Below are 72,089 nucleotides of genomic sequence, written 5' to 3'. Positions count from 1 at the left end.
GGGTTGCAGAGGTGGGTCACTAGTTTGAGTTGGGAGTTGAGAGGATTGGTGTATGTGGAGAGATTGAGAAAACTGGTTCTATAGTCATTGTAATTTAGAAGAATGGCAGGTTGGAGAGGAAAAAAATAAAATTATGAAGGGGGTAAGAAAGATAGAAGCAGAGAGGCTATTTCCACTGGGGGTGGGTCAAACTAGAGCATAACCTCAAAATAATGGGGAGCAGATTTAGGACTGAGTTCAGGAGAAGCTTCTTCAGCTAAAGGGTTGTGAATCTGTGGAATTCCCTGCCGAGTGCAGCATTTGACGTTATCAACTTGAATGCCTTTAAGGCAAAATGTAGATTTGTGAACAGGAAAGGTATAAAGGGTTATGGTGAGAGAGCAGGAAAGTGGAGCTGAGGCCATGAAAAGATCAGCCCTGATCTTATTGAATGGCAGAGCAGTCTTCAGGGGCCAGATGAAAGTTCTTACCTTGTACCATCAAAATTGGACTTTGTCCAATTCAGAACCTGAACGTTTAGATCTGGTATATTATTTTCTGTAACTATTTTAAACTAGTATAAATATCAGAGAATTCCAAACAGTGTGGAAGCAGGTCATTCAGCCCATCATATTAATACTGACCCTTAGAGCGTCCTAACCTACCACTGTAACATTGCATTTCCCAGGGCAACCCAACCTACACATCTCTGAACATTATGGGCAATTCAGCCTGTATAATCCACCCAACCTGCACATCCCTCAACACTGTGGGCAATTCAGCCTGGATAATCCAACCTACCCTACACATGTTTGGACTGTGGGAGGACCCAGACGAGATCCATGCAGAAAACCCCAATAAGGTGATCATCCCTTTCTTCGTTCCCAGTTCCACCTAAATAACTTCACTGGGCATAGTCCCAGGAATATCCTCCCTAAGCAAAAACATAAGCTATCTCAAATCAAAAATTCCCCTCCAACTCCTCTCTTGTCCCGCTTTCTATTCTTCCTATTGCATCTATACCATGGAACATTAAGCTGCCAGTCCTATCCATTCCTGAGTGATGCCTCTGTAATTGTTATGTTCAAAACCATACCCTGAGCTCATCTGCCTTCCCTGTCAGGCCTCTTGCATTGAAGTAAATGCAGTGCAACTGCTCAGTCCGACTTCATTCAGCCCATCATATTAATACTGACCCTTGCCTGCCTTGACTATTTGACTTCTGAACGGTACCAGACTCAGACATACCTCTTTTCTCACTATCTTCTTGGGTTTACACCCACTCCCTCACAGGTTTAATGCCTCCCAAGTATCACTAAAAAATCTCCGTGCTTGGATATTAGACACCTTCCAATTCAGGTAAAATCCATCCTTCTAATGCAGATCAACTCTACTCCAGAGGGGATCACAATGATCCAAAAATGTGAATCTTTTCCCCCTGCACAGGCTCCTTAGCCATTCATCCAGCACCTCCTCCTCCCCTGTAATATGGACATTTTTCAAGATGTCACCATTTATTTCCCCACATTCTATATTGCCCGTGTACTTCTTCACAGTAAACACTGATGCAAAATACTTGTCTCCATATCTCGCCCATTGCCTGCAGCTCCACACAATGGCTGCCTTACTGATCATTGAGGGTCACCTCTCAGTCTTTGACTCTCCAGGGAAATTACCCTTAGCCTGTTCACCCTCACCCTGTAGCCCACATCCCTCAACCATAGCAAAGTCTTTGTAAATCTTGTCTGAACTCTTTCAAGATTCACAACATTCTTTCCAGAACAGGGAATTTCGAACTTAAAACAGAATTCCTGAAATGGCTTAATCAATGTCCTTTCCAGCCACAATATGACGTCCAGGCTTCTGTACTCAATGCATTGAGCAATAAATATAAACATACCAAACACCACCTTCACTAGTCTGCCTACCTTCGACTCGACTTTCAAGGAACAATGAACCTGCACTCCATGGACTCTATGTTCAGCAACATTCACAAGGACTTTACTATTAAGTGTATAATTCCTGCCCTGATTTGCCTTTCCAAAATCCAACAGCTTACATTTGTCTAAATTGAACCCAGTCTGCCATTCCTCGCCCCAATGGCCCATCTGGTCAAGATCCTGTTGCATTCTGAATCAACCTTCTTCATTGTCCATGACACCTCCAACTTTGGTGTCTTCTGTACACCTACTGACCATATCTCATATATTCACATCTAAATCATTTACTTAAGAACCCAATATCCATTCCTGCAGCACACTGCTGCTCACAGCCCTCCAGACCACAAAGCAACCCTCTTTCACCACCCTCTGCCTCCTACCTTCAAGGCAGCTTTGTATCCAAATGGCAAGTTCTCCCAACATTTCATGTTAGCTAACCTTGCTAACGAGTCTGCTTTGTGGAACATCCTTCAGTGTCAATATAGACAACGTCCACAGTCTACCTTTAAAAAACTCAATCAAGTTAGAGAGAGAGAATTTCCCAGACACAAAGCCATGTTGACTATCCCTAATCATTCCTCGTCTTTCCAAATACATGTAAATCCTGTCCCTCACAATCCCTTCCAACAACTTGCCTGCAACTGACTTCAGGCTCAGTGTTCTCTTGTTCCCTGGCCTTTCCTTACCACCTTTTTAAATAATAGCACATGCCTTCCAGCACCTCACCTGTCACCAATGACAATATAAATATCTCAGGGAGGGGAACTGTCATCATTTTCTTAGCTTTCCACAAATGTCTGGGATACACTTTAACAGGTCCCATGGATTTATCCACCTTGCTACAATTTAGGACATCCAGTACTACCTCCTCTGTAATATGGTCACGAGCCGGGCAGCAGTGGACAGTTCATTTACAGAAAGGTTGGTGAACGTAATCATAAAATACTAAACAGAGCAAAAATACAGTCAGAGACTGAGGAAGCTACATAATGAACAAGTGGACATTAAGGAGCCCAGAGATGAATCAGAGCAGTATTCACTTTTATAATCCCACAGTTAGAAATGTCTAGCACCGAAACACTCTTCAACCCAACCCGTCTATGCCAACCAGATATTCTAACCTAATCTATTCCCATTTGTCAGTACTTGGCCGGCATCCCTCTGAACCCTTCCTATTCAAATGTCTTTGAAATGTTACAATTTTTGTTGCCCTTTAGGCTCCTGTTGAATTTTCCCCTCACACACTAAACCTATATCCTCTAGTTCTGGGCTCCAACACCCTAGGGTTCCACCTTGTCTACTTACGCTATCCTTGCCCCTCACAATTATATAAAACCTCTTCAACATCACACCTCAGCCTATGACACTCCAGAGAAAATGGCCCCAGCCTATTATGCCTCTCCCTGCAACTCAAATCCTCCAACCCTGGCAACATCCTTGAAAATCTATTCTCAAACCTTTCAAGTTTCAGTGCCTCCTTCTGATAAGAGGGAGACCAGAATTGCACAAAATATTCCAATAGTGGCCTAACCAATGTCCTGTCCAGCTCCTTTACTCAATGCTCTGAGCAGTAAAGGGAAGCATACCAAATGCCTTCTTCACTGTCCTATCTACCTGCGACTCTACTTTCAAGGAACTGTGAACCTGCATTCCAAGGTCTTTTTGTTCAGCAAGACTCTCCATGACCTTACAATTCAGTGTGTGAGTCCTACTCGGATTTGCTTTTCTAAAATGCAGCACCTCACATTTATCTAAATTAAACCCTATCTGCCACTCCCCAGCCCATTGGCCCATCTGATCAATATCCCATTGTATTCTGAGACAACCTTTATCACTGACCACAATACCAACAATTTTGGTATCATCTGCAAACTTACTAACTGTACCGCCTCTATTGACATCCAAATCATTTAAATGAATTACGAAATAAATCCGGAGAAAAAATGCATCCATTTCCCTGGGTTTGAATGTGCTCTGTGTAAATCCTGCCCCATGACTCTCGATCAGGGAGAGCTGCACATACTCCCCTCTGAACCTTGCCCCCTACAAAGATGGCGGCTGCACGTGAAGTGAATCGTTGCCCCGAATAAAGATGGCGGCACTTACTCGAGTGAATCGCGAGATGAGGCAGTTTCCCATTTACTGCAATAAACGAGACTAAGTTTCAAATTTGTATTTTCCGATGTGCACAAAATGTTTGCAAAACCTCTCAGCCCAGACCAACACCAATTCCCTCCGGCTTCCTGCTGTTTATTTCTTTCCTTACCGACAGCTCTCCGCCCGCACATCCGCGCTGACCGCGAGGATGATCACGTGGTATAGCCAAGTCCCGCCCCTCGCTCACTGATTGGCCGGATGGCCAATTGCCCCGCCAGGTCCTCCAACTCTGCCCCTGACATCCATCATCCGGGGACTAGTGTTGCCTGGAGCATGCGCACTGCTTCGTGGCTTTCGTTGCTCTGCATAAGTTACAAGTGTGAGGGACAAAGTTAAGAACACGCAACCACCTGATGAAGCAGCAGCAACGCTAGTGCTTCCAAATAAACCTGTTGGACTATAACCTGGTGTTCTGTGAATTTTAATTTTGTCCATCCTAATCCAACACCAGCACCTCCAAGTCACGTGTGAGGGAGGAATGCATAACATAAGAACTAGGAACAGGAGAAGGCCATCCTGCCCTTTGAGCTTGCTCTGCCATTCAATAAGATCATGGCTGATCATTTCGTGGATGCAGAACCATTTACCCATGTTCTCACCGTATTCCTTAATTAATTATTTCTTTTTTTAAAAAAAGCTACCTTACCTTTATAAAGGTTTACTGAACTAGCATCAACTAGTTCCCTGGGCAATGAATTCCATTGAGGTTAAGAAGTTCCTTCTCAATTCAGTCCTAAAATTGTTGCCTCTAATCTTGAGTTGATGCCCTCTTGTCCTAGATTCACCTGCCAGTGGAAACATCCTCTCTACTTCTATTTTATCCATTTCATTCATTATTTTATATGTTTCTATTCTTCTGAATTCCAATGAATATAATCCCAATCTACTCAGTCTCTGTTAAGCCAAAACTCTCAACTCTGGAATCAACCTATTTAACCTCCTCTACGCTCCCTCTAGTGCCAGTACATATTTTCTCAAATTGAAGTAATAATCTCTTTTAAAATGTTATTCCAACCAAACAGTATGACATTACATTTACGAACATTATATTCCACATGACTGACCATTGCCCACTCAATGTTCCTCTGCAATGTTTCACAGTCCTCGTTGTTGTGATTCTGTTCGCTGAGCTAGGAATTGTGTTGCAGACGTTTCGTCCCCTGTCTAGGTGACATCCTCAGTGCTTGGGAACCTCCTGTGAAGCACTTCTGTGATCTTTCCTCTGGCATTTGTAGTGGATTGAATCTGCCACTTCCGGTTGTCAGTTCCAGCTGTCCATTGCAGTGGTAGATATATTGGGTCAAGATCGATGTGCTTATTGATTGAATCCGTGGATGAGTGCCATGCCCCTAGGAATTCCCCTGGCTGTTCTCTGTTTGGCTTGTCCTATAATAGTAGTGTTGTTCCAGTCGAACTCACGTTGCTTGTCATCTGCGTGTGTGGCTTCTAAGCATAGCTGGTCATGTCATTTCATGGCTAGGTGGTGTTCATGGATCTGGATCATTAGCTTTCTTCCTGTTTGTCCTATGTAGTGTTTTGTGCAGTCCTCGCATGGGATTTTGTACACTACAATGGTTTTGCTCATGCTAGGTGTACAGGTCCTTCGTTCTGGTGAGTTGTTGTCTGAGAGTTGCTGTTTGTTTGTGTGCTGTTATGTGTCCTAGTGGTCGCAGTAGTCTGGCTGTCAGTTTGGAAATGTTCCTGATTTATGATAGTGTGGCTAGTCCTTTCTGTTGTGGCATGTACTCGTTCCATTGTCTTTCCCTTAGGCATCTGTTGATGAAATTGCACGGGTATCTGTTTTTGGCGAATACATTGTAGAGGTGTTTTTCTTCCTCTTTTTGCAGTTCTGGTGTACTGCAGTGTGTTGTGGCCCTTTTGAACAGTATCCTGATGCAACATCTTTTGTGTGCGTTGGGGTGGTTGCTTTCGTAGTTCAGGACCTGGTCTGTGTGAGTGGCTTTCCCGTATACACAACTCACCAGAACGAAGGACCCGATACCCAACATCAGCAAAACCAATGTAGTGTACAAAATTCCATGCAAGGACTGCACAAAACACTACATAGGACAAACAGAAAGATAGCTAACGATCCACAACCATGAACACCAACTAGCTCCGAAACGACACGACCAGCAATCCTTAGTAACCACACACGCAGATGACAAGCAACATGTATTCGACTGGGACAATACTACTATTATAGGACAAGCCAAACAGAGAACAGCCAGAGAATTCCTAGACGCATGGCACTCATCCACCGATTCAATCAATAATCACATCAATTTGAACCCAATATACCAACCACTGCAACGGACAGCTGGAACTGACAACCGGATGCGGCAGATTCAAACCACTATAAATGTCGGAGGAAAAATCACAGAAATGTTTCACAGGAGGCTCCCAAGCACTGAGGATGTCACCTAGACAGGGGACGAAACGTCTGCAACACAAATTCCCAGTTCAGCGAACAGAACCACAACAACGAGCACCCGAGCTACAAGTCTTCTCACAAACCTTTCACTGTCCTCCGCACACATTGTCCTGCTACTTAACTTAGTGTCATATGCCAAGTTTGACACCCTACCTGTGGTCCCCAACTCCAAATCATCTGTATCAATTCTAAATAATCGTAGTCCCAACACTGATCCCTGAGGCACACCACTAGTCACTGATTGCCAGCCAGAATAATACGCATTTATCCCCACACTTTCCTTCCTGTTAGTCAACCCACCAATCTCCTATCCATGCTAATACTCTACCCCTAATGCCATGCACCATTATATTATGCAACAGCCTCTTGCACAACACCTTTTTGAAGATCTCTTGGAAATCCAGATACAAGATATCCACTGGTTTCCGTTGTCCACCTTGCTCGAAATGTTTTCGTAGAATTCCAAAAGATTTGTCAAGCATGACCTGCACTTCATGAACCCGGTGTCTGTCCAATGGGACAATTTCTATCAAGTCCCTGCTATTTCTTCCTTGATAATAGACCCCAAGCATCTTTCCCACTACAGAGAAAAAGCTAACTGGGATATAATTCCCCATTTTTTGTCACCTCCTTTTTGGAATAGTGGTGTCACTTTTGCTGCTTTCCAATCTGCTGGGACTGCCACAGAGTCCAGTGAATTTTGAAAAATTACTGTCAGTGCATTTGCTATTACTCCTGGCATCTCTTTTAGTATCCTGGAATATATTCTGTCAGGACCAGGAGAATTTTCTATTATTAGCTCAATTACCTCCAACAGTCCAAAACTAGCTGTTCTGAAATAATGATAGTTTCCAAATCCTCACCTACCTTTGTTTCTTTGTTAATTACTGGCAAGATATTAGTATCCTCCACTGTATTTTCCCATAACTAAATGCTTCTTCTCATTTTCCAAAGGCCCAACGTTCACTTTAGCAACTTTTTGCTCATTATGTCTGTTTATGTAAACCTTTGCTCTCTGTCCTTATAGTCTGTGCTAGTTTATTTTTCTCATGCTCTATCTTACATTTCTTTGTAGCTCTTCTGTGGCTTTCTGGTGACCTATAAAGTTTACCCAGTTCTAGTTTCATGCTGGTTTTGGCCACTTTGTATGCCTTTCAATTTGATCACTTTCCTTAGATACCCATCACAGAGAACGCCTTTTCTTACAGTCCTTCCCTTTCACTGGAATATACCTTTGCTGAGGATTTTGTAAAGTGTCTTTGAAAATCTTTTACTGCTCATCAACCGTCCCACCATAAAATTTTTGTTTCGAGTCTATGTTATCCAGGTTCTCCCTCATTCTATTGTAGTTCCCCATGTCCAAGCTCAGGACCCAGCTATTAGATTTTATCTTCACACTCTCCATGTGTATTAAATTCAACCATACAGTGATCACTTCTTCCGAGAGGATCCCTAACTCTGAGATCACTAATTATTCCTGTCTCATTGTACAGGGCCAGATCTTGGATAGCTTGCTCCCTTGTAGATTCATTTCATACTGTTCAAGTAAAATATCAAGATACACTTAATGAACTCCTCAAAACTATCCTGATTAAGCTGGTTTGACCAATCTATATGTAGATTAAAATCACCCATGATAATAACCATACCAGTTTTACAGGCATTAGTTATTTCTTTGTTTATTGCCCATCCCAATGTGATGTTCTTACTTGGTGACTTATACACTGCACCTATCAGTGTCTTCCTTGTTAGAATTTTGAATGCATCATTCCTGTTTATACTAATGTACGGCAAAAACAACAACTACTTGCACCGTAAGGAATCTGTCACAATGGCAAATCTCCTAAGATGCTTCATGGATGATCAAAACATTGATTAAGGAGAATGATTTTCAAAAAAATCTTAAAAGGAGGATAGAAAAGCTTAGGGAGGCTATTTGACAGACTTCTGCTCTTTTCAGCTCCAATTGTGGAGTGATGCAGGTGGGGTGGGTTGGAAAGTGAACATGCAAAGGGGAAACGGAGGAGTGCAGGCAGTGTATAAGGTCTCAAGGACAGAGGAGGTTACTGACTGAGTCTGTCTGTCACAGACAGTATGGCTGCCTCGTGGAGTTTGAAGCACTACAATGGGTCCATGCAAGTCATGTTAGTCAATGATATTATAATGATGGCTGAGAGTACTTTTGATGAGGACTCTATGACTGAGGTAGTGTGGGCTGAGTTTAGAAAGAGGAGAGGAGAGGTCACACTGCTTGGAGTTTTTTTATAGGCCTCCACAGAGTTCCAGGGAAGTGGAATAGAGGATTAGCAAAATTATTCTGTGTAAGAGCAAACGTACCAGGGTGGTCATTATGGGGGACTTTAGCTTCCCCAACATTGACTGGGAATGCTATAACTCTAGTACATTGGATGATCAATTTTGGTCCAGTGTGTACAGGAGGGTTTCCTGACACAGTATGTCGAAGGCCAATAAGAGGGGAGGCGACATTGGATCTGGTGATTGGTAATGAACCAGATCAGGTGTTTGATTTAGTTTCAGGTGAGCACTTTGGAGAGAATGACCATAATTCAGATATATTTAGTTTAGCAATGGAAAGGGACAGGTAACTGCCACAGGGCAAGAGTTATCAATGGGGCAAGGACAATTATAATGCGATTACACAGGAATTAGGATGCATAGAATGGGTATCAAAATGCAGGGGATGCAGACAATGAAAATGTGGAGCTGGTTTAAGGAAGAGATATTGCATGTCCTTGATAGGTATGTCTCTGTCAGGCAGGGAGGAAATGATAAGGTAAGGGAACCGTGGTTTATTTCAGAAATTGCATAACTTGTTATGAAGAAGAAGGAGGCTTATGTGTTGATGAGACAACATGGTTCAGATGAGGAGATGGAGAGTTACAGATCAGATAGGAAGGATTTAAAGAGAGAGTTACGAAGAGCAAAGAGAGGACATGATCAGTTTTTAGCAAACAGAATAAAGGAGAACCCTAAAGTTTTCTATAGGTATGTGAGGAATAAAACGATGAATAGGGTAGGAATAGGTCCAATCAAAGACAGAATGGGAAGTTGAGTATGTACTCTGTGGAGATTGGAGAGGTGCTAATGAACATTTCTCATCGGTTTTCACTCAGGGAAAGGAGAATATTGTGGAGGAGAAGAATGTGGTATAAGATATTAGACTAGAAAGGATCGAGATTAGTTAGAAACAGGTGTTATCAATTCTAGAAAGAGTGAAAGTAGTCAAGCCCCCTGGGTCGGATGGGATTTATCCGAGGATTCTCTGGGAAACTATGGAGGAGATAGCAGAGCATTTGGCTTTCATATTTGAGTCTTCATTGTCTACAGGTTTGGTACCAGAGGACTGGAGGATTGCAAATGTTGTGCCTTTGTTCAAGAAGGGCAGTAGTGATGATCCAGGTAATTATACACCAGTGAGCCTGACTTCTGTTGTAGGAAAGGTTTTGGAAAGGATTATAAGAGATAAGATTTATAATAATCTTGCAAACACCAATTTGATTTCCGATAATAAACATTGCTTCGTTAAGGGCAGGTCATGTCTCGCAAAACTCTGAGTTTTTTTAAGAAGGTGACCAAGCATTTAGATGAGGGTAGGGCAGTTGACGTGGTATACATGGACTTCAGTAAAGCCTTTGATAAGGTTCCACATGGTAGGCTGTTGGAGAAAATGCAGACTCATGGAAATGAGGGTGATTTAGAAGTTTGGATTAGACACTGGCTTTTTAAAGGAAAGCAGCGAGTGGTGGTTGATGGAAAATATTCAACTGGAGTCCAGTTACCAGTGGTGTGCCACAAAAATCTGTTTTGGGACCACTGCTGTTTGTCATTTTTAGAAATGACTTAGACGCAGGCATAGGTCGCTGGATTAGTAAATTTGCTGATGAATCTAAAGTCGGTGGAGTAGTGGACAGTGTGGAAGTGTGTTACAGATTGCAGGGGTACTTGGATAAACTGCAGAATTGGGCTGAGAGGTGGCAAATGGAGTTCAATGCAGCTAAATGTGAGGTGATGCACTTTGAGAAGAATAACAGGAAGGCAGAGCACAAGGTCAATGGAAAGATTCTTGGTAGTGTGGATGTGCAGAGGGAGGTTGGAGTCCATGTACATAGATCCCTGAAAGTTGCCACCCAGGTAGATAGTACTGTTAAGGCGGCATACGGTGTGTTAGGTTTCATTCATAGAGTAATTGAGTTCCAGAGCCACAATATCATACTGCAAAACATTGGTGCGGCCATACTTGGAATATTGTGTGCAGTTCTGGTGCCCATATTTCGGGAAAGACATGAAGGAATTGGAAAAGTTGCAGAGGAGATTAACCAGGATATTGCCTAGTCTAGAGGGAAGGCCTTATCAGGAAAGGCTGAGAGACTTGAACCTGTTCTCCTTGGCAAGAAGGCTAAGAGGGGATTTGATAGAAACATACAAGATGATCAGAGGCTTAGATAGGGTAGACAGTGGAAGTCTTTTTCTAGGATGACGATGTCAGTGTGCACGAGGGGGCATAACTACAAATGAGGAGTGACAGATTTAAGACAGATGTCAGAGGCAGGTTCTTTACTCAGAGAGTGGTAAGGTTGTGGAACGTACTACCTGCTAATGTAGACAACTCAGCCACATCAGGAAGATTTAAACAATCCTTAGATAAGGACATGGGTGATTTTGGGATAGTGTAGGGGGACGAGCTGAGAATCAGTTCACAGGTCGGCGCGACATCAAGGACTGAAGGGCCTGTTCTGCGCTGTATTGTTCTATGTCTATTGTGCTACAAGAGATTTCCGCTGTCTTAAACAGAATGACAGATCTTGTATGTTGGCTTACGAAATGTCACTGATCTCTACCAAAAATGTACGAGGTCAAGTTAGGGCAATATTAAGGAGGGGAACGTGTAACTCCATACAAAACCCTGCTTCTTCTCACCTATTTTTACCTCCAAAACTGAGGGGAAGCACCTATGTATCCTAGCACCACAATTTGCCCCACAATCGTGGTATCTGGCTGTGCACAAGGTGGAGTGGAATAGTCTGTACTGGGACCCATTGGGGCCCTGAAACACTTGGTAAAGACTAAAATCATCTGAGCATTGAGAACCCCACCACATTGTAAGCATTTTCTATTGTTTTTACTCGGTTCCTGACTTCCCTTCTTTTTCCGAATGAACCTGTTTAAAGTTGTTATTAGACACACCTGCACTCGCTGCGAATTGAACCCAGCCTCCAAGATTCGGGATATTTTCACCGCATCACAAGACATCGACTCTAACTTGCCTTGTCCCTTAATGTTTCTGGTGCGTAGCTGCTGAGTCACGCCCGAATCAACTTTGCAAATAGGACGAAGGGGCGGAACTGAGTGAGTGAGGAGCGGGGCCAAAGCATTCTCGGGAGTGAACGCTTCAGGATTGGTCAGAAAGCAAACTGTTTTGCAGGATTGATCGTTGTCACTACATAGTGGAGTGTTAAACCTCTGTCATAAATCAATGTGAGATTTTAAGAAATAGTTGTGATGTAAATCTGATAATGTACATACTTTCAATTGATTTGCACAAATTGAGTAAGAAACTTCTTTTCCAACTCAGAACGACTGGTAATTTACATACTTGTCCAGTATGGTTGAGTTGCACTGAACAATCTATTTGAATACTAGACAACTCTATGTCTGTAAGTCGACAGAACTGTTGTTAATGACAAATATTTCACCCATGATTCTATGCAGTAATGAATAATCTGTACAAACTCACCGGAAACCTCAGACGCACGCGCAGTTTGGTTTCTATGTGGAGCATGCGCAGTGTCACATTGATCAGGACAAAGAGAGAGAGAAACATGGAGCTGCTTTCTCCGGCAGCGGCTGTGATAGGTTTCAGAGAGCGGCGCTCAGAGCCGGTGTGTGGGAGCCTCGCTGGTAGAAAGGAGCGGAGAGAATTCACAAGTCCCGGCTAGAGGTAAAAAAAACCCGAGAAAGATCCTCCAGGCCCGGGGAAGGAGGTGGCGGTCTCTGATCAGGGAAGCGGCCCAGGGTCACGGCCGCCATTTGTTTGAGGGAAGAGGGAGAGCGGGCCTCAGCGCCGCCATCTTGAGAAGGTCAAGGTGCAGGAGGGCGGGGCTCTCGGGGTCTGTAGAACAATCAGAGGAAAGGGAAGCCCCATTGTTACTGATGAATTCCATGAACACAGCGTCACTGGGCGGTCCCGCAGGAATCTCCTCTCTCAGTCCCTGCTGTGATGTTTCACCCCAATCACAACCAGCAGCTCTCCTCCTCTCTCAGCTCCCCTTCTGTCCTTCCTGCAGCATCTGTCCCCTGGGGCATTGAGCTGCCTGTCCTGTCCCTCCCTCAGCTGTTGTTCTGTAATACCTGTGATATCCCAGTCCCATCTTAGATTACTTCACTAAAGACAGGAAACATTTAATTCACATTCAATCATTTACAATGGTGAGATTTGAACCTGTGTCCAGAGAACATTTGCTGAGTTTCTGGATAAATTGTTTCACAATAATGCCACTAGGCCATCACTTCGCCTTCTCACAGGTTGGGCATCCCAGCACAAGTGTTTGATCCTGTACTCTGGTGATATCATTCAGTGTCGCTCCATGGGCATGGATAGGATAAATAGGCAAAGTCTTTTCCCTGGGGTTGGGGAGTCCAGAACTAGAGGGCATAGGTTTAGGGTGAGAGGGGAAAGATATAAAAAAGACCCAAGGGGCAACATTTTCACACAGAGAGTGGTATGTGTATGGAATAAGCTGCCAGATGATGTGGTGCAGGCTGGTACAATTGCAACATTTAAGAGGCATTTGGATGGAGACATGAATAGGAAGGTATTGGAGGGATATGGGGCGGGTGCTGGCAGGTGGGACTAGATTGAGTAGGAATATCTGGTCGGTATGGACGAGTTGGACCAAAGGGTCAGTTTCCATGCTGTACATCTCTATGACTCTATGTGGTATCCCTCATTGTGTGGTTCTAATTGCTGCCCCTGTCACCATCTCTCACTCTTGTAGCTACTCCAAATCCTGAGCCAACAGAATTCTCCACTCTAGAGAGATGAGGCAGCACAGGCCAGGATTGGAGACTGGGTTTTTCCAGATCTCTGTGGGCTCAGTGCCATTCTACATGTGTAACCCTCACAGCATCAGTCTAATTTCCCATTCTGCCTATTTCTGTGTCTTCTACAGGAGCCCAGGGAGTTCCTGACTCAATAGACTTGACAACTGCTAGTTGGGAAGATGGTTGGTCAGCCAGAGAAACAAAGGTCAGGGAGGTCGGGAGCCTTGAATAAATTCTGCCGCCAGATAAGGTCACTCAGCGCACAGAGCAGAGAGCAATGAGAGGGCTCGATACATCAGCTAACAGGACATGAGATAGATATAATGCTGGAAAGGAGCACAGTACTGACACACCCCAGGCTCAGGTACCACCTTTACTTTAAGTTTTGTTGTATTAGGACAGCATCGGGAGTTCCCAGTTTTTCAATCCAGGCCTGTGCTGTCTTGGTGAACATCAGGACAACAGAGGGGAAAGCAGGCCTCCCATGAGAGGGTAGTAATGCTTCCTGGGTCTTTCTGTTCCCTATTCCCTCTCCAACACTGTATCGATGGCTTGTCTTGTGGACCAGTGTCTTCAATCATTCTAACACCAATAACAGTTCCTATCTCTGTCATCTCCTTCCCTCTCACCAATTACTTCACATATTTGAAACCTCCAGTCCAGATGACCATCCATATCGCTGTAACTTGCTTCAGTCTCTACAACATGCCTTGTATCGGTAGTCTCCTCCTCCAATAACTAGAAACATAGGGTCTGTTTCTGTACGGCATGACCTTTCGGCCGAGGTTTCCGAAATGGAATGAGTCGCGTTTGCCTGTGTTTGGCTCAAATCCCTTCAAGTCAGGCAGCATCCAAGGAACAGGAAATTCAATGGTTCGGGCATAAGCCCTTCATCAGGAATGAAGGGCTTATGCTCAAAATGTCGAATTTCCTGTTCCTTGGATGCTGCCTGACCTGCTGCGCTTTTCCAGCAACACATTTTCAGCTCTGATCTCCAGCATCTGCAGACCTCACTTTCTCTCCAAATCCTTTCAAACCTTCCCCTCTCCATGTACCTGCCCAAGTGCCTTTTCCATGTTGTAATTGTACTTGTTTTCACCATTTCCTCTGGAAATCCATTCTGTCTATGCACTATCCTTCATGGAAAATGTTGCCCCTCAGCTCCCTCTTTAAATCCTTGCTCTCTCACCTCACGTTTATGCCTCTAGCTTTGGACTCACCTACCCTTGGAAATTCACTTTACTTAGGCCCTACATTTTTTCATAAACCTTTATAAGGTCACCCCGTGGCCGCCTCTGCTCAGGATAAATAATGACGACAATGTTACCAATATCTCCAACTCGTGTTCAATGCTCTGACCAATGAAGACAAGTGTGCCAAATGCTGCTTTTCCCACCCTGTCCACCTGTGATGCCACTTCCAAGGAACAATGTAATTTCACCCCTTGGTCTCTCTCTGTTCGATAACACTGTCCAAGTCCCTACCATTAACTGCATTAGTCCTCCTGGTTTGACTGAACTAAATTCAACACCTGAATTAAACTCCATCTTTCATTCCTTGACCCATTGGCCAGTTGATTACCATCCCCTTCGAGAACTATATTCCCTGCCCAGTCTTGCACTTATCTTTGTATCCACAAACATTATAACAGGGACTCTTATATTTTAGCTCAAAATGTTGATGTAAATGATGAACAACAGTGGTCCCAGCACCAATCCTCACAGCACACTGCTGGTCAGAGGCCTCCAGTCTAAACAACAACCCTCTACCACCACCCTCTGTCTCCCACTGTCATCCCATTGTATATCCCATTGCTGGCTAGCTCTCCCTGACCCCTTGTGATCTACCCTTACTAACCAATGTATCATGCTACACCCTAACCAAGGGTTTACTGAAGACAGAAACAACATCTGTTGCTCTGCCTTCATCTATCTTCTTAGTCACATCTTGAATAAACTCCAGTCAAGTTTGTGAGACATGTTTCCCACGCACAAATCCATGCTGGCTGTCCGTAATAAGTCCATATCTTTCCAAATGCATGCAAGTCCTACCTCGCAAAATGACCTCCAACAACTGACCCACCCTGATGTCTGGCTCATCAGTCTGTAGTTCCCTGGCTTTCTCTGGCAGCCTTTCTTAATTAATGACACAACATTATAATCCTAGTCAGAGAGTCATACCGCACTGTTCGGTTAACACTAACAATACTCTAAAACTGATCTCATCCCACCTGCCTGTTCCTGGATAATATCCCTTCAAACCTTTCGTATTCCTGTACTAATCCAAATATGTTGAAACATTGTAATTGTCCGCACATTCATGCCTTCCTTGGAAAGTTCATTCCATACGCATCCCACACTCTGTGTAACAATGTGTCCCCATGTACATTTTTTAAAAAATGTCTCTCCTCTAAACTTAAGAATGTAGTGCCTTGTCTTGAAACTCCCCTGTCCATGGGAAAAGACAACTCCCATTAACTCTATCTATCCCCCTCATTATTTTATAAATTTCTGTGAGGTCATCTGTCAACATTCAGGTTTCAATGAAAAAATACCAACCTATCCAGCCTTTCTTTATAACTGTAACTCTCCATAACCAGCCACATCCCAGTAAATCTCATCTGAATCCTCTGCAGCTTAATAACATCCTTCCTATAACTGGGCGACCCGAACTGGACACAGTATTCCAGAAGAGGACCAAAGGATTGAGCAGTGAAAGCAAGTGTGGTAAGCAAGTTTTTTTATTAACCATCCTGTCTCTCCATGTTGCAAACTTAAAAGGATTATGTACCTGAACCCTGAGTTCTACAACACACTACCGAAGGTCCTACCATTAATTGTATAAGTCCTGCTCGTGTTTGTTGTACCAAATGCATTCCCTCACATTTATTCAGATTGAACTCCATCTACAGTTTTTCAGCTGTTCACGCATTTCATCAGCATCCCTTTGTAATCTCAGAAAACCTTCTTCACTGTCCACAATGCCACCCTCCAGTCTAACAGCCTGTTACACATAGCTCTCTATGGTACAAATATCTCTGCTAGGGGCCCTACAATGTCTTCACCAGCTTCCCACAATGTCCTGAGCTACATTTGATCAGGTCCTGGGGATTTATTTACCTTTGTGTTTTAAAATCTCCAGCACCTCCTCTTCGATAATGTGGACTCATTTCAAGACATTGGGTCATAGAGATGTATAGCACGGAAACAGATCCTTCGGACCAACTCCTGCATGACGTATCTAGTCACATTTGTCAGAATTTTGCCAATATCCCTCTAAACCCTTCCTATTCATACACCCACCCACATGCCTTTTAAATGTATTTCTATCATCCTCCACTATTTCCTCTGACAGCTTATTCCATACACTCTGCAGGAACCAATTGTCCTTTAAAAAGTTCCTCTCACACTGTAAAGCTATGTCCTGTCGGTTGGGAAACGCTCAGCCTGGGGAAAAGACCTTGTCTATTGACCCTATCAATGCTCATCATGATTTTAAAGTGAATTCAGCCCCAGCTTATTCAGCATTTCCCTGAAGCGCAAACCTACCAACTGTGACAACATCCTTGGTCATTTCTTCTGAACCCTTCCGTGTTCCACAACATCCTTCCGATGGCATTGAGACCAGAATGTCACACAGTATTCCAATAGTAGTTGGTCAAAACACTGTTGAATTCCCTGAGCTCCCCAGTATTTATTCACAGTTAGTTCCAAAGTGAAATGTTTGTTTTGGATCTTGTAGTTTCACACATCGTTGGCTTCATTGATCATTGAGGATACCGGTTTTGTCCCTTGCTCTTCTTTTGCTCTTAATACACTTGTAGAATCTCTTTCAATTCTCCTTAGCTTTGGCAGAAAAAGTTATCTTATGTCGCCTTTTTGCATTCCTGATTTCACTGCTAAGTGGATTTCTACAGCCCTGATGCTCCTGAAGAGATTCCCTTGAGTCAGCCAGTTATATCTGACAAGTGCCCCCTTTTTCCTGAACAGAGCCTTGAAACTCAGCCAGTGTTTTCTAACTCTATCAGCATTGAGCTGCACACTAACAGGAACATGGTGGCGCTGAACGCTCCTTTTATCTCGGTTTTAAGATATTCCGACTTGCGAGACTTCATTTTACCTGCAAGTGGCCTCCCCATATCTACTTTAAAAATTCCTGTCTAATACTATCTTGCTCCATTGTATAACTTGAGCTTGTGGACCAGATCTGTCCTTTTCCATTGCTATTTTCAACTAATACAATTGTGGTGACTTTCCAAAGGGCTCCCCCACTAACACCTCAGTCCCGTTCCCGACCTTGTTTCCCAAGGGGAGGTCAGCTTTAGCCCCATTCTCCAGTTGGGCCATTTACATAATGACGGGAGTTTTCAGAACGGACTCCACAAATTCCTTCCATCCAAATGCTTAATTCAGTACCAATCCCAGTCCAGGTTTGGAAAGGTTAAGATCCCCTATCATTACAACCCTATTATTCTAACAGATATCTGAGATCTCCTGACATATTTGCTCCTCCATCTCCCATTGCCTATTGCTGTAGTATGACCGTAGTAAACTGATGACCAATTTCTATTTCTTAGTTCCACCAATATCACTTAACTGGGCGATCCTGCATGAATACTCCCTCTAGGTACTGCTGGGATTTTTCCCCCAATCAAAACCACCAACTCTCCTCCTGTTTTGCCTCCTGTTCTATCCTTCCTGTAGACTCTGTCGTCTGGAACATTGAGCCGCTTGTCCTGTTGCTCCCTTAGCTGTGTTTCTGTAATATCTACAACATGCCAGTGCCATGTTCCCATCCATGCTCTTGGTTCAGCTGCCTTATCTGTCTGGCCCTTTGCATTGAAATAAATGCAGTTTAATCCATCAATTTTCCCTCATTGTCTGCTATGTTCTTGCCTGCCTTGTCTATTTATATTGCTCTCTTGAACATCTGTACCAACCTCAAATTTCTTTCTGGCCTTACAACTGTTATGGGTCCCACATCCCTGCCAGATGAGTTTAAATCCTCTCGAGCAGCTTCAGCAACTCTCCCCACCAGGATATGGGTCCCCCCTCCTGCTCCCAGTTCAGGTGTCTTCCCCACCCTGTCGGCTTGTGCTGACACCTTCAGACATTCAGACATCCAGGGTCTTGTCCACTAAGGTCCATGTGTTCCTCAATATTCCAGGAGGCCCTACAATTCATGATGGATATCGTTCACTTATTAAACTTCCAACAGTGATCAGAAGTAAATTCTATCTGCCAATATTCTGCTTAGTTTATCATCTGATCGATATCAGACTACAGCCTGAGACCATCCCCCTCACTGTGGACAGCACCCTTACCTTTCATGTCATCTGCAAACCTACTAATGATTCCTTCTCTTTTCACATGCGAGATATTAATGTACATAATAACCAGCAATGGTTCCTGTACAGATCCCTGTGGTATTCCCACTGGGCAAAGGCTTCCAATCGTGAAAGACACCCTCCACTAATTGTGGATCCAATTTTCCAACTTGCCTTGGATCCCATGGGCTCTTCCCTTTTGGACCAGCCTTCCATGTGGGACCTTGTCAAAGACCTTAATAAACTCCATGTAAACCACATCATCTGCACTGCCCTCATCTATGTCAAAGGACAATCCTCTACCAAATCCATACAGACAATCCCTAATGGATTCCTGTCCTTTGGAATGTTGATTCATTGTGTCCCTCAGAATTGTTTCCAATAATTTCCCTTACCCCTGCTGTTGGACTACCTGCTCTGTAGTTACCTGGCCTATCACTGCTACTCTTGAACAAAGGAACCACATTAGCGATCCTCCAGTCATTCGGCACTTCACATGTGGCCAGCAATCTGCTCCCTTCCCTGCCATTACAGCCTGGGATATACTTTATTGTTACTGGGAATTTCTCCACCTTTTTGCCTGTGAATACATTTAATGCCTCCTTCTCATTGATCTTAATATGTTCCAGAACCTTACCATCCCAACTGAAATCCCCGGCGACAATGTCTCTCCTGTGTGAATACAGCTGGGAAGTATTCATTGAAGACCTCACCTACTTCCTTTGGCTCCATGCACTGATTGTCCCTTTGGTTTCTAACAGGCCCCACTGCTTAGTTGGGGATCCTCTTACTCTAACTGTACTTATTAAATATCTTGTGCCTTACCCTTAACATTATCTGCTAAGGATAATTTGTGACCATTGTTTGCCCGTTCATATTTTTAAGGACCACCCCCCGCCCCCAGCTTTCTATCTAGTGCCTTTGTTATCCATTATTGATAGCGTTACCCACCTTTTGTTCACCCTGTAACCACATCTCTCTGGTGTCTACATCACTTTCATCTCTGTGTCACAAATCCAGCTACCTTATTGAAGAGACTTTGTCTATGCAGAAAAGAAAAATTCTGTACTCTTTCCCACAATTTCCTATCACAAACCAATTCGCTGATGTAGAGTTCCAATTAAACCTAATCCCACCCTGTTCCTTTCTGCTTGTCTTCAGCCACATCCCCATGCTGTTCCAATTTCTATTTGGATTTGGAAAATACTTTGCTGTGGGTATGTCGTGCAGACCAGGTGAGGATGGGCAGATGTCCTTCTCGATAGGACAAATGTGTGGGTTTGTTGCAGTCAGCAATGGTTTCATACATTTTTATGGATTGTTAATTATAATATTTGATTTTATTGATTTCAAATTCCCCCATTTCAGACGGTGGGATTCAAATCTGTCTCCCCTTAACATTAGCTGAGGTTTTGGATACATGCCCTAGCAATAACACCACTAGGCCATCACTTCGCCTGCTCACAGGTTGCTCATTCCTGACCAGTTATAGCAGTGCATCATGAAGCTAAACCTATCCTCTTGTCACAATTGTTTGATCCTGACACCTTCCTGCACTCTGGTGCTATCACTCAGTATCTCTCCATGTGCTATCCCTTACTGTGTGGGTCTAATTGCTGCCTCTGTCAGCGTCTCTCACTCTTGCAGCTACTCCAGATCCTGAGCAAACAGAATTCTCCACTCCAGACAGCACAGGCCAGGGATGGAGACTGGGATTTTCCAGATCTCTGGAGGACTCAGTGCCATTTTACACATGTAACCTTCACTACATCAGTGTAACTTTCCATTCTGCCTATTTTTCTGTCTTCTGTAGGTACTCAGGAAGTTCCTGACTCGATAGACTTCCCAACTGCTGGGTGTCTGGTCCGTCACCACATTGAAGATGGTTGGTCAGCCAGAGAGACAAAGGGCAGGGGGATCTGGAGCCTTCAATAAATCCTGCAGTGAGGTAAGATCACTCACAGTGCACAGAGCAGGGAGCAATGAGAAGGCTCCAAACATCAGCTAACAGGACGTGACACAGATACAGTGCTGGAGGGGGAACACAGTACAGACACACCTCTAGCTCAATCACCACGCCTACTTTAACTTACATTGCACTGAGACAGCATAGAGAGTTCACAGTTATCAATCCAGGCCTGTGTTGTCTTAGTGAGCATCGGTACAACAGAGGGGAAAGCAGGCCTCCCATGAGAGGGTGGGAATGCTGCCTGGGATCTTTCTGTTCTGTGTTCTCTCCAACACTGTATCTATGGTATGTCTTGTGGATCAGTGTCTTCAATAATTTTTAACTCCTATAACAGTTCCTATCTCTGTAACCTCCTTCTTTCCATATAGGCCCTCCACATATTTTAAACGTACCACATTCCAGACGATCTCCCTAAGGCTATAGCTTGCTTCAGTGTCTACAACATGCCTTATCTCAGTATTCTCCTCCTCTTTAACTGTGTACAGGGCCATGCTGCATGAAAACAGAACCTTCAGTCCAAGTCATCAATGCTGACCATTTTTCCAAAACTGAACGAGTCACATTTGCCTGTGTTTGGCCCATGTCCCTTCAGACCTTCCCCTCTCCATGTACCTGCCTCAATTTTCTTTCCATGTTGCAATTGTTCTTGTTTCGTCCATGTGGCCCTGGCAGTGCATTCCGTCAATGCACCATCCTCTGTGGATAATGTTGCTCCTCAGCTCATTCTTTAAATCTTTGCTCTCTCACGTCACGTTTATACCCTCTAGTTTTAGACTCATTTACCATTGGCTATTCACCATTCTTACTCCCTGCATGGTTTAATAAACCTTTATAAGATCACCCCTTATAAGCCTCCTGTGTCCAAGGGAAATATTGAAGACAATGTTACAAATATCTCTAACTCATGTATCAAAGCGCTGGCCAATGATGGTAAGTGTACCAAATGCTGCTTTCCCCACCCTGTCCACCTATGATGCCACTTCCCAGGAACAATGTAACTGCACCCCTTGGTCTGTCTCTGTTCGACAACACTACCCAGGGCTGTACCATTAACTGTGTCAGTCCAAAACTCAATACCTGAATTAAAGTCCATATTTCATGCCTTGTTCCACTGACCCAGTTGGTCGATATCCCCTTTGATAACCGTATTCACTGCCCACTACGCCATTAGCTTGATCATCCACAAAATTACTAACAATGACTTCTGTATTTTCAGCCAAATCGTTTATGTAGATGATGCACATCAGTAGACCCAGGCCCAATCCTTGTAGCACACTGCTGGTCACAGGCCTCCAGTCTGAATGACAACCCTCTCCCACCACCTTCTGTCTCCTACTGTCAAGCCAATTTTGTATCCAGTTGACTAGCTGTCCCTGATCACGTGATCTAATCTTACGAACTTGTATATCATGCTAAATCCTGTCAAAGGTCCTGCTGTACGGTCACCACTTCAACAAAAGCAATCAAGTTAGTGAGACCTGACTTTGTACGCACAAAGCCGTGCTGACTATCTTTCATCAATCCTTGCCTTTCCAAACACACACAGCTCCTGTCTGGCACAATCACTTCCACATCTTACCTAATACTGACATTGGGCGACTTGATCTTTAGTTCCCTGGGTTTCCATCGCAGTCTTTCTTAAATAATGGAACAAAACGATATTGTTGTCAGAGCTGGACAGCATGGAAACTGACCCTTCAATTGATACCAACCATAATCTCAAACTAAACTCGTCCCAGCTGCCTGTTGCTGGCCCACATCCCTCCAACCCTTTCCTATCCATGTACTTAACTAAATGTCTTTCAAACGTTATAATTGCACCGTCCTTTACCTCAGGAAGTTCATTCTATACCAAAACCACCCTCTGTAACAATTTGCCCCTTATTTTTTTTTAACATCTCTCTCTTCTTACCTGAAAAATGTGGCCCCTCCCCCTGAGACTCCCTCATCCTAAGGAAAAGGTAACTACCATTAACTCTCTCAATATTCCAACTTTTTTTCTTAAACCTCCATAAGGTCACCTCTCAACCTCCAGGCTCCAGTGAAAAAATACTCAGCGTATCCAGCCACTTTTCAGAACTCAAGCCTTCCATACCCAGCAATGTCCTGAAAAATCTCTTCTGAACACCCTTCAGGTTAAGAATATCTTCCCTATAACTGGGCGACCAGAACTGGACAGAGTATTGCAGAAGAGTCCTCACCAATGTCCGTACAATATCATAATCACGTCCCAAATCCTCCACTCAATGGACTGAGCAATAGTCAGGCATGCCAAGCACTGTCTTATCCATCCTGTGATGCAAACTTCAAGAATTATGTACCTGAACCCGGAGGTCCTCTGCTTTAAAACACTAACCGAGGCCCGAAAAGTAATTGTATAAGCTCTACCCTTGTTTGTTTTACCAAATGCATTACCTCACATTTATTCAGATTGAATTCCATCTGCAGTTTTTCAGTCCATTCACCCATTTCATCAAGATCCCTTTGTAACATTAGAAAACCTCTTTTACTGCCCACTATGTCACCCTCCAGCCTTCCAGCCCATCACACATGACTGTCAATGGTACAAATACCCTTGCTAGTAGCTCCTCAATTTCTTCCCTAGCATCCCACAATGTCCTGTGATGCACTTTAAAACCACAAGCACCACCTCTTCTATAACATGCCCTCTTTTCAAGTCATAGAGATTACAGCATGGAAACAGACCCTTTGGTCCAACTCATCCATGCTGACCAGAAGATTTAAATACATTTTTCCTACTTACCAGCATTTGGCCCATGTACCTCTGAACCCTTACTCATATACCCATCCAGATACCTTTTAAATTGTAATTGTATCAGTCTCCGTTACTTTCTCTCTCAGCTCATTCCATACACACATCACCATGTGCATGAAAAGGCTGTCCCTTCGGTCCCTTTTTAAACCTTTCCCCTCTGACTTTAAACCTATGCCCTCTCGATTTGGACTTCCCAATCCCTAGGGAAAGACCTTGAATGTTTACCCAATTCATGCCCCTCATGTTTATATAGACCTCTTTAAGGTCTCTGATGCTCCAGGCAAAATAGCCCCAGCTTATTCAGCAACAACCCTGGCAACATCTTGTAAATCTTTTCTGAGCCCTTTCAGGCTTCACAAACTCCTTCCTATAGCAGGGAGACTGGAATTGCAGAGTACTCCAAATGTGGTCTAACGTATTATTCTTGTTCCCTGAGTTCCCCAGTCTTTGTCCACAGTAAGTTCTGGAGTGAAAAATTTGTTTAGGGTCTTAGCCATATCTGCTAATGAAAGCCAACACACCATATGCCTTTTTAACACCCTCTCAAACTGGGTGGTAACTTCAGGGACACGGGATCCCTCTGATTGTGTACACTGCTAAGAATCCTGCCTTAAAACATGTAAAGTTTTTCTGCAGAATCTTCCAATCTGAAACCATCCCAATCTTTGTAAATTCTCACAGTCCTAACAACACTCATAAACTGTGAAACTTCCTCAAGTCCCTATATTCATAATGCCTGCAAAATTCTCCAGTCCCGATATCCCTCCTTAACTCTTGTAAATGCCACCAGCCTCCACTGCCCTTATGGGGAACATTGCAGAGAAGGGAAGATTTGTAGAGACTGGGCCATGTTACAGAGGTAGGAAGGGCTGAGGAACCTGGAGGATGGTACTAATGTAGGAAGGGACCTGGATCATGCAGGAGGTTAGAGGGACAGGGATTCATAGAACCTGCAGGATGGGACCAAGAATGTGTTGTGGGACATGAAGAATGTTATGATTTGAACCACAGATCATTTTTGATTGGACCATTCAGCCGATCCTAGAGTCAAAGAGATGTACAGCATGGAAAAAGACCTTTCGGTCTAACCTGTCCATGCCGACCAGATATCCCAATCCAATCTAGTCCCACCTCCCAGCAGCTGGCCCATATTCTTGCAAACCCTTCCTATTCATATACCCATCCAGATGTCTTTGTGTCAGCCTCCACCACTTCCTCTGGCAGCTCATTCCATACATGTACCACCCTCTGCATGAAAAGAAAATTGCCTCTTAAGTCTCTTATATCTTCCCCTCTTACCATAAACCTATGCCCTCTAGTTCTGGACTCCAACACCCGAGGGTAAAGACTTTGTCTCTTTCTCCTCTCCATGCCCCTCATGATTTTATAAACCTCTGTGAGGTCAACCCTCAGCCTTCCATGCTCCAGGGAAAACAGCCCCAGTCTATTCAACCTCTCTCTATAGCTCAAACCCTCCAATCCTGGCAACATGTTTGTAAATTCTTTTTGAACTCTTTCAAGTTTCACAACATCCTTCCGATAGGAAGGTGACCAGAATTACACACAATATTCCTAAAGTAACCTAACCAATGTTCTGTCCAGCAACAACATGACCTCCCAACTCTTATACTCAATGCTCTGACCAATAAAAGAAGCCATACCAAATGCCTCCTTCACTATCCTACCTACCTGCGACTCTGCTTTCAAGGAGCAATGAACTGCACTCCAATATCTCAATGTTCAGCAACACTCTGTCAGACCTTACCATTAAGTGTATAAGTCCAGCAAAGATTTGCTTTCGCAAAATGCAGCACCTCGCATTTATCTGAATTAATCTCCATCTGCCACTTCTCGGCCCATTGGCACATCTGATCAAGATTCCATTGTAATTGGAAGTAACCTCTTCCGCTGGCCACTACACCTCCAATTTTGTTGTCATCTGCAAACTTACTAACTATACCTCTTATGCTCACAACCAAATCATTTATGTAAATAATGCATAATATTGGACCCAGCACCGATCCTTGTGGCACTCCACTGGTCACAGGCCTCCAGTTTGAAAACCAACCCTCCCCCACCACTTTTTGTCTTCTATCTTTGAGGCAGTTCTGTACTAATTGGCTAGTTCTCCCTGTATTCCGTGAGATCTAACCTTGCTAACCAGTCTCCAATGGGAAACTTTGTTGAACGCCTGACTGAAGTCCATATAGATCACATCCACTGCTCTGCCCTCATCAATCTTCTATGTTACTTCTTCAAAAAACTCAATCAAGTTTGTGAGACATGATTTCCCACTCTCACAGCAATGTTGACTATCCCTAATCAGTCCTTGCATGTCCTTGACCCTGACTCATGCATGTACATCCTGTCCCTCACGATTCCCTCCAACAACATGCCCACCGATGTCAGGCTAACCAGTCTATCGTTACCTGGCTTTTCTTTACTGCCTTCCTTAAATAGTAGCAACACGATATCCAACCTCCAGTCTTCTGGCTCTGATGTCCTGTTTGTAGAGATCTTTACCAGAATGGCTGTGTACAGGTTCAGGTTCCCAGGCTGGGAGGTGTGAGTTCAGATGTGAATCTATTTGCCCATTCTCTCTGTGTGCCTGAGATTGACCTGGTGGTGCTCTGGTAGGAAGCACTCTCAATATATCCGGTAACCTCCAGATCTACAGGATTGACCACAGCTCACCTCATCAAAGCCTTCGTTCAGAATGTTCTTTATTTTAATATTTTTAAATGGCAGTTTTGTGAGATGCAGGGATTGAGGAGTTGCCATTTTTGAAAGAATGAAACTTGTATCATTGACCCTGACCCATGCAACGGGAATTCGTGGATTCTGTTGTTCTCTACAGACTATCACTCAGAGGATTGTATGACCAGGGAATCTGAGTGCGGATAGTCTGTGCTTGGTAGAGTGTCAGTTTACCAGTTGATGTCAGCTCGGACACAGTGTTTCTGGACAATGTGTAACTGTGTAAATACCTCACCGACTGGTTCAGGGGTGAGTGCACTGGGCCCTGAGCACCAGGAACTGGGAAACCTCATGCTGTTTGTATGTGGCAAAAGTGAGAATTGCAGATGCTGCAGATCAGAGTCTTGATTAGAGTGATGCTGGAAAAGCACAGCAGGTCAGGCAGCATCCGAGGAGCGGAAAAATCAACGTTGTGCCAGATGTCGATGTTCCTGCTCCTCGGATGCTTCCTGACCTGCTATGCTTTTCCAGCAACCATTCTAACCTAGACTCTATTTGTATGTGAGGCTCAGCGGAGAAAGTGAGGTCTGCAGATGTTGGAGATCAGAACTGAAAATATGTTGCTGAAAATGTGCAGCAGGTCAGTCAGCATCCAGGGAACAAGAGATTCAACGTTTTGGGCATTACTGAAGAAGGGCTTATGCCCGAAACGTCGAATCTCCTGTTCCCTGGATGCTGCCTGACCTGCTGCGATTTTCAGCAACACATTTTCAGCTGTGAGGCTTAGCACCAGACTGGGTGAGAGCAGCTCACTGAGTAAATGACAAGTTTGGAGCTTGGGTTCCTCCTGCTGTCTTTGACCTTGTGCCATATCGTTCTCCCTCTCATGAGTGAGAGTGTCATGTTCTCCAGTCCTGACAGTGTCCACTCCCTGGAAACCCTTCCAGCTGTTGAACATCTCCCTTCTCTCTCATTCCCTCCAGCCCTTCCAACCTGGCCTTGGTCTTGTATCTCCTGCAATCCTCAATGACCAATGTTATCGCATTGCTTTCCTTTGAGCTGTGTGGGAACAAACCTGAAGTAGTTTTGGGCCATTGGAAGAAAAAGACAACGTTCCCTTTCTCCACCTTTTGTCAAACAGAGTCTGCTTGTTTGTCTCTCTCCCATAAGGGGAAGGAACCATCCTTTCAGTATCCACCCTGTCCATTCCCCTGAGGAGCTGTACATTTTAATGAGGACAACTCTCCTCCTGATGACCCTCAGTGACACAGCACCGAAGTGACATGTTTCTGTTCCCCGATTTTCTGCAACTGCTTCCTTTTGCTCTATCCCTCCCTCATTCTGAAACCTCCACCAGTCTGGACAGTGCTCCAAACCACTAATTACTGAGAATGCTCCAACCTCCTACCTGTGTACATTCCTCACACTCCTACAATCCTCCTAGTCTGTGAGAACCTCTCCAGCTTCTACAGTCCCTCTAAATTATTGCATCTCCTACAGCCCTTACCACTCTGTATGCTCCAGTCACTACATTTCTCCATGCATCTGTAAACCCGTCCAGCCCCTTCAAATCTGCCTCACTCTCCAAGGTCCCGCATTTCCACAAAACATTCCTCTACGTGGAACTTCCACCAGAGACCACGAACCTCCAGATCTCAGTAATCCCCTTGCAGTTTTCTCTGTCTCTATTCCCATCTTCAGTCCCGACAACCCAACTTCCATATACAACATCAAGTCCCTGCAATCCTCCCAAACTATGTAACCCCCAAAAGACCTTACAATTCTATCTCGATCACTATCTGCCTGCAGTGATTTGAAACTTCGGCAATTAGAGTCAGAGAATAATAGAGATGTACAGCATGGAAACAGATCTTTCGGTCCAACTTGTCCATGCTAATCCAGTCACACCAGTCAGCACCTGGCCCATCTCCCTTTAAACCCCTCCTATTCATATACCCATCCAGATGCCTTTCAACTGTTGCAATTGTACCAGCCTCCTCCACTTTCTCTGGCAGTTCATTCCAAACGCGTACCACCCTCTGTGTGAAATATTTGCTCCTTAGCTCTCGTTAAATCTTTCCCCTCTCAACCTAAACCTATGCCCTATAGTTCTGGACTCACCAACCCCAGGGAAAAGACTTTGTCAATTTATCCTATCCTTGCCTCTCATAATTTTGTAAACTTCTGTAAGGTCTCCCCTCAGTTTCAGACGCTCCAGGGAATACAACCCCAGCCTGTTCAGCCTCTCCCTATAGCTCAAATCCTCCAACCTTGGCAACATTCATGTAAATCATTTCTGAACCTGTCAAGTTTCACAACATCCTTCTGATAGGAAGGAGACCAGAATTGCACACGGTTTTCCAAACATGACCTAACCAATGTCGCTCCCCCAAATATCTCCCCACAACACGACCTCCCACTCTTGTACTCAATACTCTGACCAATAAAGGAATGCATACCAAGTGCCTTCGTTGCTATCCTATCTACCTGTGACTCGACTTTCAAGGACCTCTGTACTTCATTTGAAAAATTGGATAGACAGATGGAGTGGCCTGAGGTCTTGTGGGTGAAGCTAGTTCAGTCTAAGCTGCTAGGCAGAGCCAGTGAGGTATTTGCAGCGCTGTCTCTTGAGTGGTCAAGAGATTATGCACATGTCATACAGGCTATTGTAAGTGCTTATGGATTAGTACCAGAAACGTAATGAAGCCGTTCAGAAACATAAAGAAAGAACCAGGACAGACTTATGTGGCGATCTATACAATTAAACATAGTAATCTTTCTGCAACATCTCCAGTCTCCATGCGTCCCTCTGTCATGGTGAGCTGCTCCAATCCCCATAACATTTCCTGTCTCTGTACACCATCAAGTTGATACAACCCTTCTGATTTCTATCACGTCCTGCTTACCCGTTTTTGTGAATTCTGCCGAGCACTGATACTCTCTCTATCTGTGTAAATGCCTCAGTCTCTACAATCCCCATTACTTTGCAGCCCCCACCAGACCCGAAAGCCATCACTATCTGTGAAAGCTCCTTCAGGTCTATATCACCCACCTTGCTGAAACCCGCTCTCACCATTGGAACCCCCATTATTTCCTAAGATTGTTGAGTCTCTAAAACCGACCCTATCAGTTTAATCTATTCCACTGCGTACAACACTCCAAGTCTGTGTAATCTCTTCAATACCTTCAGTTCCTTTATACATATAGGTGTGACTGCTTTGTGGCCATTGTATACTCATTTATATCTGCAAAAGACGCTGCTCACTGTAGCACATCCTATGCTCATAAGTGAATCTGGTCTCTCACAAGCCTCTCTACGACTCTCTCCTCCAGTCTCTACAAGATTCCCTATCCCTGTAGTATCTTGCAGCATGCACACCACTCACTCTCTCTGACATACCTTCCAGTGCATGAAATCATCTCTCTTTCTAACTTGTTTCCAGTCTACAACTTCCTCCCTATCCCTGCAACATTCTCCAGTCTATATCATCTTCCATGTGCTTGCAACATTCTCCAGTCCACACCACCCTCCCTTTCCCTGTAATATTCTCCAGTCCATACCAGCCTTCCTATCACTGATCGTCATGTCACGATCCACAGCCCTACACACATCCCTTTCTCTGAAGTCTAATCAAAGACGCTTTATCTCTCTAACATACTTAGATTACTTAGATTACTTACAGTGTGGAAACAGGCCCTTCGGCCCAACAAGTCCACACCGACCCGCCGAAGCGCAACCCACCCATACCCCTACATATACCCCTTACCTAACACTACGGGCAATTTAGCATGGCCAATTCACCTGACCCGCACGTCTTTGGACTGTGGGAGGAAACCGGAGCACCCGGAGGAAACCCACGCAGACACGGGGAGAACGTGCAAACTCCACACAGTCAGTCGCCTGAGTCGGGAATTGAACCCAGGTCCCTGGCGCTGTGAGGCAGCAGTGCTAACCACTGTGCCACCATGCCGCCCACCATGCCATCCTCCAAACAATAAAATGCTTTCTCCTGCGAACATTCTGTAGCAACTGTAACTATGTTTAACCCTGCAACATTGTCGCGCCCCCAAACATCTCTCCCACTGTGTGACCTCTACCCATCCCTCCAAGGCCCTCTCTCAGTGACACGCCCCATGCATTTGCAACAAGGCAGGTGGAATGACAGCATTAACTGAAGAGAACAGATATGATCGACCTGTTATTGTGGAGCGGTGGCTGCAGAATGACCATGACAGCAATGTGATTATTGAAGGGTTCTAGGGATTTAGGCAGGATCAGCAAAAAAATCCAAACAAAATCCCGTTTTGTTGTGAAGAAAGGATGCAGTCAGTGCATTAGTGAGACAGCCAATTTAATCAGGGAATCAAAATATAGAGTCAGTTTGAATGGACAGCCTCCAAATAGCAAGGGGGATCTGGAAGATCAAATCACAATCCATGCTCGTTGTTAAGTTAAATACAATATTTTCTTGGTGGTAGTAGGCAGAGGCATGTGGAGTGATCAATTTTTGATTGGACGTCTGTGGCCAATGGTGTTTCACAAGGATCAGTGCTGCAATGTCTGTGTAATTTATATCTGTGATTCAGATGAAAAGGTCAACAGTTTGATTAGTATTTTGCAGACGACATTTGGAAAGGCATGTAATGATTAGGGATAGTTAGGGGAATTGTGGATAGTGAGGAGGAGTGTTAAAGGTTGCAGCAGTGTGTAGGTCAGCTGGGACGCTGTGCAGAGAAATGGCAAACCGAATTTCATCGGGACAAGTGTGAAGTGATACATTTATCAAGTCAAATGGAAGAGAGAGGTGCACTAATTGACTAATTGGAAACATTGATAAATAGATGATCTTGAATGTAAATCCGTATCTCCCTCAAAATAACAACACAGGAGGATGTGGTGGTAAAGGAGGAGTATGGTATGCTTACCTTCATTGGTCACAGTATTGAGTACAGACGTTTGCATGTCACGTTGTGACTGAATGAAACTTCATTCGGCCATGTTTGGAATGTTACGTGTCGTTCTCATCACCACACTACAGGAAGGATGTGGAGGCTCTGGGGAGGGTGTAACAGAGGGATTGTTTTGCGAGAGTATCGGAGACTGAGGGGTGACCTGGTACAGGTATATAGCGTTAGGAGAGGTGTGAATAGTGTGGATAGTTGGAATCCTTCTTCCAATGTCGAAATATCAAATACTGAGGCGCCTCGGTTTAAGGTGAGAGTGAGAAGTTTTAAGTGAGATGAATGAGGCCAGTTTTCTTTACCGAGAGGATGGAAGCTGCTCAGGAGGTGGGAGAGGTGGCAACGAGAGCAAAGTTATGAAGTGGCATTTAGACAGAAACATGAACAGGCAGAGAATAGAGGGATATCGCCCATGTGCAGGCAGATGGGATTAGTTTAGAATAGCATTCGTGTCAGCACAGCCTTGGTGGGCCGAAGGGCCTATTACTCTGCTGTACTGTTCTATTTTCTAACTTAACAGCATCTACCCTGTCCAAGCCCCTCAGAATCCTGGATGTTTCATTCAATTTCTCTCCCATTGTTCAAAACCCCAATGGGTTCCAGGTCAACCTACTCCACCTCTGATCATTGGAAAATCCCACCATCTCCAGGATCAGCCGAGTGAACCTTCCCTGGCCTGCCTCTAATACAAGAATATCTTTCCTTAGGGCACGCATACTGTTCATTATAACCTAGGTGTAGTCTGAATTGTACCTTGCATCAGTTTAGCAAGACCTCCCTATTTTGAGACATTCCCTTTGTAATAACTGCCAGCATTTGATTTGCCTTCTCTATTATCTGCTGATCCGTAAGCTACCTTTTTCAGATTGGTCAAGAAGAACTCCCTCAACCCTTTCTGCTGAGAGTCTGAAATCAAATAGTGTTAGCCTGACAGTAAGTCGGGAATGTGCAGGAATGTGTTATAAAGGAGATGACAATAAATGAGAACTGGATGCTTAGAAACAATGGGAGGCACATGATTTTATAAAAGGGAATATTTTAAATCTGTTGGATTCTATATTTTGATGTGACCATAAATGGCAGAATAGATAAGGGTAGGGGAGGCTAGTTGCGGTAGAGGGATATTTGACATTTCAGAAGCATTTTGATAAGTTTCAACAAGGGCAAAAAATTAGCTCGGGAGAGAATAGGGCCCCTGAAAGGTCAATGAGGCTGTCTGTGTGGAATCACTGTTGGTGGGTGAGATACTGAACAAATATTTTGGATTAGGATTTACTGTGGAGAAAGACAAGGAAGTTCGGGAACTTGGGAAAATACATAGTGATGTCTTGAAAAGAATGCACATTGTAGAACAGGAGGTGCTGGATGTCTTAAAATGCAAAAAGTTAGATAAAACCTTGGGACATGATCAGAAGTAACCCAGCACCTTGTGAGAAGGGAGGGAGGAAATTGCAGGGCCCCTCTCAGAGATATTTGTATCATCGACAGCTATTACAGACCAGTGAGACTGAAGGCAGGGGTGGTAAGTTGTTGGAGGAGATTCTGAGAGAAATGATCATCATGCATTTGAAAGGCAAGGACAGATTAATGACAGTCTGCATGGCTTTGTGCACGGGAAATCATGTCCCAAACCTGACTGTAGAGGTAGACAAGTGAGAGATCAAAGCAGAGCAGGACATGATGTCTCCATGGACCTTAGCAAGGCCTTTGACAAAGTTCTGCATGACAGACTGGTTAGTAAATTTAGATCACCCACAACCAGGGAGTGCTCACCAACTAGATACAAAACAGGATTGACGGTAGGAGACAGAGCGTTTTCACAGAGGGTTGCTGCTCAGACTGCAGGCCTGTGACCAACGGTGTGCCATGGGGTTCGGTGCTGGGTCACTGTTGTGCATCATTTATATAAACAGTTTGGATGATAATACAGGAGCCATGGTTAGCAAGTTTGTAAGTGAGACTGAATTGGTGATAAAGGGGACAGTGAAGAGGGTTATCGAAGAGTACAATGGGATCAACAGTACTGCTGGGCCAGTGAGGTTAGGAAGAACAGGTGGAGAAATGCAAGATGTTGTATTGTGGTAAAGCAGACCAGGCTGGACTTGTACAGTTAATGTTCGGGCCCTTGGTCGTGTTGTCAATCAGTGACCCAGGGACGCAGGTACACGGGTCTTTGAAAGTGGTGTCACAGGTAGACAAGCTGGTGAAGCAGGCGTTTGGGATGGTTACCCTTCATTGGACAGAGCATTGAGACTAGGAGTTGGGATGTCATGGTGTATCTGTACAGGACATTAGTGAGGCAGCCATATAAACATTGTAGATTATCTGGAAAAAATCAACTTGTTCACGTTTGTCCTTTTGGGAGGGGCATCTGGCATTCTCACCTGGTCTGGCTCACATGTGACTCCAGTCCCACAGCAATATGGCTGACTCTGACCTGCCTATAGTAATTAGCAGCGGGGTAATGTGTGCTGGTCCATCCGGTGACATCCTCAGGCAGCGAATGAATCAATGAGAATACATATCTCCATCCCTACTTCTGCAAACAGCTCTAGCTGCAGCAAATCGTACTGGCTTTGTAACATTTTTCAGGCCTTTGCCCCTTCTGTAACACTCTCACCACCTCCAGCAAGTCATTCTCCCTGTTGCTATCATCTGACAATGTTTCCTCTTCCTACTGCACTCCTCCTGCTAGGAGAATCCGTAGCGATCTCTGTAACAAATGCGTCCACATTTCTAAACGCTGGCTTCTTCAGAATTGATCGTTTTTTTTTCATTTCTTAATCAAATCTGTTAAGTCCTGGGCCAAGACCGTCCGAAGTGTGGAAGGAGCATTGGGAAGGTGTTGAGCACCTCGAGACTTGCTGTGGGGAAAATGGGAATCCAGCAGAAAACAGCACAAGGAGAGCGCTGCCACACCAACGCCCCACCCACCCTCTTCCCATGTCCACCTTCTGCCCCAAGTGTAACAGAGTCTGTGGAAGGCCACATCGGTCTGTACAGCCAACTCCGGGCTCCTCCCCCACACCCCACCCCCCAACTGAGAATTGGAGAGAGTCAGCCTCATCTGTGAGCCACCGCTAAAGGGATGATGAGATAGGGAGGTTGAATTCCTTCACAATTACCCCAGTGCCTTTGTTACAAATTCAAACAATTCCCTGTTAATACAGCGTCTAATAATGTGATATCACTCAGTATCCCCCATGTGGTATCCCTCGCTGTGTCGGTCTATTTGCTGCCTCTGTCAGCATTTCTCCCTTTTACAGATGCTCTGAGATCCTGAGTCAACAGAATTGTCCACTCCAGAGAGATGCAGCAGCACAGGCAAGGAATGGAGACTGGGATTTTTGAGATCTCTGCAGGACTCAGTGCCACTCTGCATGAGTTATCCTCATTACATCAGTCTAGTTCCCCATTCTGTCTATTTCTGTCTCATGCAGGTAATCAGGATATTCCTAACTCCTGTCTCATCCATCACCTCATTGAAGCTGATTGGTCAGCCAGAGAGAGAGATGGAGAGGGAGATCTGGAGCCTTCAGTAAATCCTGCAGCCGGTAAGATCACTCACAGTAAACAGCACAGGGTGGAGGTAGTCGCCTTCGATATTCAGACCTAGAAGTCAGGTGACAGATAGAGAGCTGGGCAAGGAACAGCAACATTCTAGGCTTCATTCCCACCATCTTGTGAGGGTCCTGCTTTCACCTCTGCTGTACTGGTCCTCAATGCGACAGCACAGGTGATAGCAGGCATCAATCCTGGCCCATGCTGTGTTAGTGATCTCTGTAATATCCTCCAGTCCAGATAATCCTTCCTCTGTTTGGAATCTCCATACCATTCTCCCTGTCTCTGTCAGGTTCTCCAGTCCCTAACACCCTAATTCCTAAACTTCTGCAGTAGATACTAAATTACTTCATCCCTGTAAACCCTGACTGTCCTGTCTATCCTTGTAAGCTTCTCCCTCCATGTCAATGTATTTAACCTCTCCATCGGTCCCTACCTATGTAATCTTCTCCAGCTCCTACAACCCTTCCTTAGCTGTGAAAAAATTGTAATCACCTTATCCTTCTCCAATTCTTTGATCTTTATCTTGTTAAATTTCACCCTCATTCCCGACACCATACCCCTCGCAACCACAGGACCCTCTTTCAGTTTGTGCAACCCTCCCCATTTGTGAAACTGTCTCCACCCCAGTAACCTGGCATTCTCCATTGCCTTCCGATCTATGTAGCCTCCAGAGCCTAGAAACCTTCATATATCTGTAAACGTCTTCAGACACGACAACCTTCCATATCTCTGTTAGTATACATAATACTCTCCTAAAAGAAACAGCCCCCTGTCTGTGCCTCTCAGTCTGCCTACCTCTTCCTTTCTCCATCCCTATCCCTATCTCCAGAATCTAATCCAGCTCCCTCTATCTCTGTAAATTCCTCCAATCCCCAAACCCCTTTGTCCCAATTCTTGACCAGATGTAACTCTGTTTATCTCTAACATCCTTGAGTCCCTGTAAGCCTCCCTATTTCTGTAACTCAACCCATCTGTTCAACCCCCCACTGCTGAGGAATGACTCCCTGCATTCACCATAAGGCAGATGGAATGACAGTGAACAGATGTGATGGAACTGTCATTCCGGAGATGTAGCTGCAGAATGACCATCGCTGGGAAGTGAATACTGAAGGCTTGTTGGGATAGAGTCATAGAGTCAGAGAGATGTACAGCATGGAAACCGACCCTTCGATCCAACCCATCCATGCTGAGCAGATATCCCAAACTAATCTAGTCCCAATAGGCAGATTAGGTAAAACGCCAACAAGTTGTGAAGGAAGGATGAGGTTAATGCATTAATGAGACAGTCATGTGGATCTGAATATGAAAAGTGGAGCTGAGAATAAGCAAGCAGCAGCAACGTTAGCAGGAATTCTTTTGTAGGCACCAACCAGTGATGAGAATGTCAATATGGTTACAGTCAGGACACTGAATGTACTTGTAGCAAGGGCTGTACAGTAACTGTGTGTGACAGTGGTCTCCATGCCGACTGATACAGCAATGAGTATCAGTGCTGTAACGGATAGAATCCTGGATTGTATGTGAAATGGTTTTCTATAACATCATATCATATTTGTAGATCAAGTGCTGTGTACTAATAAATATCCAATAATCCCATTATAAAGGAGTTTTGTGAGCAGAAACCCATAATATTATGCAGGACGTATTGAGTTTGTGCTCAGACCATGAGATGTAGGAGGGGAATGAGGCCATTTGGCCCATTGAGTATGCTGTGCCCTTCAGTCAGATCATGGCTGATCTGATACTGTTCAACTCTACTTTCCTGCCTTTTCCACAAAACCCTTGTTTCCCTGATTCATTAAAATCTGCAGGAGGTTACAGAACAGTCGGAGAGATAGACAGAAATGGCAAATTGGGTTTAGTCTGGACAAGTGTGAGATGATGTCAAATTCAGGAATAAAGTTCGCATACTGAGGGATATTGATATACAGAAGGATCTTGGTGCAATTCAGTAACTCCCTGAAAATGGCAACAGAAGTGTTTCAGATGGGAAACAAAGCAAATGGAGCACTGGCCTTCATCGCTCACAACGTTGGGTAAAGTGGTTTGCATCTGATGCTGTAATTGTATAAAACGTTTGTTTGGCCACATTTGGAGGACTGTGTGCAGTTCTCATCTCCACACAATAGGGAGGATGGGGAGGCTTTGGAGAGGGTGCAAAATGGGTTTATCAGCACGTTGCCTGTGTTAGGGTTTTTAAGTGTGTGTTAGGTGTTAAGAGGAAATTAAACAAAGTTGAATTGCTTTGTGAGGGTATCAGAGGCTGACAGGTGTCCAGGTACAGGGATATAACATTAGCACAGGGATAGATAATGTAGATAGTCAGCATCTCTTTTCCAATGTGTAAGTTTCAAATACTAGAGCGCAGAGGTTTAAGGTGGGAAAGAGAAAATTTAAACGAGATGTGTGAGGCAAGTTTTTTTTACATAGAGTGGAAGTTGCCAAGCGAGGTCATAGAAAGAGAAATGTAAGTAAAGGTTTGAAGTGGGATTTCAACAGAAACATGAACGGGAAGAGAATAGAGGGATATGGACCATGTGCAGGCAGATTGTATGAGTTAGAATAGCATCATGGAAAGCATAGACGTGGTGGGCCGAAGGCCCTGTTGCTGTGCTGTGCTGGTCAGTTTTCTAACTTCACAGCATCTGCCTGATCAGAGCCCCTCAGAATGGATGTTTCATTCCATTTCTCTCTCATTATCTAAACTTCAATGGGTTCAACCTCAACCTACTCCATCTCTTCTCATTGGAAAATCCCTCCATTCCCAGGATCAGCCGAGTGAACCTTCTCTGACCTGCCTCCAATGTGACAATATATTTCCTTCAGGCACTCACATTGTTCATAATATTGAACCTTGCATCGTTTTAGCAAGACCTCCCTTTTTTAGACTCCATTCCCTCTGTAATAAATGCCAGCATTTAATTTGCCTTCTCTATTCCCTGCTGACCCTGTAAGCTCCCTTTTTCAGATTGATAAACAAGAACTCCCACAACCCTTTCTGCTGTCAGTCTGAAACCAAATAGAGTTACCCTGTCAGTAAGTCGGGACCATACTGACATTGTTAGAAAGGATATGTCAATATACAATAACTGGCCACTTAGAAACACATTTGATAAAAGAGAATTTGTTTCTGAGCCTGTTGGATTTAATTTGTTGGTGTGAATATAAATGGCAGAATTGTAAGGGTGTAGGCGGGGTGTCGTGGGAGAGGGGATATGGTGTATTTGAATTATCAGAAGCCTTTGTGCAAGTTTCAGTCAGGGCTAAAGAGTAACTTGGTAGAGAATAGGGTCCCTTAAAGATCAATCAGGTCACCTATGTGTGGAACCAGAGGAGATGGGTGAGATATTAGACAAAATAGCCTTGTCAGTATTTACTGTGGAGAAAGACATGGAAGCTCGGGAACTTGGGGAAATAAATAGTGATGTCTTGGAAAGAATCCTCACCAGAGAAGAGAAAGTGCTGGAATCTTAAAACAAATAAAGGTAGATCAATCCTCAGTAGCTCATTGGGTCGATACTAGAATATTGTGGGAAGCTAGGGAAGAGATTGCAGTGTCCCTAACAGAGATATTTATATTATCAACAGACACAGGGAGGTGTCGGAAGACTGGAGGGCGGCTAATGCTGTTCCATCACTGAAGGACTGCAGGGAAAAGCCAGGAAATTACAGCCCTGTGAGCCCAGTGATGGGGAAGTTGTTGGAGGAGATTCTGAGAGAAAGGAGCTGTGTATATTTACAAAGGCAAAGGCTGATTTGAGGTGGACATCATGGCTTTGTGAGGGGAAAACCACGTTTCCCAAACCGGATTGACTCTTCGAGGAGGTGGCCAAGAGATAGATAAAGGCAGAGCAGTCAATGTTGTCCACATGGACCTAAGCATCTAGTCAAGAGGAAGAAAGAAGCTTACTGAAGGTTGAGGAAGCAAGGATCAGACAGGGCTCCAGAGAGTTACATTGGATGGCACGGTGTCTCAGTGGTTAGCACTGCGACTTCACAGCACCACGGACTCCATTTCGATTACAGCCTCAGGCGCCTGTCTGTGGGGAGTTTGCACAGTCTCTCCGTGGGTTTCCTCCAGGTGCTCCGGTTTCCCCCCCACAGCCCAAAGATGTGCAGATTAGGTGACTCAGCCATGCTAAATTACCCATAGTGTCCACGGATGGGTAGGTTTGGCGCATTAGTCAGGGCAAATTGAGAGTAATAGGGTGGGGGAATGGAGCTGGGTTGGATACTGTTTGGAGGGTTGATATGGAGTTATTGGGTCAAATGGCCCGTTTCCACACTGTAGGGATTCTCTGAAGGTACCAGGAAGGACCCGAGGAATGGACTTAGGGCAACTAGAAGGGTGCATGAAAAAGTTTTGTTGGGAAGGCTTAAGGAAAACTGTGAGGCATTCTCCACTGATGTGAGGAACAAGAGGATGGTCAGAGTGAGGATAAGGCCACTCTGGGATAGTGGAAGGAACTTGTCTCTGGAGTCAAAGGAGATAGGGGAGGTCCTTAATGAATACTATGTCTCAGTATTCACTGCTGAGAAGGGTCTTGTCGTTTGTGAGGACAGCGTGAAACAGGCTGATGTATGTGAACAGGTGGATGTTAAGAAGGAGGATGTGCTGAGAATTCTGTAAAAGATAAGGATAGATAAGTCGCTGAACCAGACTGGATGCGTCCAAAGTTACTGCACGAAGCGAGGGAATGGATTGCTGCGCACCTGGTGATGACCTTTGCACCCTCACTATCCACTGGAGTCGGACCAGATGATTGGATACTGGAAAATATTATTCCCTTGTTCAGGAAAGTGAATAGGGATAATCCTCGGAATTGCACACCTGTCCGTTTTATGTCTGTGGTGTGCCGATTATTGGAGAGGACTCTGGGAGACAGGATTTATTATTTCTTGGAAAACCATAGTTTGATTAGAGATAGTCAGCATGGCTTTGTAAGGGGCAGGTCATGCCTTCTAAATCTTATTGAATCTTTTGTGAATGTGTCAAAACACCTTTATGGCTCATTCAGAAAGTACGGAGACATAGGATACAGGGAAACCTGTCTGTCTGGATAGAGGAATACTGGCCCACAGAAGACAGAGGGTGATGATAGATAGAAACAATTCATCCTGGAGCTCAGTGACCAGTGGTTTTCTGCAGGGAGAGGTGACAGAACCTCTGCTCTTTGTGAGTTTATGAATGACTTGGATGTGTGAGTGGAAGAGTGGGTTAGTAAGTTTCCCAATGACACGAAGGTTGGTGGAGTGGCTGACAGTGTGGAGGGCTGTTGTAGGCTGCAAGGGGCATTGACAGGATGCAGAGCTGGGCTGAGAAACGGCAGATAAAGTTCAATCTGGAAAAGTGTGAAATCATTCATTTTGAAAATTGAATTTGAATGCAGAATACAGGGTTGAAGGCAGGATCTTTGGCAGTGTGGAGGAACAGAGGGATTTTGAGTTCCAAGTCCATAGATCCCTCAAAGTTGCCACTCATGCTGATAGGCTTGTTAAGAAGGAATATATTGTGTGGGATTTCATTAGTTTGGGGATTGAGTTTTAAAGCGGTGAGGTTATGCTGCAGCTCTATACAGCCCTGGTTAGACCCCACTTGGAACTTTGTGTTCAGATCTGGTCCCTTCATTACAGGAAGAATGTGGAAACTTGAGAGAGGGTAAAGAGGAGATATACCAGGATGCTGCCTGTCCTGGAGAGCATGTCTTATAAAGAAAGGTTGAGGGAGCTAAGGCTTTTCTCATTGGAGTGAAGAGGGGTGAGGGGTGACTTGGCAGAGGTGAACAAGGTGATGACAGTCATAGATAGAGTGAATATAGAGATTTTTTTCACCCTCATATAAATAGCTATGACAAGGAGGTATAATTTTCGGGTGATTAGCGGATGGTTAGGGGAGATTTCAGAGGTAGGATCGTTACATACGGAGTGGTGGATGAGTAGAATGTACTGCCAGAGGTGGGCAGTAGAATTAGATGCAATAGGGACATTTAATATACCTCTGGGTAGGCACGTAGATGATAATAAAATTAATGATATGGAAGTTAGAGTCAGAGAGATGTACAGCATGGAAACAGACACTTCGGTCCAACCTGTCCATGCCGATCAGATATCCCAACCCAGTCTCGTCTCACCTGCCTGCACCCGGCCCATATCCCTCCAAACCTCCTATTCATGTACCCATCCAAATATTTCTTAAATGTTGCAATTGTACCAGCCTCCACCACTTCCTCTGGCAGCTCATTCCATACACGTACCACCCTCTGCGTGAACAAGTTGCCCCTGAGGTCTCTTTTATATATTTCCCCTCTCACCCTAAACCTATGCCCTCTACTTCTGGGCTCCCCGATCCCAGGGAAAAGACTGTGCCTATTTACCCTAACCATGCCCCTCATAATTTTGTAAACCTCTATAAGGTCACCACTCAGCCTCCGACCCTCCAAGGTAAACACCTCCAGCCTGTTCAGCCTCTCCCTACAGCTCAAATCCTCCAACTCTGGCAACATCCTTGTAAATCTTTTCTGAACCCTTTCAAGTTTCCCAATATCTTTCCGATACTAAGGAGACCAAAATTGCACGCAGTATTCCAACAGTGGCCTAACCAATGTCCTGTACAGTCACAACATGACCTCCCAACTCCTGTACTCAATACTCTGACCAATATACGAAAGCATGCCAAACACCTTCTTCACTATCCTATCTACCTGCGACTCCATTTTCTAGGTGCTATGGACCTCCACCCCAAGGTCTCTTGGTTCAGCAACACTCCCTGGCACGTTACCATTAAGTGTATAAGTCCTGCCATGATTTGATTTCCCAATTTCAGCACCTCGCATTTATCTGAATTAAACTCTATCTGCCATTTTTAAAAATATCTTCCGGTCGGATAAAAGATTGGCATATCATCATGGCCGAAGTGTCTTGTTCTGTACTGTTCTGTGTCCTACGTGTCGTATGGTAAACTGGGTAATAAGCTCAGATCAGTTTAAAAGGTTATCGCATTCCTGAGGAGCAAGTCAACTGGACAGATAATTGGACTTGATGGTAGGATACCGAGGGTGATGGGGGACATGTTGTTTTTCTGACTGGAGGCATGTGACTAGCGGTGTAGTGGGTCCCCTGCTGTTTGTCATTTGGGTAAATGGTTTGGATGGGAACATTGTTAAATAAGTTAAGTCAGTTTTTTTGGGTGACATTGGTTGTAAAGTGGACAGTGAAGAAGGTTATCTGTGCTACAACAGGATGGACAGTACTGCTGGGATAGTGGGCTGAAGAATAGCAGATGGAGTTTAATTAGATAAATGTGAAATGTTCCATTTGGTGAAACAGACCAGGGTGGGACTTGTACAGTTAATGTTTGGGCCCTGGGTAGTGTTATCAGTCAGTGACCCAGGTACACGTTTCTTTGAATGTGGTGTCACAGGGAGACAGGCTGGTGAAGCAGGCGTTTGGGATGGTTTCCTTCATTGGGCAGAGCATTAAGAGTAGGAGTTGGGACGTCGTGTTGTATCTGTACAAGACATTAGTCAGGCTACTATAAAAGCGTTGTTGATCAGGAGGAAGAACTCATCTGGTTCACTGACCTCCTTTTGTGTAGAACATCTGACATTCTATCCTGGCCTGACTAAAATGTGGCTCCAGACCCATTGCAATATGGCTAACTCTGAGCTGTCCTCTGGGTAATTAGCAGTGACACCCACCTCCCATGAATGTATAAATAAAAATACATATGCCCCTCCCTACCTCTGCAAACCCCTCCAGCTGCAGCAATCCGTTCTGGCTTTGTAACACCGTTCAGACCCTGACCACTCTCTGTAACTCTCTCACCACCTCCAGCAACTTCACCTCTCCCTGTGCCTATTGTGTCATTAAACCCTGACACTCATTCCCCTTCCCACTGCCCTCCCCCTGCTAGCAGACCCTTTGCAATCCCTTTAACACTTACTCCTAAAACACTATCTCACTTCAGGATTTTTATTACTTTGTGGTGATTGTCTAAGCCTCATAATCTAATATGATATATTTTGTCCTGAGTGAGGGACCGGTGGGAATTTCTTGCTGAGTTTTTGTCTGTTTCAATGGAATGTTCTTTTGTTGAGTGATTTACACTGCTCCTTCAAATGTTTTCAATTGTTCATTTACAGACACTTGTTTCAGTTTGTTTTGCCTCTTTACCTTGGTCAGTTCTCATCTTAAACCCAAGTAATTGGCTGTTTTTGTTTCTAGTTGTAGCTTGTCCTTTCTGTGATTCACTTTAAAACTTTATATTTCTTTAAACTGCACATTATCACAATTTCCCTCATGATCTCTCCAGGTGACATTCCTCATTCACTAAGTTTTATCACACAACGGTCGCTCTGTGATAGTTATGTCCCCAACCAGTTGCACAATTTGTTATTCAAAAGTACCGGAAAAAAAATCTCTGAACTCCTCTTCTAGTATCACTGTTGTCAGTGTGACTGTCCCAGAATATGAGAATATTGAAGTTTCCCAGAATTATCACAATGTGTTTGTTAAAAAATTCCAATGAGTTCCTGTGTAATGCAGTGATGAGCAAGGGAATGCTGTTCGGTGGCTAAAACTGTTCTGCTGCTTGTGTCCTTGGCAAGTAGTAGCCAGAATTTACATTCAGACTGACTCTACTTCATGATTTGAGGCCAAATGCTTTCTCTGTGATGCCTTTGTTATCCATTATTGTTAGTGTTACCCATTTTGCCTGAGTTTCCGCAAGGTTGTGATCCACTGAATATTCCTGTCAACCTTTTGGTCACCCTGTAACCACATCTCTCTGGTTTCTAAATTTCTTCTATCTTTTTGTCAAAAGTCAGTCTACCTTATTGAAGAGACATTATCCATTCCAAAAAAAAACATAATTTACTCTTTCCCGCAATTTCCTGTCACAAACCGATTCCCTGATGTACAATTTTAGTTAATCGCTGTCCCTTCCTGTTCCTTTCTGCTTGTCTTCAGCCACATCCCCATGCTGCTCCCATACTTCACCTTTTCTCTTTGGATTTGGAAAGCTGCTTTCACCTGAACCCTGTCCCTGCATCCTCTCTGTCAGTTTAAAGCCCCATCCATAAACCTACTGTCATGATTGGCCAGGACACTGCTCCCAGCACAGTTCCAGGGGGACCATCCTAATGGATTATTTATTAAATCAGGTATGGGATGTGGGTGTCTCTGGCTGACCAGCCTTTCTTGCCCAGCCCGAGCTGCCTTCGAGCTGAATGACTTGCTCGGCCATTTCAGAGGGTCATTGAGAGGCAAACACTTTGCTGTGGGGATGTCGTGCAGACCACGTGAGGATGGGCAGATGTCCTCATCTAAAGGACGAGTGTTTGGGTTTTTTTGTACATCAGCAATGGTCTCATATTTATTTATGGATTGTTAATTACTATTCTTAAAATTAGTGATTTCAAATTCCACCATTTCTGATGGTGGGATTCAAACCCACTTCCCCTGAACATGAGCTGAGGTTTTGGATACATGCTCTAGCAATAATACCACTCGGCCATCACTTCGCCTGCTCACAGGTTGCTCATCCCTGAGCACTGATACCAGGGCAACATGAAGCTAAACCCATTCTTCCAACATGACTCTGTGATCCTGAGGTCTTCCAGCACTCTGGTGATATCACTCAGTCTCCCTCCATGTGGTATCCCTCACTGTGGGGATCTAATTGCTGCCTCTGTCAGTGCCTCCCGCTCTTGCAGTTACTCCAGATCCTGTGCCAACAGAATTCTCCACTCCAGAGACTCGCAACAGCACAGGCCAGGGATGGAGTGGGATTTTCCAGATCTCTGTGGGGCTCATTTCCATTCTCCATGTATAACCCTCACTGCATTAGTCTAATTTTCCATTCTGTCGATTTCCCTGTATCCTGTAGGTACTCAGGAAGTTCCTGACTCAATACACTTCCCAATTGCTGGTTGTCTTGACCAACACCTCATTGAAGATGGTTGGTCAGCCAGAGAGACAAAGGGCAGGGAGATGTGGAGCCTTCAATAAATCCTGCACTGAGGTAAGATCACTCGGAGTGCACAGAGCAGAGAGCAGTGTGAGGGCTCCTAACATCGCTAACAAGACATGACATAGATACAGTGCTGGAGGGGGAGCACAGCACAGTCATACCCCTGGCTCAATCACCAAGTCTACTTTAACTTACATTGCACTGACATAGCATTGGGAGTTCATAGTTATCAATCCAGGCCTGTGCTGTCTTAGTGAGCATCAGGACAACAGAGGGGAAAGCAGGCCTCCCATGAGCGGGTGGGAATGCTGCCTGGGATCTTTTTGTTCTGTGTTCAGACTCCAACACTGTACTTAGTCTCACCACTCTGCAACACTGTAACTATGACATGGTTGTGCACCAGTGTCTTCAGTAAGTTTTAACTCCTATAACAGTTCCTGTCCCTGTAACCCCCTCCCTTACCGATAGTCCCTCCACATATTTGAATGATACTGCATTCCGGACTACCATCCCTATCGCAGTAAATTGCTTCAGTGTTTACAACATGCTTTATTTCGGTACTGTAATCCTCTTCAGCTATATACAGAGTGATACCGCACGGAAACAGAACCTGTGGTCCAGCTCCTCAATGCTGCCCATGTTCCCTATACTGAATGAGTCTCATTTGCCTGCGTTTGGCCCTTAGCTCTTCAAACCTTCTCCACTCCATGTTCCTGCCCAAATGTGTTTTCCATGTTGTCATTGTTCTTGTTTCTCCCATGAGCCACTGGCAGTCTGTTCTATCTGTGCACCATCCTCTGTGTATAATTTGCCCCTCAGCTCCCTCTTTAAATCTTTGCTCTCTCACCTCCTGTTTGGACTCCCTTACCTTTGGCTATTCACCATTCTAAAGCCCAACCCTTGTGGCACTCCACTGGTCACAGGCCTCCAGTCTAATAAGCAACCCTCCACCACCACACTCTTCTACCTTGGAGCCAGTTCTGTATCCAAATCGCTAGTTCTCCCTGTATTCCGTGAGATCAAACCTTGATTATCAGTGTCCTATGGGGAAACTTGTCGCATGCCTTACTGAAGTCCTTATAGATCACATCTACAGCTCAGCCCTCATCAATCCTCTTTGTTACTTCTTCAAAAAACTCAATCAAGTTTGTAAGACATGATCTCCCACGCACAAAGCCATGTTTACTATCCCTGATCAGTCCTTGCCTTTCCAAATACATGTACATCCTGTCCCTCAGGATTCCCTCCAACAACTTGCCCACCGCCGAGGTCAGGCTCACCGATCTATAATTCCCTGGCTTGTTTTTACCCCCCTTCTTAAACAGTGGCACCACGTTTGCCAACCTCCAGTCTTCTGCCACCTCACCTGTGGCTATCGATGATACAAATATCTCAGCAAGAGGCCCAGCAATCACTTCTCTAGCTTCCCACAGAGTTTGAGGGTACACCTGATCAGGTCCTGGGAATTTAATCATTTTTATGCATTTCAAGACATCCAACACTTGCTCGTCTGTAATATGGACATTTTGCAAGGTGTCACTATCTATTTCCCGACAATCTATATCTTCCATGTCTTTTTCCACAGTAAAAGCTGATGCAAAATACCCGTTTAGTATCTCTGTCTTTTAAACGTTGTAATTGTACCCACATCCACCCCTTCCTCAGCAGGTTCATTCCACAATCAAACCACCCTCTGTGTAACAATTTGCCCCCATGTCTTTTTTTTTGAACATCGCTCTCTTCTAACCTTAAAAATGTGGTCCCTCCTCTTGAGAGTCCCCCATCCTGTGGAAAAGACAACTACAATTAAATCAATCTATATACCTTATTTTTTAAAATAAACTTTTATAACCTCACGTCTCAACCTCCAGGCTCCAGTGAAAAAAGACTCAGCCTATCCAGCCATTTTGCAGAACTCAAGCCTTCCATACCCAGCAATATCCTGGTAAATCTCTTCTGAATCCCCTGCAGCTTAATAATATCCTCCCTATAACTGGGCGACCAGAACTGGACAGAGTATTGCAGAACAGGCCTCGCCAATGTCTGTGCAATCTCAACATAACGTCCCAAATCCTACACTCAATGGACTGAGCAATAGTCAGGCATGCCAAGCACTGTCTTATCCATCCTGTGATGCAAACTTCAAGAATTATGTACCTGAACCCGGAGGTCCCTCTGCTCTAAAACACTAACTGAGGCCCGAACATTAATTGTATAAGCTCTACCCTTGTTTGTTTTACCAAGTGCACGACCTCGCATTTATTCAGATTGAATTCCATCTACAGGTTTTCAGCCCATTCACCCATATCATCAAGATCCCTTTGCAATCTCAGCAAACCTCCTTCACTGTCCACTATGCCACCCTCCAGCCTTCCAGCCCATCACACATGGCTGTCAATGGTGCAAATACCTTTGCTAAGGGCTCCACAGTTCCTTCCCTAACATCCCACAATGTCCTGTGATACACTTAATCAGGTCCTGGGGCTTTCCATACCTTTGTGTTTTAAAACGTCCAGCACCACCTCTTCTATAACATGCCCTCTTTTCAAGGCATAGAGATGTACAAGGGAAACAGACCCTTCGATCCAACTCATCCATGCTGACCAGAAGATCTAAATAAGTCCATCCCATTTACCAGCATTTGGCCCATGTACCTCTAAACCCTTATTATTCACATACCCATCCATCCCTTAAATGTTGTCACAGTATCAGTATGTGTTACTTTCTCTCTCAGCTCATTCCATACACACATCACCGTGTGCATAAAAAAGCTGTCCCTTCAGTCCCTTTTAAACCTTTCCCCCTTTAACCTTAAACATATGCCCTTTAGTTTTGGACTCTCCAACTCCTGGGAAAAGACCTTGAATGTTTACCAATCCATGCCCCTCATGTTTATATAAACCTCTGTCAGGTCACCCCTCAGTCTCTGATGCTCCAGTGAAAATAGCCCGAGCTTATTCAGCAACAACCCGACAACATCTTTTCAATCTTTTCTGAACACTTTCAAGCTTCACAACCTCCTTCCTATAGCGGGGAGACTGGAATTGCAGCGAACTCCAAATATGGTCTAACGTATTCCTCTTGTTCCCTGAGTTCCCCATTCTTTGTCAACAGTAAGTTCTGGAGTCACAAAATGTGTGTAAAGTCTTAGCCATATCCTGCGGTTCCACACATCAATGGTCTCATTGATCTTTAAGGAACACTATTTTGTCTCGAGTTACTCTTTTACTCAATATATTTATACAATCACTTTTGGATTCTCTTTATCCTTCTCTGCTGAGGCTATTTCATGTTCCCTTTCTGCATTCCTGATTTCCACCCAAAGTGTATTCCTACAGCCCTGTATATCCTAGGGGATTCCCTTGATCCAGCTGGCTATACCTGACATGTGCCCCCTTTTCCTTGACCAGACCCTCAATAGACAGCCAGTGTTTCCGAATGCTGTCAGCATTGAGCTGCACACAAACAGGAACATGCTGGTGGTGATCGCTCAATTTAGCTCACTTTTAAAATATTCTCAGTAGCCAGACTTCCCTTTTCCTGCAAATAGATTCCCCCATTACCTTTTGAAAGTTCCTGTCTAATACTGTCAAGATTGGTCTGGTCCCATTTCATAACTTGAACTTGTGGACCAGACCTGTCCTTTTCCATCTCTATTCTTAAGCTAATAGAATTGTGGTCATTTTGGCAAAATGGGTTCCCACTCACTCCTCTGAGTATGACTAACTTCATTGAGTCTCCCCAAACATCCCTACCTCTAATTGTAGAGAGAATCCACAATCCTCCCTATTGCATTAACCTCATCCAGTCCCTCTCATGGACACCATCTATGTAAACGTCTCCTGTTCCTGACTATATTCTCCTCCTGTTCCAATAAACCCTTGTGAACTTGTAACCTGGTTCGATCTCTGCAGTGCTCTGTATAATGAGCCTCACTGTGCCTGGAACCTGGCTTCAATTCCAGCCTTGGCCGACTGTCTGTGTGAACTTTGCATGTTCTCCCCCCTGACTGTGTGGGTTTCTTCCGGGTGCTCTAGTCTCCTGCCACAGCCCAACATTTGCAGAATACGTGGATTGGCCATCATAAATTGACTGTAGTATCCAGGCAAGTGTGGTTCAGATGAGTTCACCATGAGAAATGCAGAGTTTATTGGACAGGGAGAGGGATGGGTCTGGTTAGAATGCTGTTTAGAAGGTTGGTGTGGACTTGTTGGGCCGAATGGCCTGTTTCCACACTGTGGAGATTCTATTCAGTTTATTGCACAGTCCTGTCAACCATCCCTGTCTCTTGAACCTTGCCTGATCCCCAATACTCTCTTTATATGTGGAGTCTCCAACAGTCTCTAAAACACTCCTTGGCGATGTAAGCTTCTCCAGTCCTTACCACGATCGATATGACTGTCACCTCTTCCTGCTTTTAGAACAATCCCTGTTGTCATTTGTTACATCACTCCCAATCACTGTTCCATCCTGAAATCCCCAAAAACATTTATATCTCTGTAAACTCATCTGGACTATCTATACTTCCTTTTGACAGTCCCGTTCTGAGACTTTTTCTATATCAAAAATGTCATTAAATGTAGGTCACCCTTATTATTGCAACCTCCCTCCAGCCTTACAACACTGAGGATCTGTAGAAGCTCTTTTCAAACTGACAGCCATTTCTGTGTCTGTAATCTCCTCCACTCTCCATAATACATTCTCTCTGACTTCTTCTGTAGTCCATTAAACACTCCCTAACGCTGTCTGTATCAGTGTAACCTTCTCCAAAAACACAACCTTCCCTATCTGTGTAAATTCCTACACTGGTCCCTATTCCTCTCAGCTCCGCCTAACAATACAACCCTTCATGTTTGTGTATTCACCTTCAGTCCCAACATTCCTCCCTATCTGTGTAACCTTCCACAGGCATTTTTGCTTCAGTCTCTTCAACTGTCCCGGTCAGTGTAATCTCTTCTGGACATGAAAACTCTCCCTCTCTTTAACTTTCTCAGGCCACACAACGCTCACTATCTGTGACCTACTCCTGCCGGAGAACCCTCCTTCTGTGAACTGCTCCTAATCTTCAACAATCTATGAGCTCCTGCAGTCTTACAGCCCTCCCTGTCTACAAAACCTCTTCCAGTCCCGAAAATGCCATCAGTCTATGGAGACCCGACCACCATCCCTATCTGTGTAAACATCACTCTCCACTCGAACCCTCGCGACCGCAGGAACTTCCTCCTGTTTTTGTAATGCTCCCTTATCTGTGAAACTGTCTCCAACCAAACTTGCCACCCCAATCTCTCAAAAACGAATCCAGATTCCACAGCCTCCATGTCTAAATAACCCCCAGAACCTAAGCCTTCCTAGATCTATAAACATCTTCAGTCACGATGACCCTCCATATCTCTGTTTGTTCCGCCAGATGTAACAAACCTTTTACTCAGCTGCCAAAAACAGTCCCTGTCTGTGTACTCCAGCCCTGTCCTACCAACAACCTTATCCCTGTAAACTTCGCAATCGCTCGTAGCATTCCAACTGTTTGTAATTTTTATTAATGACTTGGAAGAGGGCATTGAAGGATGGGTCAGCAAGTTTTTAGATAACACAAAGATTGGAGGTGTCGTTGACAGTATAGAGGGCTGTTGTAGGCTGCAGCGGGACATTGACAGGATGCAGAGATGGGCTGAAAGGTGGCAGATGGAGTTCAACCTGGATAAATATGAGGTGATGCATTTTGGTAGGTCAAATTTGAAAGTTGAATACAGGATTAAGGATAGGATTCTTGGCAGCGTGGAGGAACAGAGGGATCTTGGGGTGCAGGTACATAGATCCCTTAAAATGGCCACCCAAGTGGACAGGGTTGTTAAGAAAGCATATGGTGTTTTGGCTTCCATTAACAGAGGGATTGAGTTTAAGAATCGTGAGATCTTGTTGTAGCTCTATGAAACTTTGGTTTGAACGCACTTGGAATACAGCGTCTAGTTCTGGTCGCCCTATTACAGGAAAGATGTGGATGCTTTGGAGAGGGTTCAGAGGAGGTTTACCAGGATGCTGCCTGGACTGGAGGGCTTATCTTATGAGAAGAGGTTGACTGAGCTCGGACTTTTTTCATTGGAGAAAAGGAGGAGGAGAGGGGACCTAATTGAGGGATACAAGATAATGAGAGGCATAGATAGAATCGATAGCCAGAGACTATTTCCCAGGGCAGAAATGGCTAACACGAAGGGTCATAGTTTTAAGCTGTCGGAGGAAAGTATAGAGGGGATGTCAGAGGCGGGTTATTTACACAGAGTTGTGAGAGCATGGAATGCGTTGCCAGCAGCAGTTGGAGAGGCAGGGTCATTGGGGACATTTAAGAGACTCCTGGACATGCATATGGTCACAGAAATTTGAGGGTGCATACATAATGATCAGTGGTCGGCACAACATCTTGGGCTGAAGGGCCTGTTCTGTGCTGGACTGTTCTATGTTCTATGGTCTAATTAGAGACAGTCAGCATGGGTTTGAAGGGACAGGTCATGCCTCACAAACCTTATTGAATTCTTTGAGGATATGACAGAATACGATGATGGCTCATGCAGAAAAGAAGGAAAATTGGGATACAGGGAAATCTATCTGTCTGGATACAGGATTGGATGACCCAGAGAAGACAGAGGGTGGCAGCAGATGGACAGTATTGAGCCTGAAGCTCAGTGACCAGTGGGGTTCTGTAACAATCGGCTCTGAGACTCTGCTGTCCTTGATTTTTGTCAATGACTTGGATTGTGGGTTAGTACGTTTGCTAATCACATGAAGGTTGGTGGAGTGGTGGGTAATGTGGAGGGCTGTTGTAGGTTGTAATGGGACATTGACAGGACGTAGAGCTGGGCTGGGAGAAGCAAATGGAGTCCAATCTGAAAAAGTGTGAAGTGATTCATTCTGGAAGGTCGAATTTGAATACAGAATACAGGGTGAAAGGCAGAATGCTTGGCAGTGTGGAGGAACAGAGAGACCATGGGGTCCATGTCCATTGATCCCTCAAAATCGCCACGCACATTGGTAGGGTTGTTAAAAAGGCATATGTTGTGTTGGCTTCCCGAAGAAGGGGATTGATGGTAAGAGCCGCGAGGTTTTACTGCATCTTTATAGCATCCTGGTGAGACCACACTTGGAATATTGTGTTCAGTTCTGGGCCCCTGTTTACAGGAAGGATGTGCAAGTTTTCGAGAGCATACACAGGAGATTTACCAGGATGCTGCCTGGAATGGAGGGCATTTCTTACAAAGAAAGATTGAGGGAGCTACGCCTTTTTTCATTGGAGTGAAGAAGGGGGCGGGGTGACTTCATGGAGGTGAACAAGTTGATAAGAGGCACAGAGAGAGAGTGAATAGTCAGAGACTTTTTCTCTGGTGGAATAAATGGCTATTACAAGGGGGTGTAATTTTAAGGTGATTGGAGGATGGATAAGAGGATCGAGAATGGTAGGCGGTTGGATGGACTGCCAATGGTGGTATTAAAATTAGACACATTCGGGACATTTAATAGACTCTTGGACAGACACATGGATAATAGTAAAATGATGGGTATGTAGGTTAGTTTGATCTTATAGTTGGATAAAAGGTTGGCATGAAATCATGGCTGAAGGGTCTTGGGCTGAACTGTTCTGCGTTCTGTGTTCTGTCTGGTAAACTGGGTGATAAACTCAGATCAGTGTAAAAGGATATGGCATTCAGGAGGAGCGAGTGAACTGGATACAAAATTGGCTTGATTGTAGGAGACAGAGGGTGACGGGAGACATGTTGTCTTTCTGACTGGAGGCATGTGACCAGCGGTGGAGTGGGTCCCCTGTTGTTTGTCATTTAGATAAATGGTTTGGATGGGAATATTGGTTTCCTGGTAAGTAATTGTTTTGGGTGACACTGACATTGATGGTAAAGTGGACAGTGAAGAAGGTTATCCATGATACAACAGGATGAACAGTACTGCTGGGAGAGTGGGCTGAAGAATAGCAGATGGAGTTTAATTAGATAAATGTGAAGTGTTCCATTTTGGTGAAACAAACCAGGGTGGGATTTGTACAGCTAATGTTCAGGCCCTGGGTGGTGTTGTCAGTCAGAGACCCAGGGATGCAGGTACACAGTTCTTTGAAAGTGGTGTCACAGGTAGACAGGCCGGTGAAGCAGGTGTTTGGGATGGTTACCTTCATTCGGGAGAGCATTAAGCGTAAGAGTTGGGATGTCATGTTGTGGCTATAAAAGACATTGGTGGGGCCAGCCTTTCTTGCCCAGCCCTAGCTGCCGTTCAGCTGAGTAACTTGCTCGGCCATTTCAGAGGGTAATTGAGAGGCAAACGTTTGCTGTGGGGATGTCATGCAGACCACGTGAGGATGGGCAGATGTCCTTCTTGAAAGGCGAAGTGTTTAGATTTATTGTACATCAGTGATGGAATTGATGGATTGTCAATTACTATTTTTAAAATAATTTATTTCAAATTCCACCATTTCAGATGGTTGGGGTTCAAACCTTCCTCCCCTGAACATTAGCTGGGGATTTGGATACATGGGGTAAAAAGTGAGGTCTGCAGATGCTGGAGATCACAGCTGAAAATGTGTTGCTGGTTAAAGCACAGCAGATTAGGCAGCATCCAAGGAATAGGAAATTCAACGTTTCGGGCATAAGCCCTTCATCAGGAATGAGGAGAGTGTGTCAGGCAGGCTAAGATAAAAGGTAGGGAGGAGGGACTTGGGGGAGGGGCGATGGAGATGTGATAGGTGGAAGGAGGTCAAGGTGAGGGTGATAGGCCGGAGTGGGGTGGGGGCGGAGAGGTCAGGAAGAGGATTGCAGGTTAGGAGGGCGGTGCTGAGTTGAGGGAACCGACTGAGACAAGGTGGGGGGAGGGGAAATTAGGAAACTGGAGAAATCTGAGTTCATCCCTTGTGGTTGGAGGGTTCCCAGGCGGAAGATGAGGCGTTCTTCCTCCAACTGTCGTGTTGTTATGTTTTGCCGGTGGAGGAGTCCAAGGACCTGCATGTCCTCGGTGGAGTGGGAGGGAGAGTTAAAGTGTTGAGCCACAGGGTGGTTGGGTTGGTTGGTCCGGGCATCCCTGAGGTGTTCTCTGAAGCGTTCCGCAAGTAAGCGGCCCGTCTCCCCAATGTAGAGGAGGCCACATCGGGTGCAGCAGAGGCAATAGATGATGTGTGTGGAGGTACAGGTGAACTTGTGGCAGATATGGAAGGATCCCTTGGGGCCTTGGAGGGAAGTGAGGGAGGAGGTGTGGGTGCAAATTTTACATTTCCTGCGGTTGCAGGGGAAGGTGCCGGGAGTGGAGGTTGGGTTGGTGGGGGGTGTGGACCTGACGAGGGAGTCACGAAGGGAGTGGTCTTTGCGGAACGCTGATAGGGGAGGGGAGGGAAATATATCCCTGGTGGTGGGGTCCGTTTGGAGGTGACGGAAATGACGGCGGATGATACGCTGTATACGGAGGTTGGTGGGGTGGTAGGTGAGAACCAGTGGTGTTCTGCCTTGGTGGCGGTTGGAGGAGCGGGGCTCAAGGGCGGAGGAGCGGGAAGTGGAGGAGATGCAGTGGAGGGCATCGTCGATCACGTTTGGGGGGAATCTGCGGTCCTTGAAGAAGGAGGCCATCTGGGCTGTGCGGTGTTGGAACAGGTCCTCCTGGGAGCAGATGCGGCGGAGACGAAGGAATTGGGAATATGGGATGGAGTTTTTACAGGGGGCAGGGTGGGAGGAGGTGTAGTCCAGATAGCTGTGGGAGTCAGTCGGTTTATAGTAGGTCTGTGTTGAGTCGGTCGCCTGATATAGAAATGGAAAGGTCTAGGAAGGGGAGGGAGGAGTCTGAGACAGTCCAGGTGCCTGAGATAGAAATGGAAAGGTCTAGGAAGGGGAGAGAGATGGAAAGGTCTAGGAAGGGGAGGGAGAGGAAAGGACTGTATCGGCGCTGCCTCGTGCTCCCACGAGGAGGTTGAACAGTTCATCAACTTTACTAACACCTTCCATCCCGACCTCAAATTCACCTGGACTGTCTCAGACTCCTCCCTCCCCTTCCTAGACCTTTCCATTTCTATATCAGGCGACCGACTCCTCTACATTGGGGAGACGGGCCGCTTACTTGCGGAACGCTTCAGAGAACACCTCAGGGATGCCCGGACCAACCAACCCAACCACCCCGTGGCTCAACACTTTAACTCTCCCTCCCACTCCACCGAGGACATGCAGGTCCTTGGACTCCTCCACCGGCAAAACATAACAACACGACGGTTGGAGGAAGAACGCCTCATCTTCCGCCTGGGAACCCTCCAACCACAAGGGATGAACTCAGATTTCTCCAGTTTCCTCATTTCCCCTCCCCCCACCTTGTCTCAGTCGGTTCCCTCAACTCAGCACCGCCCTCCTAACCTGCAATCCTCTTCCTAACCTCTCCGCTCCCACCCCACTCCGGCCTATCACTCTCACCTTGACCTCCTTCCACCTATCACATCTCCATCGCCCCTCCCCCAAGTCCCTCCTCCCTACCTTTTATCTTAGCCTGCCTGGCACCCTCTCCTCATTCCTGATGAAGGGCTTATGCCCGAAACGTCGAATTTCCTATTCCTTAGATGCTGCCTAACCTGTCGATTTGGATACATGCTGTAGCAATACGACCATCACTTCGCCTGCTCACAGGCTATTCATCCCTGAACACTGATACCAGTGCATCATGGAGCTAAACCTGTTTTTCCTTCATGATTGTTTGATCCTGATACTTTCCTGCACTCTGGTGATATCACTCAGTCTCTCTCCATGGTATTCCTCATTGTGGGGGTCCAATTGCTGCCTCTGTCAGTGTCTCTCACTCTTACAGCTACCCTAGATCCTGAACCAACAGAATCCTCCACTCTAGTGAGATACAACAGCACAGGCTAGGAATGGAGACTGGGATTTTCCATATCTCTGTGGGACTCAGTGCCATTCTCCATGTGTAATCCTCACTACATTAGTTTAATTTTCCATCCTGTCTATTTCTCTGTCTCCTGCAGGTAATCAGGAAGTTGCTGACTCAATAGACTTCCCAACTCCTGTGTGTCTCATCCATCGCCACATTGAAGATGGTTGGTCAGCCAGGGAGACAAAGGGCAGGGAGATCTGGAACCTTCAATAAATCCTGCCGTGAGGTAAGATCACTCACAGTGCACAGAGCAGGGAGCAATGGGAGGGCTCCAAACATCGGCTAACAAGACATGACACAGATACAGTGGTGGAGGGTGAGCAGAGTACAGACACACCCCAGGTCAATCACTACCCCTACTGTAAGTTTTGTTGTACTGAATCAGTATCGGGAGTGTCACAGTTGTCTATCCAGGCTTGTGATATCTTAGTGAACATCAGTATAACAGAGGGGAAAGAAGGCTTCCCATGAGTGTGTGGGAATGCTGTTTGGGATCTTTCTGTTCTGTGTTCCCCTCTCCAACACTGTACATATACCATGTCTCGTGGACCAGTGCCTTCAATAATTTTTAACTCCTATAACAGTTCCTGTCCCTGTAACCTCCTCCCTTCCTGATAGTCCCTCCACATATTTGAAATATACTGCATTACAGACTACCATCTCTATCGCTGTAACTTGCTTCAGTGCCTACAACATGCCTGATCTCAATAGTCTCCTCCTCCAATAACTGGAGAAAGAGCCATGCAGAACAGAAACGGTTCCTTCGATCCAACTAGTCCATGCTGACCACAGTTCCTGAACGAGTCGCATTTGCCTGCGTTTGGTCTATGTCCCGTCAAACCTTCTCCTCTCCATGTAGCTGCCCAAATATCTTTTCCATGATGTAATTGTACTTTTCTCTTCCACTTCAGTGGCAGCTCATTCAAGGTGTGCACCATTCTCTGTGTGGAAATGTGCTCCTCTGATCGCTTTAAGTATTTCCTCTCCCACCTCATATTTTTGCCCTCTAGTTATGGATTCCCCTACCCTTGGGTAGAGACCTTCATTATTCACCCTATGTATACACCTCATGTTTTTATAAACCTTTAGAAGGTCACCCCTCAGCCACCTATACCCAATGGAAATAGAAGGATAATGATACAACTATCTCTGCCACGGTCCCCACTGTGACTTTGCCACAATGTTCTGGGACACAGTTGTTCAGGACCTAGGACTTTCTCTACCTTTATGTTCTAAGACCTCCAGCACCACCTCTTCTGTAATGGGGACTCTTTACAAGACATCACTGTTTCTTTCCTTTTGTTTCCTAGTCTTTGTCGACAGTACGTTCTGACATGAAATATTCATTTCGGATCACACCCATTTCCTGTGGTTCCAGGCATGGATGCCCTTATTGATCTTTGAGGGGCTCTATTGTCTCTCTAGTAGCCTTTTTGTACTTGTGTGCTGTAGAATCTCTTTGAATTCACCTTAACCTTATCTGCCAAATCTATCTCATCCCTACCCCCCATGGTGCTTTCCAGCTTATCCAGCCTCTGTTTCTGTCAAACCCTCCAGTATCAGTAACATCTTTGTCAATCTTTGCTCTATTTACAGTTTCAGGATATGCTTCCTAAAGCAGGAGGATTGGAATTCTTCACAGTACTCCTAAGGGAGTCCCAGCAATGTCTGATACAGTCGTATCATGATGGACCAACTCAGGTACTCAAAGCTCTGACCCATGAAGGCTAGTGTGCCAATCCACTTTCCTAACCTGTCCACCTGTGACGCCACTTCCAAGGAACAATGTTACTGCACCCCTTGGTCTCTCTCTGTTCGACAACATTGTCCAGAGCTCTGCTATTAATTGTATTAGTCGTCTCTGGTTTGTCTTTACAAAATCTAACAACTGAATTCAGCTCCATCTTTCTTTTCTTGACCCACTGGCTCAGTTGGTTTAGATCACCTTTGATAACTGTTTTCACTGCCCACTATAACACTTACGTTACTATCCATAAACTTACTAACAATAATTCATATGTTCTCGTTTATGTCAATAATAAACATGCGTGGCCCCAGCACCAATGCTTATGGCACACCGCTGGTCAGAGGCCCCCAGTCTGCACAACAACCCTCTCCCACTACCCTCTGTCTCCTAATGTCAAACCCATTTTGTGTCCGTTTGTCTTGCTCCCCTTAATCCCATGTGGTCTAACCTTACTAACCAGTGCACCAGGCTAAACCCTGTCCAAGGCCTTGCTGAAGTCAGGATAGATGATGTCCACTGCTCTGCTTTCATCCACCTTCTTGGTCACCTCTTCAACAAACTCTATCAAGTTTGAGAGACATGACCTTTGTACGCGCAACGATGCGCTGACTATCCCTAATCAATCGTTGCCTTTCCAAATGCATGCAAGTCCTGTCCCGTGGAATTGCTTCCGACAGCATTGGCAACACTGACATCAAGGTAATTGGTGTTTATGTCCCTAGCTTTCAGTCGCAGCCTTTCCTAAATACTGCCACAACATTAGGCAACCTCCAGGCTCCGAGCTCACCACCCGTGATTGTCAGTGACAGAAATATCGTAGTAAGTTTCTTCCCTAACTTACCCCAATATCCTGGGATATACTTGATTAGTTCCCAGGGAGTTGTCTAATTTTAATGTGTTTGAAAACCTTCAGCACCTCCTGTTCTCCAACGTGGACTCTTTTGAAAGCATCACTGTTTATTTCCCTGCTTTCCCAGTTTATTTCCCACAGTAAGTTCTGACGTGAAGTGTTTGTTTCGGATCTCACCCATTTCCTGCGGGTTCACACATGGATGGTTTCGTTAATCTTTAAGGAGTCACATTCTGTACAGAGTTAATCTTCTAATATAACAGAGTTGCTAATATACTGGTAGAATCTCTCTGGGTTTTCCTGAGCCTTCTCTGCGAAAGCTCTGTCAGGTCCCCTTTAGGCCCTCCTGGTTTCCCTCTTTAGGGTATTACTACACCCACAGTATTCTTCAAGGGATTAACTTATCCAGCTGGCTGTATATGGCATGTGCCCCCTTGTGTCTTAAGCAGAGCCTCAATATCCCCAGTCATCCAGTGTTTCCCATTTGTGTCAGCATTGTCCTTCACACTAACAGGAATATGCTGGCCCTGAAATCTTAGTTCATCTCTCTTTTGAAAGAATCCCACTTTCCCAATATCCCTTTACCTGCAATTAGCCTCCACGACTTAACTTTTGGGCGGTCTTGTCAAATACCTTCTAGATTGCGACAAGGCCAGTTTTGAACTTTAACTTGTGGACCAGGCCTGTCCTTTTCCATTGCTATTTTCAAACTAATACAATTGTGGTGACTTTGCAGAAGTGATCCCCCACAAACTCGTCAGCCCCTTTCCCTACCTTGGTTCCCAAGGGGAGGTCAGGTTTTATCCCTTTCTCCAGTCGGACCAGTTACATACTGACTGAGACAGTATGTCTCACAGTGCCAGAGACCCAGATTCAGTTCCCGCCTCTAAGAATGTGCATGTTAGGTGAATTGACCATGATAAATTGCCCGCAATGTTAGGTGAAGGGGTAAATGTAGGGGAATGGGTCTGGGTGGGTGCGCTTCGGTGGGTCAGTCTGGACTTGTTGGGCCGAAGGGCCTGTTTCCACACTGTAAGTAATCCAATCTAAAAATAAAATTCCTCCCATCCAAGCTCTGAACACGCTGGCACCCCAGACTAAGTTTGAAAAGTTAAAATCCCCGACCATTACAACCCTATCATTCTTACAGATATCTGAGATCTCTGACAGATTTGCTGCTCAATTTCCCGCTGACTACTGCGGGCCTATAGTACAGTCATATCAAACTGTCCCATGTTCCCATTCATGCCGTGCATTCATCTGCCTTACCGTCAGGCATTTTACATCAAAGTAAATAAGTAAATGCAGCTTAATTCATCAGTTTTCCCTCATTGCCTGCTGTGCTCTTGTCTGGCTTATTAATTGAAATTACTCTGTTGAAATTCTGTCCCAGCCTCAGCCTTCAGTCTGTAGCCTGAGACCATCCTCCTCACTGTGGGCAACACCCTCACCTTTCATGTCATCTGCAAACCTACTTATGATACCTTCTGCTTTCATATCCGAGTGATTAATGCCCATAAGGAACAGAAATGGTTCCTGCACAGATCCCTGTGATACACCCGCTGGGCAAAGGCTTTCAATCACAAAGTAAAAAGTGAGGTCTGAAGATGCTGGAGATCAGAGCTGAAAATGTGTTGCTGGTCAAAGCACAGCAGGTCAGGCAGCATCCAAGGAACAGGAAATTCAACGTTTCAGGCCAGAGCTCTTCATCAGCCCTTTCCTGATGAAGGGCTCTGGCCCGAAACGTCGAATTTCCTGTTCCTTGGATGCTGCCTGACCTGCTGTGCTTTGACCAGCAACACATTTTCAGCTTTCAATCACAAAACCAACACTCCACCAGTTGTGGATCCAATTTCCCAACTTGCCTTGGATCCCACGAGCTCTTCCCGTTTGGACCAGCCTTCTATGTGGGACCTTGTCAAAGGCCTTAGTGAACTCCATGGAACCCACATCATCTGCACTGCCCTCATCAATATTTTCAGACACCATTTCAAAAAACTGAAATGATTTCATCAGACAAGACCTTCCTGTATCACATCCATGCTGACTAACCCTAATCAATTCCTGCCTTTCCAGTTATTAATTCAAACTGTCCCTCAGAATTGTGTCCAATAATTTCCCTCCCCCTGCTGTCAGACTATCTGCTCTGTAATTCCCTGGCCTATCCCTGCTGCCCTTCCTGAACAAAGAAACCACATTAGTTATCCTCCAGTCATTCGGCACTTCACCTGTGGCCAGCAAAGTATTAAATATATCCACCAAGGATCCAGCAATCTCCTCCCTTAGGTCCCGTAGTAGCCTGGGATACATTTCATTGGGCACTGGGGATTTCTCCATCCTTTTATGCCGGTGAAAACATTAATTGCCTCCTCCTTATTGATCTTACCATGTTCTAAACTTCACCATCCCAACTGAAATCCCCAGCTACAATGCCTTTCTCCTGTGTGAATACAGATGGGAAGTATTCATTGAAGACCTCACCTACTTCCTCTGGCTCCAGGTACTGATTGTCCCTTTGGTTTCTAATAGGCCTCGTGTTTCGCTGGGAAGCCTCTTATACTAACAATGGTGATGAAATATCTTGTGGCTTTCCCTCAGTTGTATCTGCCAAATATATTTTAAGATTATTGTTTGTCCCTCATTTTCTACAATCCTCTTGCCCTCTCTATACTTGTGAATGGCCTCACCTGATTTTATCGAATTGTATTTTCTTTATCAAACTCACAATATCACTTGATCAGTAATCGCTGGACTTGCTGCCTTTACTATTCACTCTTCAAGGAACACACTGGCCCCGAGTCTTCGCAGCATCACTTTTAAATACTCCCACTTTCCTAATATCGACCCAACTGCAGGTAGCTCCTCCCTGTCTCTGTTTGCCAGATCCTCTCTAATGATCGTGATACTGATAGGAGACTCAGTTCTGAGGGGGACAGACAGGAGACTGTGAGGCTGCAGAAGAGACCCCAGGATGGTGTGCTGCCTCCCGGGTATCAGGTTCAAGGCTGTCTCTGAGCGGTTACTGAACATTCGGAAGGGAAGGGGGAACAGCCAGAGGTCATTGTGCACATCGACCCAAATGACAGAGGTAGACAAAGGGATGGGTCCTGTGAAATGAGTACAGGGAGTTAGGTAAGAAGTTAAAAAAAACAGGATATTTAGGTGAATGATCTCCAGATTACTACCAGTGTCACGTGCCAGTGAGGATAGAAATAGAAAGATGGATGTGAGGCCGAGGCGTTGGTATAGCGGGCAGGGATTTCAATTCTTAGGTCATTGGGATCTCTTCTGGTTTAGAGGTGACCTGTACCAGGGGGATGGTTTGTACTGGAAGCAGAGGGGCACCAGTATCCCTGGAAGGAGATTTGCTTGTTACCTGTCAGGATTTAAACTAGTTTGGCAGGGAGTTGAGACTCTGAATAAGAGAGGGGCCATCAGCTAGTCAGGGGAAAATACACCAGTCATCGAGAGCAAGTTTCCTATCCAGGATATCCAGGGCACAGTATAGGGAGGGAAAAGACTTTGAGACAATATTGTTAAGCGACCCTCAAATGAGGCCATACATTTAAAAGTTAGAAACAAAAAGGGGATGGTCAGTCTGCTGGGATGGTGTTCTAGATCCCCAAATAGCCAGCGGGTACGAGAGGAGAAAATGTGTAGTGAGATTTCAGGTACCTATAAAAATATTAGAGTAGTCTTGGATGGAGATTTTAACTTCACCTGGATTGACTGGGTCACCCAGAGTGTAAAAGGACTGTATGGGGTGAAATTTGTCAAATGAGTCTAAGAAAGTTTCCTAAACCAAGTTGTAGAGGGCTCTACGCTCCTCAGGTGGGTGCAACACTAGACCACCCCTCAGAAAATGAGGTCAAGCAAGTGGCTGAATCATCAGTCAGAGAGCACTTTGCATCCAATGACCACAACTGTCTTCGTTTTAACATCGTTATGGAAAAAGATCAGACAGCTCTACAGATTAAGGTCTTAAACTGGAACAGCGTCAATACTGGGGCCATTCAGCAGGATCGAGCAGGGGTTGATTTGGTGAAGGTAAAAATCACACCACAACAGGTTATCGTCCAGCTGGTTTACACAGGAACCTCAAATATCTGAGCGAGATGGGCAGGCAAGACATAGAGCATAGAACATTCCAGCACAGTATAGGCCCTTCGGCCCTCAATGTTGCATCGCCCTGTCATACTAATCTGAAGCCCATCTAACTTACACTATTCCATGTACATCCATATGCCTGTCCAATGACAACTTAAATGCACTTAAACTTGGCGAATCTACTACCATTGCAGGCAAAGCATTCCATATCCTTATTACTGAGTAAAGAAACTACCTCGGGCATCTGTCTTATACCTATCTCCCCTCACTTTAAAGTTGTGTCTCCTCGTGTTTGCCGTCCCCATACTTGTAAAAAGGTTCTCCCTGTCCACCCTATCTAACCCTCTGATTATTTTGTATGTCTCTATTAAGTCACCTCTTAATCTTCTTCTCCCTAACGAGAACAGCCTCAAGGCCCTCAGCTTTTCCTTGTAAGACATTCCTTCCATACCAGGCAACATCCTAGTAAATCTCCTCTGCACTCTTTCCAAAGCTTCCACATCCTTCTTATAATGCAGTGACCAAAACTGTACACAATACTCCAATTGTGGCCGTATCAGAGTTTTGTACAGCTGCAGCATAACCTCCTGGTTCCAGAACTCAATCCCTCTATTCACAAAAGCCAAACACTATGCCTTCTTAACAACCCTGTCAATCTGGGTGGCAACTTTTACTGATCTGTTTACATGGATACCGAGATCTCTCTGCTCATCTGCACTCCCAAGAATCTTACCATTAGCCCAATGCTTTGCATTCCGGTTACTCCGTCCAAAGTGTATCACCTCACACTTGACCACATTACACTCCATTTGACACCTCTTATCCCAGCTCTGCATCCTATCTATGACTCTCTGTAATCTGCTACATCCTTAATCACTATCCACAACTCCACTGACCTTAGTGTCATCCACAAATTTACTAACCCATCCTTCTACGCCCTCATCCAGGTCATTTATTAAAATGACGAACAGCAATGGACCCAACACCGACCCTTGCGGTACGCAGCTATTGACTGGACACCAAGATGAACATGTTCCATCAACTACAACCGTCCGTTTTCTTTCAGCAAGCCAATTACTGATCCAAACTGCTATGTCTCCCACAATCCCATTCCTCTGCATTTTGTATAATAGCCTACTGTGGGGAACCTTATCGAACGCCTTGCTGAAATCCATATACACCACATCAACCTGTTTACTCTCATCTACCTGTTGGGTCACTGTCAAAAAAACTCAATAAGATTCGTAAGACACGACCTACCCTTCACAAAACAGTGCTGAATGCCCTTGATCAGATTATTCTTTTCAAGATGGTTACAAATCCTATCTCTTATAACCTTTTCCAACACTTTACCAACAACTGAAGTGAGACTCGCTGGTCTGTAATTACCAGGGTTGTCTCTACTACACTTTTTGAACAAGGGAATCACATTTGCAATCCTCCAGTCCTCAGGCACTATTCCTGTAGACAATGATGATTTGAAGATCAATGCCAAAGGCTCGGCATTCTCTTACCTTGCTTCCCAGAGGATCCTAGGAGAGATCCCATCCGGCCCCGGGGACTTGTCCATTTTCACACACTGCAGTATTTCTAATGCAGTCTTCCTTGTGAACCTCAATCTCTTCTAGTCTGTATGCAAGTATCTCTGCATCTACCTCGCCAACATTTTCATTTTCTATAGTGAACACTGTCGGAAAATATTTATTTAGTGATTCACGTATCTCCTCTTACTCCACCCACAACTTCCTACTATTATCCTTGATTGCCCCTAATTTAACTCTCGTCATTCTTTTACTCCTGACATATCTATGGAAAGCCTTAGGGTTAACCCTGATCCTATCCGCCAATATATTCTCATGTCTCCCCCGGCTCTTCTGGGCTCTCTTTTTAGGCCTTTCCTGACTTCCTTGTAACCCTCAAGTGCCCTAACTGAGTTTTCACGTTTTGTCCGAACATCAGCCGCCTTCTTCTTCTTGACCAGGGATTCCACTTCCTTAGTAAACCACGGCTCACGCGTTCTATGTCTTCCTCCCTGCCTGACAGGTACATACTTCTCTAGGACACACAGAAGCTTTTCCTTTAATAAGCTCCACATTGTTAATGTGCTCATCCCCTGCAGTTTCTGTCCCCATTCTACGCTTCCTAAATCTTTCCTAATTGATCGTAATTTCCTTCCCCCCAGTTTTAACTCTTGCTCGGTGGAGTACACCTATCCCTTTCCATCACTAAAGTAAACCTGACAGAATTGTGATCACTGTCTCCAAAGTGCTCATCTACTTCCAAATCTAACACCTGGCCAGGCTTGTTACCCAGTACTAAATCTAACATGGGTTCGTCCCTTGTAGACCGGTCTCCATACTGTGACAGGAAACCCTGCTGCATACACTGGACAAAAACTGACCCATCAATAGTACTCGTACTGTAATGATCCCAGTCAATATTTGGATAGTTGAAGTCCCCCATGACAACTACCCTGCCACTCTCACTCCTATCAAGAATCATCTTTGCTATCCTTTCCTCTACATCTCTGGGACTATTTGGAGGCCTATAGAAAACTCCCAGCATGCTGACTTCTCCTTTCCTGTTTCTAACCTAAGCCCATACTAACTCAGTTAACGAGTCCCCAAACATCCTTTCCACAACTGTAATATTGTCCCTGATCAACAATGCCACACCTCCCCCTCTTTTACCATCTTCTCTGTTCTTACTGAAACATCTGAATCCTGGAACCTGCAACAGCCATTCCTGTCCCTGCTCTATCCATGTCTCCGTAATGGCCACAACATCAAAGTCCCAGGTACCATCTCACGCTGCCAGTTCACCCACTTCATTTCGGATGCTCCTCGCGTTGAAGTACACACACACTTCAAACCAGGTTCACGCTTGCCAGTGTAAGATACTTAATTTTGGAACTCCCTACTCTCAACCGATTTATTCAGATAATTGATTAGTCAATTAATCGATTCAATGCCTTTCCTCTAGGGCTCGGGGTTTTCGGTAATGTCTAGTCCCCGTTGAGGTGACTAGGCAGCAGCAAACCACGCGTGAGTTCTCAGGCCCCGCCAGCCCACAGAAATGCCCCACTGCTCACCCGCAAACCCTTCCACCACCGACCCCACCCACTCCTCAACATCGCCCCCCCACCCGCCCTCAAACTGATCCAACACTGACCCACGCCTGCCCCACCACCAAAACCGTCCATCGCCACCCGCACCACCCCCAAACCCATCCAACATCACCCTCAGCCCGCCCGGAAACCTGTCAACCACTGACCCCACCCGCCTCCAACCGTGCATCCCCGCCAGGTCCCAAACCCGCCCAACCCACCGTTCGAGCCCATAACCCTGGCTGCCCTGTCCACTGCATGCCCCTGCCCCCATCGTCTCCTCCCCCTCCTGGGCAGCAGGAGTAGACACCAGCAGTAAGACAACTACTGCCTTTGGTGTTTAGATCTCCAAATAGCGCATGAACACATGCACACACACACGCAAGCGCACATGCACGCACACGCAGCCACGCACACACACACACACACACACACAAATTGTCACTGCAACATTTCAAAAAGTTCTGCCTCTGCACTGTACAGGACAAAGTTTGAGAGAATATCTGGGGAAGGGAAGTTTAGCATTGACCCCTATATAGAACTCCAGTCTAAGTGTGGGAAGAGGGTGGGAGATCAGTCATTTGGAGATGGTACCTGGGCTCGATGTCCGGGACTGTTCTCGGCAGCATTTCAGTCAGCTGAGATTGGTTTGAACCAGTGTCAACAAAAACAAACACAATCAGGGTTGAAACAGCTCTTTGATGTAATGTTTCTATCGGGACCTCGAGATCTCCTTCAGATAATCCGATATTTGGATAATTGATATTTGGATAATCGAGGACCCTCTGTGTTTGGAATCGCTAGATTTAGAAGCGCTGGGGATTATTCTAAAATATAAAAGACTGAATCAAAACTTGTTGTATATTTCATTCCATGACCCTGCCATCCTGTTGCTATAACTTCTGTGTCCTATGACTGTGCTCCACAACCACCTGATGAAGAAGCAGCACTGCGAAAGTTCGTGCCTCCAAATAAACCTATTGCACCTCTAAGCTGGTGTTGTGTGATTTTTTAACTTTGCCCATCCCAGTCCAACACCGGCATGTCCACATCATGGGTCAGTCTGTTTGAAGGGAAAGGAATAACTGTCAAATGGGAGGCTTTTAAAAGTGTGATCTCAAGAATCCAGTATGTCCATGTTAGGGTGAAGGGAAAATCCCCTACAACCCTTCCCACTTTGAAACTGTCTCCATTCAAATTACTCCCTTCTGGATAAACTGTCAGACTCCCCACCCTCCATATCTAGCTAATCTGCAGAGCCTAAACCTTCCTGTATCTATAAACATCTTCAGCCATGAGTACCGTCCATATCTCTGTTTGTTCCTCCAGTCTATACAACCCACTTTATATTTGTAATCTGCTTGATTTGCCTAAAACATTCCTGACTGTGTAAACTACTCCATCCGATCAATATCCTTATCCTTGTCAACTGGCCTATCCCTCCCAACCTCCCCATCTCCATGAACTCCTGCAAGCCATACAGCGCTCCGCACTTCTGTTACCTCCTCTGGCTCTGTGGTCCTCCCTCCCTGTGAAACTACCTCCAATCTCCATACCCATCCCAGTCTGGGTCATCTGCTCCAGATCAGGCCCTTGGTGTTTCTGGTACCTCTGGCTCTCCGAGCAAACCTTCATAATTGTGTCTATTCATTCAGATCGCATCCTGTCTAGCCTCAGAAAACCTCTTCCTGCCATTGTAACCCTCCCTGTTTGTAACACAGAACAGTACAGCAGTTTCTCCTGTAAGCACATCTTTCTGGTGATCAAGTCTTTCCGCTACTTTGACAATTCCAAAAAAAAACTGTAATTGATATTTTCCCAGAATTTCCTGTCAGAGCCTAATTCACTGTCCCTTCCTGTTCCTTTCTGCTTGTCTTCAGCCACATTCCATGCAGTTCCGATGCTTCACCTTTTCTCTTTGGATTTGGAAAGCTCCTTTCACCTGAACCCTGTCCCTGCACCCTCTCTGTCAGTTTAAAGCCCTGTCCATAAACCTATCAACATGATTGGCCAGGACACTGCTCCCAGTAGTGTTGTTTTTAATTCACTCGTGGGATGTTGCTGTGTCTGGCTGGCCAGCATTTCATGCCCACCCCCGAGCTGCCCCTGAGCTGAGTGCCTTGCCAGATCATTCCAGGGGGCAGTTGAGAGTCAACCAACTTGTTGTGCTCGCCGAGCTGGAAGTTTGTGCTGCAAATGTTTCGTTCCCTGGCTAGGGAACATCATCAGTGCTGTTGGAGCCTCGTGTGAAGCGCTGCTTTGATGTTTCGTAAGTGTTTAAAATCTGATTGAAGATTTGTAGCTCGGGTATCCGTTGTTGTGGTTCTGCTTGCCGAGCTGGAAGTTTGTGCTGCAAACGTTTCATTCCCTGGCTAGGGTGGGTCTGAATCTATATGTAGGCCAGACTGGTAGATTTCCTTACTTAAAGTAATAAGTAGTCAGATGGGTATCCCTGTTACCGGCATTAAATTCTGGATGGACAGTTGAGTGAGAGTAAGACTAGGCCATTGCCTGGTCCACTGATTGCTCCCTCATCCCTGAGTACTGCTCCGAGTGCACCTTCCTTCTGACCGTGGTTTGATCCTGATACCTTCCTGCACTCTGGTGCTATCACTCAGTATCTCTCCATGTGGTATCTGTCACTGTGAGGATCTAATTGCTGCCGGTGACTGCACCTTGATCCTGAGCCAACAATGTTCTCCATTACAGAGAGACGGGCAGCACAGGCCAGGGATGGAGACTGGGATTTTCCAGATCTCTGTGGGACTCAGTGCCATTCTCCATGTGTAACCCTCACTACATCAGTCTAATTTCCCATTCCGTCTGTTTCTCTGTCTCCTGTAGGTGCTCAGGATGCCCCTGACTCAGCAGAATTCCCAATTCCTGTTTCGTTCTCAAATCGTTACAGCTCTCCCCTTCTCTGCAACTACTGTGATCCATAGAAACCTAATTTGTACAATCTCCTCTAATCCAATCAACGTTACTAACTGCCTCCTGCCCTGACAGATTGTAGTGTCTCCATAAACTCCAGCCACTGCAGTGATCATTATATCTCCAACTTCCTCCAGCATTAACTTGCCTGCCCATCTCTTTTCTTTGCTCCAGTCCCTACAAGTTTCCCTGTTGTGTAACCGACTCCAATGCCTAACCAGCTGTGTAACATCCTCCAGTCCCGATAGTGCTACCGATTCTATAACCACCTTCTGCCCCAGCACAGCTCTCTGTCTCTGCAACTTCCTGATTCCAAATCCATCCTGATCTGTGGAAACACCCCCAGCCCTCGATCTCTCTGTAATATCTACCAGATGTCAAAACTGAAATAACTCCACAGAGGCCGGTATCCCGTCATCAAATCACCTTTTGTTTCTACGTGCACGGTACATGGCGGTGACCCACACTAGCACAGAGCCGGCTCCTATAGTGAACAGAGTCCCCGATGCTCCTGTTTATTTATGTCAGCCAGGATTCTCTGATTGGACCAGGTTCACAGTTCCAATCAGGGAACACGTATTAATGAGGTTTACCTGGCTGATCCCATTCCAATCACTATAGAAACACTCCACGTATCTCTAACGTTCATTAACACTTACAAATCTCCACTTCTCTGAAAGCTCCTCCAGTTCCGCCAACACTGTCTCTGTAAAATTCTCCAAGGAAAGTCCTGTTCCTTTCAGTAGACCCTTCTGTTACCAATCTCCTGCAGGACCAGTACAAGCTTTACTTTCTGTTTTCTGCGAACTCTTGATCTCAACGTCCTCCATCCAGAACGTCTCTTACTAATCTCTCACCGCTTCCAAAAACTCGATCGCCGTTTGTGTGTGATCTTCTCCATAAGGAGGAAGGGGGTTTTGAAGCAGGGAGCTTCATAGGGCATGGAGACCTTTACACAAATAGGAATGTTTGTAGAAACCAGTGCGTTTACAGAAGTGGGAAGGGTCATAGAAGGATGTTCCAGAGACTGGCAGTTTGTTGGTCCAATGGACAGAATGTTTATTTCTGGTGCAGAGACATGGAGAGCTATATTATGTGATAAATTGTTCCGGTAACATTTTTATCAGGTTTTAGGGAGGGTTTCGCTCTACAAGGCTCTTGTAGCCAGAATATTGATCTGGCTGATCTAGCTCCATTTTCACTTCAACTAAAACCTAAAACTATTCTTATCTTTGTAATCTCCTTCCACCTCTAGAACAGCCCATATCTCTGTAATATCCCCCAGCCTTCATATACCTTCCTATCTCTGTAACCTCCTGTGGACCCTACAGCGATCCTGGGCTCTACACTTGCTGACATCCCTGAATTCATTACGACCATTTCAAAAAGACCAATGAAATGGTAGCTTTAAAAAGTATGAACCAGGTCAGGTATCTCTGTCATTATGGAGATGTGGCTGCAGTGGGACCACGACTGAGAACTGGATAATCAAAGGTTTCCCCATTTGTACAGGAAGGACAAAAATGTCATCACAGTGAACTATCATTGTTTATAAAGAATAGGAGCAGTATTATTGTGATGCTAATCAATTTACACACTGCTCCTCCCTGCCCTCTCCCGTCATCCCTGCGTATTGATCCTGCCAGATATTGGTAACCTTTGAAAACTTCAGAAAATAGCCCTGTATAGAGGAGATCATTGTCTGCATTGGACAAGAAGTAATGTTTTCTAAAAGTCCTAGTTCTGTCTCCCGAAGACTATAGGCCTTCAGGTGCCGATCCAGGCACCTTTGTATAATGTTTTGAGAGTTTCTGCCTGTAATCTGCTTCCATGAGTGACTCCCAGATCCCTACCATATTCTGGGTGAAATAGCAACTTGCCTCACCACTTCTCTAATATTTCAACCAATTATTTTGTGCCTTTGTTCAATCCGGATGCAACAGTTTCAAGTTCTTTCTAACCGATTGTTTGTCACTCAATAACTGCTCCTGAGGATGTTTCACTTGTTTTCTGCACATATGGGAAAACAGTTTATGGTGGTCAAGCCATTGACTCATAATCTAGAACCACAGAAAAATAGTCTGTTGTTACCCCATGAAGGAAATTGGTGGAATTTAAAAGCAACCATTGTGATTTATTATAAAAACCCATCTGCTTGACTCAAGTCCTTTCGTGAAGTCAATGTGTGTCATGCTTCACTAGTCAGGTTTCCGTGTGACTTTGGTGAGGAACATGTGGGTGTACTGTACCTTGAGGAGAATTAAAAACCAGCAATAACCACCTGACAGCACCAAGTGTTCGGAAAAATAGATATAATGTAACATTTGGTCGAACAACTCATTTAGCTCATATTCAGCCAAATAGTTTAAATTGCACCCGAAAGTACCCACCTCCAATCAAGTTTGAATTTAATATATTGACAATCTTAAAAGCTAATGACACAATCCGATGGTTTGGGGTACAAGACTGTGAAAAATTGAACAGTTCAGAGGAGAACTGCCAAGCTATCAGCAGGCAAAGACTGCCTGAAGAATAGCTCTCCTAAAGGTACTTTTATTGATGAGTAACTAGTGAAGCAGAATCCACAAGAAAAAAAAGGCAGGAATATGGAGAAGAACCAAAAGCTTCCTGGTTTTGAGATAAGCAGTTTTGTTTTGTAAATATTAATTAGGAGTCTTATCGGACAAATATTGTGGAGGGGGAAGGTACAAGACAGGTTAGAGGAAGAAGTTGTAAATAGTCGTTCGTTTATTATTCTCTGCTATACTTTAAGAAGTAAAGTTGTTAATTTTTACTTTAAATAGTTTTGGACTCTAGAATGATCACAGATTACTGCATGGGATAAATCTTTTCTCTGTTGCTGGTTTTAATTGAGCAAGAGAATGTATCCTATGTTGTAACCCTACAAACCCACAGCAATGTGTTTTAGTCTTTACTGTCCTGTGGAACAGCTGAACCAGCCACTCACTTCAAGAACAGCATCACATGCTGCCCTGACCAGAGCTGCATACATCCTATGATAGATGACCAGAAGTAATGATAGCTCCCTTCCTCGTTTCCCGTATTCCTACAGCTCATTTCCATTCAAGTAGGTGATCATCCCCTATTTTGGGTGTATTCAATCTCATTGAAATGCTCCCCGAGAGTGATGCACATCTCCATAACATCTCTGGTGCTGCCTTTATTGATACTGTCATACAGCTGTAATGAACTTATAAATTCCATGTCAGTCTTAGGGCATAGAGAAGAAATGGTGTTTTGTGGCACAGGAAAGAACCGGCAATGCATAAGTGAGAGAAGGGAATTATTTCGAACACCCCTGAGAGTATTGTTGAGGCAGGATTTGGGGTACTGTAGATTGACTTTCTCTAACATTTCACCAGACTAATCCCTGGGATGATAGCACCATGAGCAGTGAGTGAAGCTCAGTGAGTGAATAAGAGGTGATTGCATTGAACCTTAAGGGGGATGGACAATCACACATGATGTTCTAAACAGATACTGTTACGGTGATAAATACAATGACTTTTTTTCACTTGGGTTACATGATTATCGATAGTTTAAGAGCCAACCACCCCCACTCCCTATTTCAATTGAGACAGAGAGA

At 45.0% G+C, this 72,089-nt stretch overlaps 2 long non-coding RNA genes across 2 annotated transcripts; both read left to right on the top strand.

Moving 5' to 3' along the window:
• The first annotated feature begins 13,854 nt into the window (after nt 1–13,854).
• Nucleotides 13,855–20,791, top strand: LOC132822191 (uncharacterized). The gene is made up of 3 exons (XR_009645419.1): nt 13,855–13,936; nt 16,208–16,298; nt 20,712–20,791. It is a non-coding gene; the product is annotated as an uncharacterized LOC132822191 (long non-coding RNA).
• A 13,988-nt stretch (nt 20,792–34,779) lies between these two features.
• On the top strand, nt 34,780–56,025 carry LOC132822192 (uncharacterized). Its single transcript, XR_009645420.1, has 3 exons — nt 34,780–34,856; nt 44,753–44,887; nt 55,833–56,025. It is a non-coding gene; the product is annotated as an uncharacterized LOC132822192 (long non-coding RNA).
• Nucleotides 56,026–72,089: the final 16,064 nt, after the last annotated feature.

The sequence above is a fragment of the Hemiscyllium ocellatum genome, chromosome 14 (assembly GCF_020745735.1).
Source record: "Hemiscyllium ocellatum isolate sHemOce1 chromosome 14, sHemOce1.pat.X.cur, whole genome shotgun sequence".
NCBI lineage: Eukaryota > Metazoa > Chordata > Chondrichthyes > Orectolobiformes > Hemiscylliidae > Hemiscyllium > Hemiscyllium ocellatum.
This window is presented reverse-complemented; position numbering and strand designations above follow the sequence as displayed.